This window comes from Hemitrygon akajei, chromosome 3 (assembly GCF_048418815.1).
Source record: "Hemitrygon akajei chromosome 3, sHemAka1.3, whole genome shotgun sequence".
In the NCBI taxonomy this organism is placed as follows: Eukaryota; Metazoa; Chordata; class Chondrichthyes; order Myliobatiformes; family Dasyatidae; genus Hemitrygon; species Hemitrygon akajei.
Genome location: NC_133126.1, coordinates 119,373,238 through 119,445,326, shown reverse-complemented (window position 1 = coordinate 119,445,326; position 72,089 = coordinate 119,373,238). Strand labels below are relative to the sequence as shown.

Below are 72,089 nucleotides of genomic sequence, written 5' to 3'. Positions count from 1 at the left end.
CGAGTTTCCGGGCAAGCCAAGTCCGAGTTCCAGGTCAAGCCAAGTCCGAGTTCCCGGTCAAGCCAAGTCCAAGTTCAAGGTCAAGCCATGTCGGAGTTCCCAGTCAAGCCAAGTCCTAGTTCCAGGTCAAGCCAAGTCCGTGTTCCAGGTCAAGCCACACCCGAGTTCACGAGCACGCCATGTCCGAGTTCCAGGTCAAGCCAAGACCATGTTCCAGGTCAAGCCAAGCCCGAGTTCCAGGTTAAGACAAGCCCGAGTTCCAGGTCAAGCCAAGTCCGAGTTCCCGGACAAGCCAAATCCGAGTTGCAGGTCAAGCCAAGCCCGAGTTCCAGTTCAGGACATGCCCGAGTTCCAGGTCAAGCCAAGCCCGAGTTCCCGGACAAGCCAAGTCCGAGTTCCATGTCTAGCCAAGCCCGAGGTCCTGGTCAAGCCAAGCCCGAGTTCCCGGTCAAGCCAAGTCCATGTTCCAGGTCAAGCCAAGCCCGAGTTCCAGGTTAAGACAAGCCCGAGTTCCAGGTCAAGCGAAGTCCGAGTTCCCGGACAAGCCAAATCCGAGTTGCAGGTCAAGCCAAGCCCAAGTTCCAGTTCAGGACATGCCCGAGTTCCAGGTCAAGCCAAGCCCGAGTTCCCGGACAAGCCAAGTCCGAGTTCCAGGTCTAGCCAAGCCCGAGTTCCTGGTCAAGCCAAGCCAGAGTTCCCGGTCAAGCCAAGTCCAAGTTCCAGGTCAAGCCAAGTCTGAGTTCCCAGTCAAGCCAAATCCGTGTTCCAGGTCAAGCCAAGTCCGTGTTCCAGGTCATGCCAAGCCCGAGTTCCCGGTCAAGCCAAGTCCGAGTTCCAGGTCAAACCAAGTCCGTGTTCCAGGTCAAGCCAAGCCCGAGTTCCAGGTCAAGACAAGTCCGAGTTCCCGGTCAAGCCAAGTCCGTGTTCCAGGTCAAGCCAAGCCCGATTTCCAGGTCAAGCCAAGTCCGTGTTCCAGGTCAAGCCAAGCCCGTGTTCCTGGTCAAGCCAAGCCCGATTTCCAGGTCTAGCCTAGTCCGAGTTCCAGATCAAGCCAAGTCCGAGTTCCAGATCAAGCCAGGTCCATGTTCCAGGTCAATCCAAGCCCGAGTTCCAGGTAAGCCAAGCCCGATTTCCCGGTCAAGCCAAGTCCGAGTTCCAGGTTAAGACAAGCCCGAGTTCCAGGTCAAGCCAAGTCCGAGTTCCCGGACAAGCCAAATCCGAGTTGCAGGTCAAGCCAAGCCCGAGTTCCAGTTCAGGACATGCCCGAGTTCCAGGTCAAGCCAAGCCCGAGTTCCCGGACAAGCCAAGTCCGAGTTCCAGGTCTAGCCAAGCCCGAGTTCCCGGTCAAGCCAAGCCCGAGTTCCCGGTCAAGCCAAGTCCAAGTTCCAGGTCAAGCCAAGTCTGAGTTCCCAGTCAAGCCAAATCCGAGTTCCAGGTCAAGCCAAGTCCGTGTTCCAGGTCATGCCATGCCCGAGTTCCCGGTCAAGCCAAGTCCGAGTTCCCGGTCAAGCCAAGTCCGTGTTCCAGGTCAAGCCAAGTCTGAGTTCCCTGTCAAGCCAAGTCCGAGTTTCCGGGCAAGCCAAGTCCGAGTTCCAGGTCAAGCCAAGACTGAGTTCCCGGTCAAGCCAAGTCCGAGTTCCAGGTAAAGCCAAGTCCGAGTTCCCAGTCAAACCAAGTCCGTGTTCCAGGTCAAGCCAAGTCCGAGTTCCCTGTCAAGCCAAGTCCGTGTTCCAGGTCAAGCCAAGCCTTAGTACCCTGTCAAGCCAAGTCCGAGTTTCCGGTCAAGCCAAGTCCGAGTTCCAGCTCAAGCCAAGCCTGAGTTCCTGGTCAAATCAAGCACGAGATCCAGGTCACGCCAAGTCTGATTTCCCTGTCAAGCCAAGTCCGAGTTCCAGGTCAAGCCAAGTCCGAGTTCTCGGTCAGTCCAAGCTCAAGTTCACGGTCAAGCCAAGTCTGAGTTCCCGGTCAAGCCAAGTTCGAGTTCCCGGTTAAGCCAAGTCCGTCTTCCAGGTCAAGCCAAGTCCGAGTTCCCATTCAAACCAAGTCCGTGTTCCAGGTCAAGCCAAGTCTGAGTTCCCGGTCAAGCCAAGTCCGAGTTCCAGGTCAAGCCAAGCCCGAGTTCCAGGTCAAGCCAAGTCTGAGTTCCCTGTCAAGCCAAGTCCGTGTTCCAGGTCAAGCCAAGTCCGTGTTCCAGGTCAAGCCAAGCCTGAGTTCCAGGTCAAGCCAAGTCTGAGTTCCCGGTCAAGCCAAGTCCTTGTTCCAGGTCAAGACAAGTCTGAGTACCCTGTCAAGCCAAGTCCGAGTTTCCGGTCAAGCCAAGTCCGTGTTCCAGGTCAAGACCAAGCCCGAGTTCCCGGTCAAGCCAAGTCCGAGTTCCCGGTCAAGCCAAGTCCAAGTTCCAGGTCAAGCCATGTCGGAGTTCCCAGTCAAGCCAAGTCCGAGTTCCAGGTCAAGCCAAGTCCGTGTTCCAGGTCAAGCCACACACGAGTTCACGAGCACGCCAAGTCGAAGTTCCAGGTCAAGCCAAGTCCATGTTCCAGGTCAAGCCAAGCCCGAGTTCCAGGTTAAGACAAGCCCGAGTTCCAGGTCAAGCCAAGCCGAGTTCCCGGACAAGCCAAATCCGAGTTGCAGGTCAAGCCAAGCCCGAGTTCCAGTTCAGGACATGCCCGAGTTCCAGGTCAAGCCAAGCCCGAGTTCCCGGACAAGCCAAGTCCGAGTTCCAGGTCTAGCCAAGCCCGAGTTCCTGGTCAAGCCAAGCCCGAGTTCCCGGTCAAGCCAAGTCCATGTTCCAGGTCAAGCCAAGCCCGAGTTCCAGGTTAAGACAAGCCCGAGTTCCAGGTCAAGCCAAGTCCGAGTTCCCGGACAAGCCAAATCCGAGTTGCAGGTCAAGCCAAGCCCAAGTTCCAGTTCAGGACATGCCCGTGTTCCAGGTCAAGCCAAGTCCGTGTTCCAGGTCATGCCAAGCCCGAGTTCCCGGTCAAGCCAAGTCCGAGTTCCAGGTCAAACCAAGTCCGTGTTCCAGGTCAAGCCAAGCCCGAGTTCCAGGTCAAGCCAAGTCCGAGTTCCCGGTCAAGCCAAGTCCGTGTTCCAGGTCAAGCCAAGTCTGAGTTCCCTGTCAAGCCAATTCCGAGTTTCCGGGCAACCCAAGTCCGAGTTCCAGGTCAAACCAAGTCCGTGTTCCAGGTCAAGCCAAGCCCGAGTTCCAGGTCAAGACAAGTCCGAGTTCCCGGTCAAGCCAAGTCCGTGTTCCAGGTCAAGCCAAATCTGAGTTCCCTGTCAAGCCAAGTCCGAGTTTCCGGGCAAGCCAAGTCCGAGTTCCAGGTCAAGCCAAGCCTGAGTTCCTGGTCAAGGCAAGTCCGAGTTCTCGGTCAAGCCAAGCCCGAGTTCCTGGTCAAGCCAAGCACGAGATCCAGGTCAAGCCAAGACTGAGTTCCCGGTCAAGCCAAACCCGAGTTCCAGGTCAAGCCAAGTCTGAGTTCCCGGTCAAGCCAAGTCTGAGTTCCCGGTCAAGCCAAGTTCGAGTTCCCAGTCAAGAGCCAAGTCAAGACCCAGGTACCTAGTCCCTGTCAAGACCCGAGTTCTCAGTCAAGTACAAGTCCCAAGTCCTAGTCCAGGTTTTCAGGATTTTTATTTTATGTTGACGGCCAGGTTGATATTTTGTCCTCACTCCTTGGCTTCCCTAGTATTCTTAATAAACATTGCCCTGTTCATACTACCTCAGTGTCTGTGTCTTGCATTTGGGTCCGCTCCCAATGCCCCCTTGTGAGATGAGGAGTCCTCCATATGATGAGGGAAGAGCTCAGTTATCCCCTTTGGATCAAGAACGTGATTGCTGAGGGGTAATAACTTCCTAAACCTGATGATGTGAGTACTGAGGTTGCTGTGCCTTCTTCCTAAAGAAAGCAGCAAGAAGAGAGCATCTTCCTTTAACGATGCTCCATATAGATATGTTCTATGGTGTGGAGGGCTTTATCCAAGATGCATAGGACTGTATCCATTACTTTTGGAGGATTTTCCATTCTAGGCTATTGGTGGTTCCCTACCAGGCTGTAATGTCAGTATGCTCTCCACCACACATCAATAGACTTTTGTCAAAGCTTTAGATGTCATGCCTGTGTTATTATATGTGTAGTTAATAAAGAACTTCAGTTCCCAGTGTGCAATGTGGGCTGTTCACACTGGAACTGGATGTGATGGTGGCGAGTTGGTTGCATGCGCTAGTGTTGAGCTGAAACCGTGACTGGAGTATCCTGTAAATAAAATATGTGTTGGTGTCTTTACCCTTGCTGTTTGTCTTTATTAACAACAAGCATAACATGATGTCAGAAGTCAGCATGAGGAAGAAACACCGCGAGCAGATTAAGAAACAGACGCTATATTCTGACAGACAGAAGCTACCTGCCAGACAGCACATTGTGCCCTGAAACTACTGTTGTTCATTGAATTCACCAAGAGAGATTCAGGGAAAAGCTAGAAAATTCAGTCATGGTTAAGCTGAGACCTCCCGCACATATGATGTTTACCAGCACTCTAAATGATAATTGGAAACACTTCAAACAGCAATTCAATATATATTCGGCAGTGAGCAGAGCCGAGGAGGTGAAGGGGGGCAGTTGAAAAATTGAAAGCATCTACCTTTCTACACGCAATCAGCAAAGATGCTTTGGACATCTGCAACGGCTTTCAATTTGTTAAGATAGCCTTCACATTGGAGAATCTGATGACAAAATTCAAAGAGAATTTTGTCCCAAGTAAAAATGTCACATTTGAAAAAAAGGTTATTGAATGTAAGGTATTTTCATGTGAACAGAAACAAGATGTTAGCTTTGACCAATACTCAGCTGAACTTCATACACTGAGTAAGTGCTGTGACTTTGGAGATTTAAGAGACTCGCCAGTTAGAGACAAAATAGTTGGTGGAATCCCAAATGATGCTCTCAGAGAAAGATTGCTCTGTGAAGAAGACTTAATGCTGGAAAAGGCTGTGAATTTGTGTAGGGCAGTGGAGAAAACACAATCTCAAACTAAGGAGCTGCACAGGGCAGAAACAATAGGGCACACTGTGAAAACAGAAGGACAGATCACAAGGTATTTCCCAAAAGCAACCACATAGAAGAGGGGTAGACTCAAGCAGCAAATGCAGTGAATGTGGAGGGAGGCACATCCCAAAGACGTGTCCGGCTTATAGAAAGTTTTGCAATAATTGCAGGAAGAAGATTCATTTTGCAAAGTGCTGGCTATCATGAGAAACTTCCATACTGTTGCTGAAGAAATGGAGGAAGTCTTCATAGATTCTCCACAGACGGTGGGTGCTGGTAAGACAGAATGGTTTGTTCCAGTGATTGTAAATGAGATAGTAATTCCATTCAAGCTTGACACTGGAGCTCAGGTGAATCTGTTAATGAGTGATGATTGCAAGACTCTGAGTGAAGAGCAAGAATTACCCAGTGAAATTAAAACGATGGGATACACTGGAGAAAACATTGTGGTAAAAGGGAGAGGTCTAGTGACTTTTAAGCACAGGGAATAGCACCTATAGGGACAGCTAATGATTGTAGAAGAAAGGAATATAGCCAATATAAGGTCTGAGTAAATGTGAAAAGCTCAACCTGGTGAAAAAGGTTTTTGTCATGGCTTCACAGAACAAAGATGACCACACTTCACACATGAAACAGTAAGCAGATATCTTTGAGAGGCTCAGAAGCTGACCTGATTCAACTTGACAAACTCGTAACAGCATCTATGAGAGCTCCTGAGAGTTTATGCAAGAGAAGCACAAGAAGTTCATCTTCCATAGACATTTGTACCAGCTACACCAGCACGACAATCAGGATGCCAGTGCTAAACAAAGTGATCATGATGAAGCTGTTGCCAGTTTTGCTTACACATCGTGCAGCCTTGTTTCAAAATCTGTCCCTCATCGACTTCCAGTTAAAGAATGGAAATCAAAAATTACTCCATGATTCTCTTTGAAGTTGAAGGAGGGAAATAAAACAGAAGATGGGGAGAGCACACAAACCCCAAGGTCAGAACAACAATAACAGTTCAACCTAAACCAAAAAGAGGAGTTGCTATTGCTGAGATCTTTGAGTTGAAGAGCTGAGAGGTAATATTGCAGCTATATATAATCCTGGTCAGACCCCACTTGGAGTACTGTGCTCAGTTCTGGTCACATCACTACAGGAAGGATGTGGAAAGCATAGAAAGGGTGCAGAGGAGATTTACAAAGATGTTGCCTGGATTGGGGAGCATGCTTTATGAGAACAGGTTGAGTGAACTTGGCCTTCTCTCCTTGAAGCGATGGAAGATGAGAGGTGACCTAATAGAGGTGTATAAGGTGATGAGAGGCATTGATCATGTGGATAGTCAGAGGCTTTTCCCCAGGGCTGAAATGGCTAACATGAGAGGGCACAGATTCAAAGTGCTTGGAAGCAGGTAGATAGGAGATGTCAGGGGTAAGAATTTTACTCAGAGAGTGGTGATTGTGCGGATTGGTCTGCTGGCAACGGTGGTGGAGGCGGATACGATAGGGTCTTTTAAGAGACTCTTGGACAGGTACATGAAGCTCAGAAAAATAGAGGTCTACGGGTAATTTCTAAAGTAAGTATATGTTTGGCACAGCATTGTGCGCTGAAGGGCCTTTATTGTACTGTAGGTTTTCTATGTTCTATGTTTTTATGTTCTATGCTATCTATGATATGCTGTAAACAGAGGAGCTCTGTGAATTGAGACAAAATCAGTAGGAACTTACGAAAGACTCCCTGATCACCTGGATGTAATCCAGGGCTCCATTATCAGGCACATGGGCAAATTATGGTCACAGAGCAAGGACAAAGATGGAGATCAACAAATAGTATCTTGGCAGATGGATGTGAAAGAAATGAACATGTCGATCAGAGTTCTCAGAAAGACACTACGGTATTAGCGCACTGCATCTGTGGAAACAAATAGCAAACCAAAAAGGATCATTATAACAACTCAGAGACTAATTGAGAGTTTGTAAGTGAATAAGGGACTGTATTTGCTCATCACAATTGAAGTTAATGTAAGTACCTTTGTTGGAAAGCATTATTAATTTTTGCAGGTTCATGAGGGCATAGTATTGTGTTTGTTTTCTTTAAGGAGGAAGATATGCATGTACATAATAAAGAACTTCAGTTCCCAGTGTCCAATGTGGGTGGTTCTCCCTGCAACCAGAAGTGAGTTTGCTGATCTGGTCACATGTGCTTGGGTTGGGCTGAAGCCACGAGCTGTTCGCAAGAGATCGTGTGGAGCTACAGCCATTGCCACGAAAATATATATTAACATAACAATGCTGAAATATCACCAACTCCTAAGCCAGGAGAGGCACTGCTGTGTTTTCTTTATGAAGCACTCTGGTTCTGTCGGCTGTGTCAGTCTAGGGAAGGCAATCACGAGACGTGTGAGATAGAGGGGGGAGCCCACCCTGAAATCCCCTGTTTGTGTGAATGCTGTGAAATTCGCTACCCTGTTACAAATAAGTAGCACAAAATAACAGACAGTACACTGCATAAAATTAAAGGATTTGACTTTGTAATTCTTAATTTGACTACTCGAGTAGTAAAGAAAAAGCAAAAAAAAAGAAAAGGGCCCATTTGAATGAAACAGTATAACGTGCACAAGTTGGAGCTCATGGTTTCCCCTTTGCTGATCCTCCATCAATCTCCCAGGGCTTCTTTGAATCACTGTTCCACTCCAGGTCCAGTCCTACAACATCTTCTCTCTGCCGTCTTCTCCCTACATCTCCCGCCAAACGAAAGACACATCTCATCCTGGTATCAGACACACAAAATAAAAACACACTTCCTGCATTCGACGGCTCACATTCTAAAGTACCCATTATCTCTAATCATAACCCAAACACTGCTTCTACCGAAAGACCATTACATCAGAATGAAACCTTTCCCAGGGTGTTACATTTATAATTGCACTTAAGTGCTGGGCCCAGGAGAGACACATTGAACTGATAATACCAAAGAAATTGAAGTTACTGATCCACTCCACCACTGATCCCTAATGAGGACTAGCTCAGGAATGTCCAGTTTCCCCCTCCTGAGGTCAACTATCATCTGCGACAGTAGGCCTTGCTGACACTGAGTGAAAAATTGTGTTGTAGCACCACTCAGCCAGATTTTCAGTTTCTGTCCTATATGTGGATTCAATACCACTTTTGATTTGACCAACAGTGGTGTCATCAGCAAACTCAAATATGGCACTGGAGCCATGTTTAGCTACACAGTCATAATCTTATGGCGTGTAGAACAGAGGACTAAGCACACAGCCCTGAAGTGCACCTGTGCTGATGGAGATCGTGGAGGATATGTTGTTGCCGATCTGTACTGAGTGGGGTCTGCAAGTGTGGGAAGTGTGGGTCTTGTTCCACAAGGATGTACTGAGGACAACATTGTTCTGTTTTGTAACTCTAAAACATAAGAATATTTCTGGAATTAACTGGTTAACATATGAAGAGTGTTTGATGATTTTGGGCCTGTATTTGCTGAAGTTTAGAAGAATGAAGGGGATGCCATTGATGCCTATAAAATACTGAAAGCCCTAAACAGAGTTTCTTTTTATTTATTCGTTTGCAGGATGTGGGCATCGACAGCTAAGCCAGCATTTATTGCCCATCCCTAGATGCCCTTGAGAAGGTGGTGATGAGCTGCCTTCTTGAACCGCTGCAGTCCCTGAGGTGTAGGTACACCCACAGTGCCGTTAGGTAGGGAACTCCATGATCTTGACCCAGTGACAATGAAGGATGGTCAGGATGGTGAGTGACTTGGAGGGGGATTTCCAAGTGATGGCGTTTCCAGGTATCTGCTCTTCTCGTCCTTCTAGATGGCAGTGATCGTGTGCCCGGAAGGTGGAGCGTGGATGTGGAGAGGAAGTTTCCGATAGTGGGATAGTCTCAGACTAGAGGGCACGTGAATGAATATGTGTCTGCTTAAATTCCATCTATAAATTGATCATCAGTAAAGTCATCACTGGTGTGTACTGATTGTGGTTTCTTGATAAAGAAGGATCTTTGAACCTTCCTCGCAGGATACTGGCTCCACTCCAAATCAGGCATGAAAGCTCTTGTTTGATCAGTTGTGCAAAGCCTTGTTTAAGCAGGTCCCAAACCCTCAGGGAGAGAGCCTAATGATTCATAAATGTAAAGTCCTTCCTCTTACACCACTCCTTTGTGATGTATTTACTGGCCTTATATATCGACTTCTCACTTCACTAAATGGCATTGGGTCGTGATCTGCGGATTTAAAAAATATTTTTACTTGTTCAGTGTGTAGACAGTATTGGAAGAGCTGGTATTTCTCTTGAGTATCAGCAAGGTCTGAACCATTGTAATCAGCCATTATTTTGTAAGTACACCCTCTAACTTTAACAAAAACTAAGGCAAATTTTACTCCCATTGTTCGCTACACTTGCCTGTTAGACATCAGTGAGTTTTGTACAGGAACTAAATCTCTTTGAACATCAAAACTGGCCAATTACTCAACATTTCAGTTTCTCAATATTTAACAAATGGCACCTTTTTCTGTCGTGTGCACTAATAGAAGGGCCACTGATAGCAAAGGGTTAGTCTATTAAGTGCAGAGACCAATAGTGACTGATACAAGTAACGATGATGCCAGATAAGAACGGACCTTGGATGTGTATTAACGTATTAGGATGAGATGTAACTAACACATGACTGAAGGAAAGGCACACACAACCATGAATGTCTCTGATGCTGTATGTCTACTTTGTGGTGGAGGAAATTGATATTCGAGTTGGATGGAGTACCAATCACTCACATAGCTATTCATAACTACAACAGAATTCTGTTGGGCCTAGAAATCTAGAGCAACCCAAAATGCTGAGCTCTTTGAGTTAATAAGCCTTGGTGGCGTAAAGAAAGACTTGTGTTTCAGCCGGCAAGACATTCACCACAAGAAACTAATAGTAGTGCTGGAAAATCTGTGAACCCTATAGAATTTTCTCTATTTTTGCATAAATGTGACCCAAAATAAGATCAGATCTTCATGCAAGTCCTTAAACTAGAGAACCCAATTAAATAATTAACACAAAAGACATTATACTTGCTCATTACATGTGTTTGTTGGGAAAAGAATGTAAAGCTCTGGGGTAATGCTATTTCCACAATCAATGAGATGAGATTTGAGGTGTGGATTGTAGAGGTGCCCTGTCCTATAGTTAAAACACACAGTCAGGTTACTGACAGCCTGCTCTTCTCAAGAAAGATCTGTTTATGTGCACCATGCCTCAGTCAAAACAACTTTCAGAGGACATTAGAAGAATTGTAGAGATGCATGAAGCTGGAAAAGGCTACAAAAGCACTTCTAAATACCTAAGTGTTCATCAGTCCACAGTAAGAGAAATTGTCTCCTAATGGAGGAAACTCAGTACTGTTGCTACTTTCCCTAGGAGTGGGTATCCTGCAAAGGTCACACCAAGATCACAACTTGCAATGCTGAAGGAGGTGCAAAAGCACCCAAGGGTAACAGCAAAAGACTTGCAGAAATGCCTACAACTTGATAAGGCCTCTGTTCATGTGTCCACTATAAGAAAAACACAGAACAGGAATAGTGTTCATGGAAGGACACCATGGAGGAAACCAATGCTCTCTAGAAAAGACTTTGCTGCATGTCTCAAGTTTGTAAAGGACCACCTGGATGTTCTACAATGCTTGTGAGATAATGTTCTGTGAATAGAAGAAACAAAAGTTGAACTTTTTGGCAGCAATGCACGTTGCTATGATTGAAGGAAAAGGGACACTGCACACCAAGACCAAAACATAATGGTTCGGATGGTTCCCAGCATGATTTATGTTTGTTGAGGGAAGTATGAATAATGAAGTCAAGATTGTATCAAGACATTTTACAGGAGAATGACAGGGTAGTCAGCCATCACCTGAAGCTTAATAGAAGTTGGATAAGACAACAAAAAATGAGCTGAAAGACAAAGGTAAATCAACAACAGAATGGTTTGAAAAGAAGATTATCCGTGTTTTGAAATGGCCGAGTAAAAGTCCTGACCATAATCCTATAGAAATGTTGTGGAAGGACCTGAAGCAAGCAGATCATGCAAGGAAGCTCACCAACATCCCAGAGTTGAAGCAGTTTTGTAAGGAAAAAAGCTCTAAAATTCCTCCAAGCTGATGTGCAAGACTGATCAACGGTTACTGGAAACGTTTGGTTGAAGTTATGGCTGTACAAGGGTGTCACACCAGTTATTGAAAGCAAAAGTTCACATATTTTTCCAACAAATACATGCAATATTGGATACTCATTCTCACCAAGTAAGTGGACAAGTATCATGTTTTATTTAATTTAGCTCTCTCTATCTAGTTTTAGGATTTACATGAATATCTGATCACATTTTAAGTGATATTTGTGCAGAAATAGAAAAAAAATTCTACAGGGATCACCACCTTTCCAGCACCACTGTGCAGCACATCCACTGCTCTGCCTTCATCAATCTTTTGTCACATCCTCAAATAATTCAATCAAGCTCATGAGGCATAACCTATCCCTCACAAAGCCATACTGACTATACCTAATCAGACTGTATCTCACCAACTTCTTTGTCTCTGAGAATCCTCTGCTATACTTTCGCTACCACTGATGTAAGATCCATTAATGCATAATTCCAAAGAGTATTGTTATTACCCTTCTTGAACAACGGAATAATATTTTCTACCTTTCAATCCTCTGTCACTATTCCCAAATTCCCAAATTTCATTGCCAGAGGTGCAGCAATCTCTCCTCACATTTCCCATAATAACATGAAATTTAACGTGCCAATTTGCATCCCGGTCCTCATTCTCCAATCCTATGACACTTCAGGGCTCTTTTATTCCTGGTATTATCCTTCTATATTTTGTAAATGAAACGGATTCATACGGAGTCCGTAGTTACCTTTCAAACAAACTTTTTCAGTATAACAAGTTGACACCATCAGGGGAGTCACTTGTTTTCGAATGAATTCTCTGCATTTTTAAGCCTTCATTATTCTTATACAATTTTTGTCTACTTCCTCCTTCCACCACCACCTCTGCAACACATACAATCTCTACCCTGTATGTGCTGTTTAGATCAAGAGTGAGATAAGTTTTCTAGAATGTAATGCGATAGTGCCTTTGTGCTATGTAGGCTGCGTGCAGTCCCACTACTACCTTTTAATATCAAGGCAATCTGCTGCAGTTTTAAGTTTGTTGTTCAGATGGTTCCCAGCATGATTTATTATAGGTCACGTTTTTGTGATCACCATTTTCTGGTTGAGCAAGTTTGAAATTGTAACAGAATTCCTTTGCTGGATAACAACCCTGTGGAAAACCCGTTTGTTTCTCTGTTACGTGATCAGCTGTGTTTATCTCTCTGCTGTGATAGACCCAAGAATACTCTGTTCCTCCTGGATGTTAACTGGCGCTCCTACGTTTCCTCTTTTGGGCTTTGACTTAGTCAGTCTCATCACAGTGACTGTTCATTTACACTCCTCCTTCTGGGTGATCAAACCTTCAGGAGGGTCTTTGTTCACATACAATTCTCCCTTAACTTATGTCATCTCCAGGGCGGTTTAGATAACGTAGAGCACTCACACCTTCCTCGTCACTGTCCCAATCCCATATGTAACCAGGTGACCGTTGAAAATCATTTTTTACTGTTAAAGTGCACTTATCTGTTCACCCTTTTAATGCTAAAATAGCTGCCTGGGCCTTTAAGAGAAAAAGATGATGTTATTTTGCATCTGCAAGTAGAAATAATAGCAAACAAGTTCTAAAGAGAATGATACTTGAGTGGTTTTCCCAGATTTGGTAATGAAAGTTTTTTGCAATTAAGGGATTGGTGCTGGATAGTGTGGCTGTGTAAAGTTCCTTATCGGCCTAGTAGTGTGAGCGAGGAAAACTCGTTTCAGGGTCTGGCGTACGTGTGAACGTTAAGCACATGTGTGCCAAAAGTTGCCACTGTCGGATTGGTTTTGTATATTTTGTTTCATTTATTTTCATACAACATACAAAAATGTGGACTGAAATTAAACTGGGATTGTAACAGCAAGAACTGTGTTTTTTTCATTCATTTTGTCATTTTTATTTTGATGCCCTCTTTCTGCATTAAAACATCTAAAACAGGTAAAGGAATCAAAGGCTCGATGAAGTATTTGTTGTCCTGCGTGTGTATTTTTCCCCAGGCTACAAAACTTGTTTATTTCAACTTGAAATTTTACTTATTTCTTAATTAACAAAAAGGACTCTAACCTCTTATACCTATTCCTATAACAACAAAACATAACTAACAAAGCTACCGATGCCACTAATTGTTCGACCAGCTATTCCAACCCAAGGACTGATGTAAACATTTAATCCCCAATGCCAAGCCTCTTCAAGTGCAGTTTTTTCTCGTGATGTCTCCTTGCTTCATTTGCATGGTTCCATCTGTGTTTGTTTTCTTCTGACCACTCCTGTATTAACCCCTCCCTTGATCTACCAGTCAGGGTGGAGGGGCGGAATGGGCGTTAACTCTGTAGCCACAAAGTCTCTCAGAATCTCCTTGTTGTCACATCTTACATGCATGAAGTTGGTCTTAAATGTTTTCACCGCGGAACTGTTGATATTCTCACATTGATTGATATTGGGCGTGTAAGTGTATGGACAATTATATTATGCCTGTTCGGGTATAATTTGAGAACTTGGTGTGGAACAAAGAGCAAACACGAGGAATCTGCAGATGCTGGAAATTCTAACAACAACACACACAAAATGCCGGTGGAACACAGCAGGCCAGGCAGTATCTATAGGGAGGAGCGCTGTCAGGACGAATGGTCTCGGCACGAAACGTCGACAGCGCTTCTCCCTATAGATGCTGGCTGGCCTGCTGTGTTCCACCAGCATTTTGTGTGTGTTGTTGTTTTATGGAACAAAGATCTTATTTTGCAGCGGGTGAGGTATTTGCTGAGGTCTGAACAAGTATTTACCAGGGAATCCTGACAAACCTAATCTATCTGGCTTGCTCTGGTTAAGGCAATAAACAGACAGTCAGGTAGCGAGACATTGCTCCATTGTCTAAGCTGCTGGGTCAATATCCAGTTAGGGACTTAATGTTCAGTTCATTGCTGCAGACCACCGCTCACTTGGGAAAGTAGCCGTATAGAATACGCAGAGCACATGACTTCCTCATCTTCTTCTTGAAATGTTTTCCCATCCTGTCCAGAACAATATTTATCATTTCCTCATAAGAGTCCAGGATCCTTACCTCATTCAGGAACACACATTTTCTCCTGTTTTGCTCACATCAGTCATATCTTAGTAACCCTGTGCTATCACTCACAATTACCCGTTACACCCCTGACATTACACTTCGGGTGCTCAAACTGCTTATAGTTCTGCTCCATCTGGAATGCTCATTGCAGATCTTACTGCCAATATACCCTCACCCCAGGATTTCCTCCAGCTCTCTACAGGATCTATGGCTTTAAGTTCCTTCTCTGCTAATTATTCCTTCAACCAACGTTGAGGTAATTGTGTGACAGTTGGACAGTGAGTAGGGATAGCAAGACCAATTAATTTTGAGATTAACAGCACATGTTTATTATAGGTTCCAATGTTACCTTCTCTCTAGTAGGTGTTGTCACCAGTGCTTGACCGGTCACTTGTGTAATGGCCTCATCACTCTCCAGTTGTACAGTGGTGGAAAATACTATTGCCTGTGGAGATGGTGCAGCAGGTGGTATTGTAGTCATATTTGTATAGTTTGCATGAATTATATTAAACAACTTTCCCCATCACATTGCTACCAGCTGGATATTCCACGTTGGTGGAATCCTCTTCTCTTTTCAGTATTCCATGTCTGTCCTTCTACCCTCCCCATCGCACTATAGTGCTGAATTGTATATCATTTTAACGTGTGTACAGGTATACATGATTAATTCAGTCTTGCTTGGTCCACTACTAGAGCATAAGCCCTGTCCAGACAATATCATCAGTGGTATCTCCACCTTTACAAGAAAACACTTCATACTCTTCTCCCATCGTTTGGGTGATCAGTAGAATTCTAATCTATAGTGTTGGAGTAAATGTTCATTTCTAGAGCGTTACATCCTGTTGCAGGGAGGTGAAAGAAGTGTTTCATATCATGCACTTTAATCTGCAACCAAGTTCACCAGCAGTTCTGGATGGCTCCTTTAAATGAACATGTCAGAGCTGTAAATAAACCCTCATACGTCGACTCTAAAGGGGTCCCAATCATTTCCGATCAATTCCCTGTCTCCAAAGCAGAGAATGTGGCACATTCTCATTCAGAACTTGGTGTTCTCTCTCTGTAATCTGTTGTTCTCTGCATTTTTCAACAATTCTGTTAACTCTCATTTTCATTTTCCAATCTTTTTTATTGATTTTCAAATAAAGAATATACAAATCAGAAGAGGAGTTTAACATAGTCACAGGGAGAAGGTACGAATTCCTTACAAGCAGTGGCGGTTTTCTTATGGTCATATAGAGCAACAGAGTGAATGAAAGGCCACATCCAATGGGATGGACAAGAGACCAGTGTGCAAAAGACAACAAGCTATGCAAATACAACAGATAAAATAAACAATAAATATCAACAATATGTCACGGTCCAGTCCGTGAAGTCTGTATTCCGGTTCATGGTCCAGTCTGTGGATTCCGTATTCCGGTTATACCTTTTTCCCCTTGTTCCGTTGGGCGCCTTGACTGAGGCAGCTGATCCTCATTTCGGGCTTGCAACATAAATAGTTCAGGGGTGCAGCTATTCCTTTGCTGGACCATCCCTGTCAGAAACCCACATCAAGAAGCTCGGCATCAGAAACCCACATCAAGAAGCTCGTTACCACAAACACGAGACCTCAGCCAGTGTGGTAAGTCAGGACCATTATTGAAGCTACTGAGTATCATGGACTCTAGGTTGCCTCTGTGTTCTGTGTCCAAGAAGGGTCCCGGTCCTGGGTTCAAGAAGGGTCCTGTTCCTGTGTCCAAGAAGAGTCCAAGTCTAGTCAAGCCTGTGACTGAGCTCAAGTCCAAGTTTCTGATCAAGTCAAGCCAAGTTTCTCATCAAGCCAAGTCTGAGTTCCAGGTCAAGCCAAGCCCGAGTTCCAGGTCAAGCCAAGTCTGAGTTCCCAGTCAAGCCAATTCCGAGTTCCAGGTCAAGCCAAGTCTGAGTTTCCAGTCAAGACAAGCCCGAGTTCCAGGTCAAGCCAAGTCCGAGTTCCAGGTCCAGCCAAGCCCGAGTTCCAGGTCCAGCCAAGCCCGAGTTCCAGGTCCAGCCAAGTCCGAGTTCCAGGTCAAGCCAAGTCCGAGTTCCAGGTCAAGCCAAGTCTGAGTTTCCGGTCAAGCCAAGCCCGAGTTCCCGGTCAAGCCAAGCCCGAGTTCCCGGTCAAGCCAAGTCTGAGTTCCCGGTCAAGCCAAGTCCGAGTTTCCGGTCAAGCCAAATCCGTGTTCCAGGTCAAGACCAAGCCCGAGTTCCCGGTCAAGCCAAGTCCGAGTTCCCGGTCAAGCGAAGTCCAAGTTCCAGGTCAAGCCATGTCGGAGTTCCCAGTCAAGCCAAGTCCGAGTTCCAGGTCAAGCCAAGTCCGTGTTCCAGGTCAAGCCACACCCGAGTTCACGAGCACGCCAAGTCCGAGTTCCAGGTCAAGCCAAGTCCATGTTCCAGGTCAAGCCAAGCCCGAGTTCCAGGTTAAGACAAGCCCGAGTTCCAGGTCAAGCCAAGTCCGAGTTCCCGGACAAGCCAAATCCGAGTTGCAGGTCAAGCCAAGCCCGAGTTCCAGTTCAGGACATGCCCGAGTTCCAGGTCAAGCCAAGTCCGAGTTCCCGGACAAGCCAAGTCCGAGTTCCAGGTCTAGCCAAGCCCGAGTTCCCGGTCAAGCCAAGCCCGAGTTCCCGGTCAAGCCAAGTCCAAGTTCCAGGTCAAGCCAAGTCTGAGTTCCCAGTCAAGCCAAATCCGTTTTCCAGGTCAAGCCAAGTCCGTGTTCCAGGTCATGCCAAGCCCGAGTTCCCGGTCAAGCCAAGTCCGAGTTCCAGGTCAAACCAAGTCTGAGTTCCAGGACAAGCCAAGCCCGAGTTCCAGGTCAAGACAAGTCCGAGTTCCCGGTCAAGCCAAGTCCGTGTTCCAGGTCAAGCCAAATCTGAGTTCCCTGTCAAGCCAAGTCCGAGTTTCCGGGCAAGCCAAGTCCGAGTTCCAGGTCAAGCCAAGCCTGAGTTCCTGGTCAAGGCAAGTCCGAGTTCTCGGTCAAGCCAAGCCCGAGTTCCTGGTCAAGCCAAGCACGAGATCCAGGTCAAGCCAAGACTGAGTTCCCGGTCAAGCCAAACCCGAGTTCCAGGTCAAGCCAAGTCTGAGTTCCCGGTCAAGCCAAGTCTGAGTTCCCGGTCAAGCCAAGTTCGAGTTCCCAGTCAAGAGCCAAGTCAAGACCCAGGTACCTAGTCCCTGTCAAGACCCGAGTTCTCAGTCAAGTACAAGTCCCAAGTCCTAGTCCAGGTTTTCAGGATTGTTATTTTATGTTGACGGCCAGGTTGATATTTTGTCCTCGCTCCTTGGCTTCCCTAGTATTCTTAATAAACATTGCCCTGTTCATACTACCTCAGTGTCTGTGTCTTGCATTTGGGTCCGCTCCCAATGCCCCCTTGTGAGATGAGGAGTCCTCCATATGATGAGGGAAGAGCTCAGTTATCCCCTTTGGATCAAGAACGTGATTGCTGAGGGGTAATAACTTCCTAAACCTGATGATGTGAGTACTGAGGTTGCTGTGCCTTCTTCCTAAAGAAAGCAGCAAGAAGAGAGCATCTTCCTTTAACGATGCTCCATATAGATATGTTCTATGGTGTGGAGGGCTTTATCCAAGATGCATAGGACTGTATCCATTACTTTTTGGAGGATTTTCCATTCTAGGCTATTGGTGGTTCCCTACCAGGCTGTAATGTCAGTATGCTCTCCACCACACATCAATAGACTTTTGTCAAAGCCTGTGTTATTATATGTGTAGATAATAAAGAACTTCAGTTCCCAGTGTGCAATGTGGGCTGTTCACACTGGAACTGGATGTGATGGTGGCGAGTTGGTTGCATGCGCTAGTGTTGAGCTGAAACCGTGACTGGAGTATCCTGTAAATAAAATATGTGTTGGTGTCTTTACCCTTGCTGTTTGTCTTTATTAACAACAAGCATAACATGATGTCAGAAGTCAGCATGAGGAAGAAACACCGCGAGCAGATTAAGAAACAGACGCTATATTCTGACAGTCAGAAGCTACCTGCCAGACAGCACATTGTGCCCTGAAACTACTGTTGTTCATTGAATTCACCAAGAGAGATTCAGGGAAAAGCTAGAAAATTCAGTCATGGTTAAGCTGAGACCTCCCGCACATATGATGTTTACCAGCACTCTAAATGATAATTGGAAACACTTCAAACAGCAATTCAATATATATTCGGCAGTGAGCAGAGCCGAGGAGGTGAAGGGGGGCAGTTGAAAAATTGAAAGCATCTACCTTTCTACACGCAATCAGCAAAGATGCTTTGGACATCTGCAACGGCTTTCAATTTGTTGAGATAGCCTTCACATTGGAGAATTTGATGACAAAATTCAAAGAGAATTTTGTCCCAAGTAAAAATGTCACATTTGAAAAAAAGGTTATTGAATGTAAGGTATTTTCATGTGAACAGAAACAAGATGTTAGCTTTGACCAATACTCAGCTGAACTTCATACACTGAGTAAGTGCTGTGACTTTGGAGATTTAAGAGACTCGCCAGTTAGAGACAAAATAGTTGGTAGAATCCCAAATGATGCTCTCAGAGAAAGATTGCTCTGTGAAGAAGACTTAATGCTGGAAAAGGCTGTGAATTTGTGTAGGGCAGTGGAGAAAACACAATCTCAAACTAAGGAGCTGCACAGGGCAGAAACAATAGGGCACACTGTGAAAACAGAAGGACAGATCACAAGGTATTTCCCAAAAGCAACCACATAGAAGAGGGGTAGACTCAAGCAGCAAATGCAGTGAATGTGGAGGGAGGCACATCCCAAAGACGTGTCCGGCTTATAGAAAGTTTTGCAATAATTGCAGGAAGAAGATTCATTTTGCAAAGTGCTGGCTATCATGAGAAACTTCCATACTGTTGCTGAAGAAATGGAGGAAGTCTTCATAGATTCTCCACAGACGGTGGGTGCTGGTAAGACAGAATGGTTTGTTCCAGTGATTGTAAATGAGATAGTAATTCCATTCAAGCTTGACACTGGAGCTCAGGTGAATCTGTTAATGAGTGATGATTGCAAGACTCTGAGTGAAGAGCAAGAATTACCCAGTGAAATTAAAACGATGGGATACACTAGAGAAAACATTGTGGTAAAAGGGAGAGGTCTAGTGACTTTTAAGCACAGGGAATATCACCTATAGGTACAGCTAATGATTGTAGAAGAAAGGAATATAGCCAATATAAGGTCAGAGTACATGTGACAAGCTCAACCTGGTGAAAAAGGTTTTTGTCATGGCTTCACAGAACAAAGATGACCACACTTCACACATGAAACAGTAAGCAGATATCTTTGAGAGGCTCAGAAGCTGACCTGATTCAACTTGACAAACTCGTAACAGCATCTATGAGAGCTCCTGAGAGTTTATGCAAGAGAAGCACAAGAAGTTCATCTTCCATAGACATTTGTACCAGCTACACCAGCACGACAATCAGGATGCCAGTGCTAAACAAAGTGATCATGATGAAGCTGTTGCCAGTTTTGCTTACACATCGTGCAGCCTTGTTTCAAAATCTGTCCCTCATCGACTTCCAGTTAAAGAATGGAAATCAAAAATTACTCCATGATTCTCTTTGAAGTTGAAGGAGGGAAATAAAATGGAAGATGGGGAGAGCACACAAACCCCAAGGTCAGAACAACAATAACAGTTCAACCTAAACCAAAAAGAGGAGTTGCTATTGCTGAGATCTTTGAGTTGAAGAGCTGAGAGGTAATATTGCAGCTATATATAATCCTGGTCAGACCCCACTTGGAGTACTGTGCTCAGTTCTGGTCACATCACTACAGGAAGGATGTGGAAAGCATAGAAAGGGTGCAGAGGAGATTTACAAAGATGTTGCCTGGATTGGGGAGCATGCTTTATGAGAACAGGTTGAGTGAACTTGGCCTTCTCTCCTTGAAGCGATGGAAGATGAGAGGTGACCTAATAGAGGTGTATAAGGTGATGAGAGGCATTGATCATGTGGATAGTCAGAGGCTTTTTCCCAGGGCTGAAATGGCTAACATGAGAGGGCACAGATTCAAGGTGCTTGGAAGCAGGTAGATAGGAGATGTCAGGGGTAAGAATTTTACTCAGAGAGTGGTGATTGTGCGGATTGGTCTGTTGGCAACGGTGGTGGAGGCGGATACGATAGGGTCTTTTAAGAGACTCTTGGACAGGTACATGAAGCTCAGAAAAATAGAGGTCTACGGGTAATTTCTAAAGTAAGTATATGTTTGGCACAGCATTGTGCGCTGAAGGGCCTTTATTGTACTGTAGGTTTTCTATGTTCTATGTTTCTATGTTCTATGCTATCTATGATATGCTGTAAACAGAGGAGCTCTGTGAATTGAGAAAAAATCAGTAGGAACTTACGAAAGACTCCCTGATCACCTGGATGTAATCCAGGGCTCCATTATGAGGCACATGGGCAAATTATGGTCACAGAGCAAGGACAAAGATGAAGATCAACAAATAGTATCTTGGCAGATGGATGTGAAAGAAATGAACATGTCGATCAGAGTTCTCAGAAAGACACTACGGTATTAGCGCACTGCATCTGTGGAAACAAATAGCAAACCAAAAAGGATCATTATAACAACTCAGAGACTAATTGAGAGTTTGTAAGTGAATAAGGGACTGTATTTGCTCATCACAATTGAAGTTAATGTAAGTACCTTTGTTGGAAAGCATTATTAATTTTTGCAGGTTCATGAGGGCATAGTATTGCGTTTGTTTTCTTTAAGGAGGAAGATATGCATGTACATAATAAAGAACTTCAGTTCCCAGTGTCCAATGTGGGTGGTTCTCCCTGCAACCAGAAGTGAGTTTGCTGATCTGGTCGCATGTGCTTGGGTTGGGCTGAAGCCACGAGCTGTTCGCAAGAGATCGTGTGGAGCTACAGCCATTGCCACGAAAATATATATTAACATAACAATGCTGAAATATCACCAACTCCTAAGCCAGGAGAGGCACTGCTGTGTTTTCTTTATGAAGCACTCTGGTTCTGTCGGCTGTGTCAGTCTAGGGAAGGCAATCACGAGACGTGTGAGATAGAGGGGGGAGCCCACCCTGAAATCCCCTGTTTGTGTGAATGCTGTGAAATTCGCTACCCTGTTACAAATAAGTAGCACAAAATAACAGACAGTACACTGCATAAAATTAAAGGATTTGACTTTGTAATTCTTAATTTGACTACTCGAGTAGTAAAGAAAAAGCAAAAAAAAAAGAAAAGGGCCCATTTGAATGAAACAGTGTAACGTGCACAAGTTGGAGCTCATGGTTTCCCCTTTGCTGATCCTCCATCAATCTCCCAGGGCTTCTTTGAATCATTGTTCCACTCCAGGTCCAGTCCTACAACATCTTCTCTCTGCCGTCTTCTCCCTACATCTCCCGCCAAACGAAAGACACATCTCATCCTGGTATCAGACACACAAAATAAAAACACACTTCCTGCATTCGACGGCTCACATTCTAAAGCACCCATTATCTCTAATCATAACCCAAACACTGCTTCTACCGAAAGACCATTACATCAGAATGAAACCTTTCCCAGGGTGTTACATTTATAATTGCACTTAAATGCTGGGCCCAGGAGAGACACATTGAACTGATAATACCAAAGAAATTAAAGTTACTGATCCTCTCCACCACTGATCCCTAATGAGGACTAGCTCAGGAATGTCCAGTTTCCCCCTCCTGAGGTCAACTATCATCTGCGACAGTAGGCCTTGCTGACACTGAGTGAAAAATTGTGTTGTAGCACCACTCAGCCAGATTTTCAGTTTCTGTCCTATATGTGGATTCAATACCACTTTTGATTTGACCAACAGTGGTGTCATCAGCAAACTCAAATATGGCACTGGAGCCATGTTTAGCTACACAGTCATAATCTTATGGCGTGTGGAACAGAGGACTAAGCACACAGCCCTGAAGTGCACCTGTGCTGATGGAGATCGTGGAGGATATGTTGTTGCCAATCTGTACTGAGTGGGGTCTGCAAGTGTGGGAAGTGTGGGTCTTGTTCCACAAGGATGTATTGAGGACAACATTGTTCTGTTTTGTAACTCTAAAACATAAGAATATTTCTGGAATTAACTGGTTAACATATGAAGAGTGTTTGATGATTTTGGGCCTGTATTTGCTGAAGTTTAGAAGAATGAAGGGGATGCCATTGATGCCTATAAAATACTGAAAGCCCTAAACAGAGTTTCTTTTTATTTATTCGTTTGCAGAATGTGGGCATCGACAGCTAAGCCAGCATTTATTGCCCATCCCTAGATGCCCTTGAGAAGGTGGTGATGAGCTGCCTTCTTGAACCGCTGCAGTCCCTGAGGTGTAGGTACACCCACAGTGCCGTTAGGGAGGGAACTCCATGATCTTGACCCAGTGACAATGAAGGATGGTCAGGATGGTGAGTGACTTGGAGGGGGATTTCCAAGTGATGGCGTTTCCAAGTATCTGCTCTTCTCGTCCTTCTAGATGGCAGTGATCGTGTGCCCGGAAGGTGGAGCGTGGATGTGGAGAGGAAGTTTCCGATAGTGGGATAGTCTCAGACTAGAGGGCACGTGAATGAATATGTGTCTGCTTAAATTCCATCTATAAATTGATCATCAGTAAAGTCATCACTGGTGTGTACTGATTGTGGTTTCTTGATAAAGAAGGATCTTTGAACCTTCCTCGCAGGATACTGGCTCCACTCCAAATCAGGCATGAAAGCTCTTGTTTGATCAGTTGTGCAAAGCCTTGTTTAAGCAGGTCCCAAACCCTCAGGGAGAGAGCCTAATGATTCATAAATGTAAAGTCCTTCCTCTTACACCACTCCTTTGTGATGTATTTACTGGCCTTATATATCGACTTCTCACTTCACTAAATGGCATTGGGTCGTGATCTGCGGATTTAAAAAATATTTTTACTTGTTCAGTGTGTAGACAGTATTAGAAGAGCTGGTATTTCTCTTGAGTATCAGCAAGGTCTGAACCATTGTAATCAGCCATTATTTTGTAAGTACACCCTCTAACTTTAACAAAAACTAAGGCAAATTTTACTCCCATTGTTCGCTACACTTGCCTGTTAGACATCAGTGAGTTTTGTACAGGAACTAAATCTCTTTGAACATCAAAACTGGCCAATTACTCAACATTTCAGTTTCTCAATATTTAACAAATGGCACCTTTTTCTGTCGTGTGCACTAATAGAAGGGCCACTGATAGCAAAGGGTTAGTCTATTAAGTGCAGAGACCAATAGTGACTGATACAAGTAACGATGATGCCAGATAAGAACGGACCTTGGATGTGTATTAACGTATTAGGATGAGATGTAACTAACACATGACTGAAGGAAAGGCACACACAACCATGAATGTCTCTGATGCTGTATGTCTACTTTGTGGTGGAGGAAATTGATATTCGAGTTGGATGGAGTACCAATCACTCACATAGCTATTCATAACTACAACAGAATTCTGTTGGGCCTAGAAATCTAGAGCAACCCAAAATGCTGAGCTCTTTGAGTTAATAAGCCTTGGTGGCGTAAAGAAAGACTTGTGTTTCAGCCGGCAAGACATTCACCACAAGAAACTAATAGTAGTGCTGGAAAATCTGTGAACCCTATAGAATTTTCTCTATTTTTGCATAAATGTGACCCAAAATAAGATCAGATCTTCATGCAAGTCCTTAAACTAGAGAACCCAATTAAATAATTAACACAAAAGACATTATACTTGCTCATTACATGTGTTTGTTGGGAAAAGAATGTAAAGCTCTGGGGTAATGCTATTTCCACAATCAATGAGATGAGATTTGAGGTGTGGATTGTAGAGGTGCCCTGTCCTATAGTTAAAACACACAGTCAGGTTACTGACAGCCTGCTCTTCTCAAGAAAGATCTGTTTATGTGCACCATGCCTCAGTCAAAACAACTTTCAGAGGACATTAGAAGAATTGTAGAGATGCATGAAGTTGGAAAAGGCTACAAAAGCACTTCTAAATACCTAAGTGTTCATCAGTCCACAGTAAGAGAAATTGTCTCCAAATGGAGGAAACTCAGAACTGTTGCTACTTTCCCTAGGAGTGGGTATCCTGCAAAGGTCACACCAAGATCACAACTTGCAATGCTGAAGGAGGTGCAAAAGCACCCAAGGGTAACAGCAAAAGACTTGCAGCAATGCCTACAACTTGATAAGGCCTCTGTTCATGTGTCCACTATAAGAAAAACACAGAACAGGAATAGTGTTCATGGAAGGACACCATGGAGGAAACCAATGCTCTCTAGAAAAGACTTTGCTGCATGTCTCAAGTTTGTAAAGGACCACCTGGATGTTCTACAATGCTTGTGAGATAATGTTCTGTGAATAGAAGAAACAAAAGTTGAACTTTTTGGCAGCAATACATGTTGCTATGATTGGAGGAAAAGGGACACTGCACACCAAGACCAAAACATAATGGTTCAGATGGTTCCCAGCATGATTTATGTTTGTTGAGGGAAGTATGAATAATGAAGTCAAGATTGTATCAAGACATTTTACAGGAGAATGACAGGGTAGTCAGCCATCACCTGAAGCTTAATAGAAGTTGGATAAGACAACAAAAAATGAGCTGAAAGACAAAGGTAAATCAACAACAGAATGGTTTGAAAAGAAGATTATCCGTGTTTTGAAATGGCCGAGTCAAAGTCCTGACCATAATCCTATAGAAATGTTGTGGAAGGACCTGAAGCAAGCAGATCATGCAAGGAAGCCCACCAACATCCCAGAGTTGAAGCAGTTTTGTAAGGAAAAAAGCTCTAAAATTCCTCCAAGCTGATGTGCAAGACTGATCAACGGTTACTGGAAACGTTTGGTTGAAGTTATGGCTGTACAAGGGTGTCACACCAGTTATTGAAAGCAAAAGTTCACATATTTTTCCAACAAATACATGCAATATTGGATACTCATTCTCACCAAGTAAGTGGACAAGTATCATGTTTTATTTAATTTAGCTCTCTCTATCTAGTTTTAGGATTTACATGAATATCTGATCACATTTTAAGTGATATTTGTGCAGAAATAGAAAAAAAATTCTACAGGGATCACCACCTTTCCAGCACCACTGTGCAGCACATCCACTGCTCTGCCTTCATCAATCTTTTGTCACATCCTCAAATAATTCAATCAAGCTCATGAGGCATAACCTATCCCTCACAAAGCCATACTGACTATACCTAATCAGACTGTATCTCACCAACTTCTTTGTCTCTGAGAATCCTCTGCTATACTTTCGCTACCACTGATGTAAGATCCATTAATGCATAATTCCAAAGAGTATTGTTATTACCCTTCTTGAACAACGGAATAATATTTTCTACCTTTCAATCCTCTGTCACTATTCCCAAATTCCCAAATTTCATTGCCAGAGGTGCAGCAATCTCTCCTCACATTTCCCATAATAACATGAAATTTAACGTGCCAATTTGCATCCCGGTCCTCATTCTCCAATCCTATGACACTTCAGGGCTCTTTTATTCCTGGTATTATCCTTCTATATTTTGTAAATGAAACGGATTCATACGGAGTCCGTAGTTACCTTTCAAACAAACTTTTTCAGTATAACAAGTTGACACCATCAGGGGAGTCACTTGTTTTCGAATGAATTCTCTGCATTTTTAAGCCTTCATTATTCTTACACAATTTTTGTCTACTTCCTCCTTCCACCACCACCTCTGCAACACATAGAATCTCTACCCTGTATGTGCTGTTTAGATCAAGAGTGAGATAAGTTTTCTAGAATGTAATGCGATAGTGCCTTTGTGCTATGTAGGCTGCGTGCAGTCCCACTACTACCTTTTAATATCAAGGCAATCTGCTGCAGTTTTAAGTTTGTTGTTCAGATGGTTCCCAGCATGATTTATTATAGGTCACGTTTTTGTGATCACCATTTTCTGGTTGAGCAAGTTTGAAATTGTAACATAATTCCTTTGCCCGATAACAACCCTGTGGAAAACCCGTTTGTTTCTCTGTTACGTGATCAGCTGTGTTTATCTCTCTGCTGTGATAGACCCAAGAATACTCTGTTCCTCCTGGATGTTAACTGGCGCTCCTACATTTCCTCTTTTGGGCTTTGACTTAGTCAGTCTCATCACAGTGACTGTTCATTTACACTCCTCCTTCTGGGTGATCAAACCTTCAGGAGGGTCTTTGTTCACATCCAATTTTCCCTTAACTTATGTCATCTCCAGGGCGGTTTAGATAACGTAGAGCACTCACACCTTCCTCGTCACTGTCCCAATCCCATATGTAACCAGGTGACCGTTGAAAATCATTTTTTACTGTTAAAGTGCACTTATCTGTTCACCCTTTTAATGCTAAAATATCTGCCTGGGCCTTTAAGAGAAAAAGGTGATGTTATTTTGCATCTGCAAGTAGAAATAATAGCAAACAAGTTCTAAAGAGAATGATACTTGAGTGGTTTTCCCAGATTTGGTAATGAAAGTTTTTTGCAATTAAGGGATTGGTGCTGGATAGCGTGGTTATGTAAAGTTCCTTATCGGCCTAGTAGTATGAGCGAGGAAAACTCATTTCAGGGTCTGGCATACGTGTGAACGTTAAGCACATGTGTGCCAAAAGTTGCCACTGTCGGATTGGTTTTGTATATTTTGTTTCATTTATTTTCATACAACATACAAACATGTGGACTGAAATTAAACTGGGATTGTAACAGCAGGAACTGTGTTTTTTTCATTCATTTTGTCATTTTTATTTTGATGCCCTCTTTCTGCATTAAAACATCTAAAACAGGTAAAGAAATTAAAGGCTCGATGAAGTATTTGTTGTCCTGCGTGTGTATTTTTCCCCAGGCTACAAAACTTGTTTATTTCAACTTGAAATTTTACTTATTTCTTAATTAACAAAAAGGACTCTAACCTCTTATACCTATTCCTATAACAACAAAACATAACTAACAAAGCTACCGATGCCACTAATTGTTCGACCAGCTATTCCAACCCAAGGACTGATGTAAACATTTAATCCCCAATGCCAAGCCTCTTCAAGTGCAGTTTTTTCTCGTGATGTCTCCTTGCTTCATTTGCATGGTTCCATCTGTGTTTGTTTTCTTCTGACCACTCCTGTATTAACCCCTCCCTTGATCTACCAGTCAGGGTGGAGGGGCGGAATGGGCGTTAACTCTGTAGCCACAAAGTCTCTCAGAATCTCCTTGTTGTCACATCTTACATGCATGAAGTTGGTCTTAAATGTTTTCACCGCGGAACTGTTGATATTCTCACATTGATTGATATTGGGCGTGTAAGTGTATGGACAATTATATTATGCCTGTTCGGGTATAATTTGAGAACTTGGTGTGGAACAAAGAGCAAACACGAGGAATCTGCAGATGCTGGAAATTCTAACAACAACACACACAAAATGCCGGTGGAACACAGCAGGCCAGGCAGTATCTATAGGGAGGAGCGCTGTCAGGACGAATGGTCTCGGCACGAAACGTCGACAGCGCTTCTCCCTATAGATGCTGGCTGGCCTGCTGTGTTCCACCAGCATTTTGTGTGTGTTGTTGTTTTATGGAACAAAGATCTTATTTTGCAGCGGGTGAGGTATTTGCTGAGGTCTGAACAAGTATTTACCAGGGAATCCTGACAAACCTAATCTATCTGGCTTGCTCTGGTTAAGGCAATACACAGACAGTCAGGTAGCGAGACATTGCTCCATTGTCTAAGCTGCTGGGTCAATATCCAGTTAGGGACTTAATGTTCAGTTCATTGCTGCAGACCACCGCTCACTTGGGAAAGTAGCCGTATAGAATACGCAGAGCACATGACTTCCTCATCTTCTTCTTGAAATGTTTTCCCATCCTGTCCAGAACAATATTTATCATTTCCTCATAAGAGTCCAGGATCCTTACCTCATTCAGGAACACACATTTTCTCCTGTTTTGCTCACATCAGTCATATCTTAGTAACCCTGTGCTATCACTCACAATTACCCGTTACACCCCTGACATTACACTTCGGGTGCTCAAACTGCTTATAGTTCTGCTCCATCTGGAATGCTCATTGCAGATCTTACTGCCAATATACCCTCACCCCAGGATTTCCTCCAGCTCTCTACAGGATCTATGGCTTTAAGTTCCTTCTCTGCTAATTATTCCTTCAACCAACGTTGAGGTAATTGTGTGACAGTTGGACAGTGAGTAGGGATAGCAAGACCAATTAATTTTGAGATTAACAGCACATGTTTATTATAGGTTCCAATGTTACCTTCTCTCTAGTAGGTGTTGTCACCAGTGCTTGACCAGTCACTTGAGTAATGGCCTCATCACTCTCCAGTTGTACAGTGGTGGAAAATACTATTGCCTGTGGAGATGGTGTAGCAGGTGGTATTGTAGTCATATTTGTATAGTTTGCATGAATTATATTAAACAACTTTCCCCATCACATTGCTACCAGCTGGATATTCCACATTGGTGGAATCCTCTTCTCTTTTCAGTATTCCATGTCTGTCCTTCTACCCTCCCCATCGCACTATAGTGCTGAATTGTATATCATTTTAACGTGTGTACAGGTATACATGATTAATTCAGTCTTGCTTGGTCCACTACTACAGCATAAGCCCTGTCCAGACAATATCATCAGTGGTATCTCCACCTTTACAAGAAAACACTTCATACTCTTCTCCCATCGTTTGGGTGATCAGTAGAATTCTAATCTATAGTGTTGGAGTAAATGTTCATTTCTAGAGTGTTACATCCTGTTGGAGGGAGGTGAAAGAAGTGTTTCATATCATGCACTTTAACCTGCAACCAAGTTCACCAGCAGTTCTGGATGGCTCCTTTAAATGAACATGTCAGAGCTGTAAATAAACCCTCATACGTCGACTCTAAAGGGGTCCCAATCATTTCCGATCAATTCCCTGTCTCCAAAGCAGAGAATGTGGCACATTCTCATTCAGAACTTGGTGTTCTCTCTCTGTAATCTGTTGTTCTCTGCATTTTTCAACAATTCTGTTAACTCTCATTTTCATTTTCCAATCTTTTTTATTGATTTTCAATTAAAGAATATACAAATCGGAAGAGGAGTTTAACATAGTCACAGTGAGAAGGTACGAATTCCTTACAGGCAGCGGCGGATTTCTTATGGTCATATAGAGCAACAGAGTGAATGAAAGGCCACATCCAATGGGATGGACAAGAGACCAGCGTGCAAAAGACAACAAGCTATGCAAATACAACAGATAAAATAAACAATAAATATCAACAATATGTCACGGTCCAGTCCGTGAAGTCTGTATTCCGGTTCATGGTCCAGTCTGTGAATTCCGTATTCCGGTTATACCTTTTTCCCCTTGTTCCGTTGGGCGCCTTGACTGAGGCAGCTGATCCTCATTTCGGGCTTGCAACATAAATAGTTCAGGGGTGCAGCTATTCCTTTGCTGGACCATCCCCGTCAGAAACCCACATCAAGAAGCTCGGCATCAGAAACCCACATCAAGAAGCTCGTTACCACAAACACGAGACCTCAGCCAGTGTGGTAAGTCAGGACCATTATTGAAGCTACTGAGTATCATGGACTCTAGGTTGCCTCTGTGTTCTGTGTCCAAGAAGGGTCCCGGTCCTGGGTTCAAGAAGGGTCCTGTTCCTGTGTCCAAGAAGAGTCCAAGTCTAGTCAAGCCTGTGACTGAGCTCAAGTCCAAGTTTCTGATCAAGTCAAGCCAAGTTTCTCATCAAGCCAAGTCCGAGTTCCCGGTCAAGCCAAGTCTGAGTTCCAGGTCAAGCCAAGCCCGAGTTCCAGGTCAAGCCAAGTCCGAGTTCCAGGTCCAGCCAAGCCCGAGTTCCAGGTCCAGCCAAGTCTGAGTTCCAGGTCAAGCCAAGTCCGAGTTCCAGGTCCAGCCAAGCCCGAGTTCCAGGTCCAGCCAAGCCCGAGTTCCAGGTCCAGCCAAGTCCGAGTTCCAGGTCAAGCCAAGTCTGAGTTTCCGGTCAAGCCAAGCCCGAGTTCCCGGTCAAGCCAAGCCCGAGTTCCCGGTCAAGCCAAGCCCAAGTTCCCGGTCAAGCCAAGTCTGAGTTTCCGGTCAAGCCAAGCCCGAGTTCCCGGTCAAGCCAAGCCCGAGTTCCCGGTCAAGCCAAGTTCGAGTTCCCAGTCAAGAGCCAAGTCAAGACCCAGGTACCTAGTCCCTGTCAAGACCTGAGTTCTCAGTCAAGTACAAGTCTCAAGTCCTAGTCCAGGTTTTCAGGATTGTTATTTTATGTTGACGGCCAGGTTGATATTTTGTCCTCGCTCCTTGGCTTCCCTAGTATTCTTAATAAACATTGCCCTGTTCATACTACCTCAGTGTCTGTGTCTTGCATTTGGGTCCGCTCCCAATGCCCCCTTGTGAGATGAGGAGTCCTCCATATGATGAGGGAAGAGCTCAGTTATCCCCTTTGGATCAAGAACGTGATTGCTGAGGGGTAATAACTTCCTAAACCTGATGATGTGAGTACTGAGGTTGCTGTGCCTTCTTCCTAAAGAAAGCAGCAAGAAGAGAGCATCTTCCTTTAACGATGCTCCATATAGATATGTTCTATGGTGTGGAGGGCTTTATCCAAGATGCATAGGACTGTATCCATTACTTTTTGGAGGATTTTCCATTCTAGGCTATTGGTGGTTCCCTACCAGGCTGTAATGTCAGTATGCTCTCCACCACACATCAATAGACTTTTGTCAAAGCCTGTGTTATTATATGTGTAGATAATAAAGAACTTCAGTTCCCAGTGTGCAATGTGGGCTGTTCACACTGGAACTGGATGTGATGGTGGCGAGTTGGTTGCATGCGCTAGTGTTGAGCTGAAACCGTGACTGGAGTATCCTGTAAATAAAATATGTGTTGGTGTCTTTACCCTTGCTGTTTGTCTTTATTAACAACAATCATAACATGATGTCAGAAGTCAGCATGAGGAAGAAACACCGCGAGCAGATTAAGAAACAGACGCTATATTCTGACAGACAGAAGCTACCTGCCAGACAGCACATTGTGCCCTGAAACTACTGTTGTTCATTGAATTCACCAAGAGAGATTCAGGGAAAAGCTAGAAAATTCAGTCATGGTTAAGCTGAGACCTCCCGCACATATGATGTTTACCAGCACTCTAAATGATAATTGGAAACACTTCAAACAGCAATTCAATATATATTCGGCAGTGAGCAGAGCCGAGGAGGTGAAGGGGGGCAGTTGAAAAATTGAAAACATCTACCTTTCAACACGCAATCAGCAAAGATGCTTTGGACATCTGCAACGTCTTTCAATTTGTTGAGATAGCCTTCACATTGGAGAATCTGATGACAAAATTCAAAGAGAATTTTGTCCCAAGTAAAAATGTCACATTTGAAAAAAAGGTTATTGAATGTAAGGTATTTTCATGTGAACAGAAACAAGATGTTAGCTTTGACCAATACTCAGCTGAACTTCATACACTGAGTAAGTGCTGTGACTTTGGAGATTTAAGAGACTCGCCAGTTAGAGACAAAATAGTTGGTGGAATCCCAAATGATGCTCTCAGAGAAAGATTGCTCTGTGAAGAAGAAAAGGCTGTGAATTTGTGTAAGGCAGTGGAGAAAACACAATCTCAAACTAAGGAGCTGCACAGGGCAGAAACAATAGGGCACACTGTGAAAACAGAAGGACAGATCACAAGGTATTTCCCAAAAGCAACCACATAGAAGAGGGGTAGACTCAAGCAGCAAATGCAGTGAATGTGGAGGGAGGCACATCCCAAAGACGTGTCCGGCTTATAGAAAGTTTTGCAATAATTGCAGGAAGAAGATTCATTTTGCAAAGTGCTGGCTATCATGAGAAACTTCCATACTGTTGCTGAAGAAATGGAGGAAGTCTTCATAGATTCTCCACAGACGGTGGGTGCTGGTAAGACAGAATGGTTTGTTCCAGTGATTGTAAATGAGATAGTAATTCCATTCAAGCTTGACACTGGAGCTCAGGTGAATCTGTTAATGAGTGATGATTGCAAGACTCTGAGTGAAGAGCAAGAATTACCCAGTGAAATTAAAACGATGGGATACACTGGAGAAAACATTGTGGTAAAAGGGAGAGGTCTAGTGACTTTTAAGCACAGGGAATATCACCTATAGGTACAGCTAATGATTGTAGAAGAAAGGAATATAGCCAATATAAGGTCAGAGTACATGTGACAAGCTCAACCTGGTGAAAAAGGTTTTTGTCATGGCTTCACAGAACAAAGATGACCACACTTCACACATGAAACAGTAAGCAGATATCTTTGAGAGGCTCAGAAGCTGACCTGATTCAACTTGACAAACTCGTAACAGCATCTATGAGAGCTCCTGAGAGTTTATGCAAGAGAAGCACAAGAAGTTCATCTTCCATAGACATTTGTACCAGCTACACCAGCACGACAATCAGGATGCCAGTGCTAAACAAAGTGATCATGATGAAGCTGTTGCCAGTTTTGCTTACACATCGTGCAGCCTTGTTTCAAAATCTGTCCCTCATCGACTTCCAGTTAAAGAATGGAAATCAAAAATTACTCCATGATTCTCTTTGAAGTTGAAGGAGGGAAATAAAATGGAAGATGGGGAGAGCACACAAACCCCAAGGTCAGAACAACAATAACAGTTCAACCTAAACCAAAAAGAGGAGTTGCTATTGCTGAGATCTTTGAGTTGAAGAGCTGAGAGGTAATATTGCAGCTATATATAATCCTGGTCAGACCCCACTTGGAGTACTGTGCTCAGTTCTGGTCACATCACTACAGGAAGGATGTGGAAAGCATAGAAAGGGTGCAGAGGAGATTTACAAAGATGTTGCCTGGATTGGGGAGCATGCTTTATGAGAACAGGTTGAGTGAACTTGGCCTTCTCTCCTTGAAGCGATGGAAGATGAGAGGTGACCTAATAGAGGTGTATAAGGTGATGAGAGGCATTGATCATGTGGATAGTCAGAGGCTTTTTCCCAGGGCTGAAATGGCTAACATGAGAGGGCACAGATTCAAAGTGCTTGGAAGCAGGTAGATAGGAGATGTCAGGGGTAAGAATTTTACTCAGAGAGTGGTGATTGTGCGGATTGGTCTGCTGGCAACGGTGGTGGAGGCGGATACGATAGGGTCTTTTAAGAGACTCTTGGACAGGTACATGAAGCTCAGAAAAATAGAGGTCTACGGGTAATTTCTAAAGTAAGTATATGTTTGGCACAGCATTGTGCGCTGAAGGGCCTTTATTGTACTGTAGGTTTTCTATGTTCTATGTTTCTATGTTCTATGCTATCTATGATATGCTGTAAACAGAGGAGCTCTGTGAATTGAGACAAAATCAGTAGGAACTTACGAAAGACTCCCTGATCACCTGGATGTCATCCAGGGCTCCATTATGAGGCACATGGGCAAATTATGGTCACAGAGCAAGGACAAAGATGGAGATCAACAAATAGTATCTTGGCAGATGGATGTGAAAGAAATGAACATGTCGATCAGAGTTCTCAGAAAGACACTACGGTATTAGCGCACTGCATCTGTGGAAACAAATAGCAAACCAAAAAGGATCATTATAACAACTCAGAGACTAATTGAGAGTTTGTAAGTGAATAAGGGACTGTATTTGCTCATCACAATTGAAGTTAATGTAAGTACCTTTGTTGGAAAGCATTATTAATTTTTGCAGGTTCATGAGGGCATAGTATTGCGTTTGTTTTCTTTAAGGAGGAAGATATGCATGTACATAATAAAGAACTTCAGTTCCCAGTGTCCAATGTGGGTGGTTCTCCCTGCAACCAGAAGTGAGTTTGCTGATCTGGTCGCATGTGCTTGGGTTGGGCTGAAGCCACGAGCTGTTCGCAAGAGATCGTGTGGAGCTACAGCCATTGCCACGAAAATATATATTAACATAACAATGCTGAAATATCACCAACTCCTAAGCCAGGAGAGGCACTGCTGTGTTTTCTTTATGAAGCACTCTGGTTCTGTCGGCTGTGTCAGTCTAGGGAAGGCAATCACGAGACGTGTGAGATAGAGGGGGGAGCCCACCCTGAAAACCCCTGTTTGTGTGAATGCTGTGAAATTCGCTACCCTGTTACAAATAAGTAGCACAAAATAACAGACAGTACACTGCATAAAATTAAAGGATTTGACTTTGTAATTCTTAATTTGACTACTCGAGTAGTAAAGAAAAAGCAAAAAAAAAGAAAAGGGCCCATTTGAATGAAACAGTGTAACGTGCACAAGTTGGAGCTCATGGTTTCCCCTTTGCTGATCCTCCATCAATCTCCCAGGGCTTCTTTGAATCACTGTTCCACTCCAGGTCCAGTCCTACAACATCTTCTCTCTGCCGTCTTCTCCCTACATCTCCCGCCAAACGAAAGACACATCTCATCCTGGTATCAGACACACAAAATAAAAACACACTTCCTGCATTCGACGGCTCACATTCTAAAGCACCCATTATCTCTAATCATAACCCAAACACTGCTTCTACCGAAAGACCATTACATCAGAGTGAAACCTTTCCCAGGGTGTTACATTTATAATTGCACTTAAATGCTGGGCCCAGGAGAGACACATTGAACTGATAATACCAAAGAAATTAAAGTTACTGATCCTCTCCACCACTGATCCCTAATGAGGACTAGCTCAGGAATGTCCAGTTTCCCCCTCCTGAGGTCAACTATCATCTGCGACAGTAGGCCTTGCTGACACTGAGTGAAAAATTGTGTTGTAGCACCACTCAGCCAGATTTTCAGTTTCTGTCCTATATGTGGATTCAATACCACTTTTGATTTGACCAACAGTGGTGTCATCAGCAAACTCAAATATGGCACTGGAGCCATGTTTAGCTACACAGTCATAATCTTATGGCGTGTGGAACAGAGGACTAAGCACACAGCCCTGAAGTGCACCTGTGCTGATGGAGATCGTGGAGGATATGTTGTTGCCAATCTGTACTGAGTGGGGTCTGCAAGTGTGGGAAGTGTGGGTCTTGTTCCACAAGGATGTATTGAGGACAACATTGTTCTGTTTTGTAACTCTAAAACATAAGAATATTTCTGGAATTAACTGGTTAACATATGAAGAGTGTTTGATGATTTTGGGCCTGTATTTGCTGAAGTTTAGAAGAATGAAGGGGATGCCATTGATGCCTATAAAATACTGAAAGCCCTAAACAGAGTTTCTTTTTATTTATTCGTTTGCAGAATGTGGGCATCGACAGCTAAGCCAGCATTTATTGCCCATCCCTAGATGCCCTTGAGAAGGTGGTGATGAGCTGCCTTCTTGAACCGCTGCAGTCCCTGAGGTGTAGGTACACCCACAGTGCCGTTAGGGAGGGAACTCCATGATCTTGACCCAGTGACAATGAAGGATGGTCAGGATGGTGAGTGACTTGGAGGGGGATTTCCAAGTGATGGCGTTTCCAAGTATCTGCTCTTCTCGTCCTTCTAGATGGCAGTGATCGTGTGCCCGGAAGGTGGAGCGTGGATGTGGAGAGGAAGTTTCCGATAGTGGGATAGTCTCAGACTAGAGGGCACGTGAATGAATATGTGTCTGCTTAAATTCCATCTATAAATTGATCATCAGTAAAGTCATCACTGGTGTGTACTGATTGTGGTTTCTTGATAAAGAAGGATCTTTGAACCTTCCTCGCAGGATACTGGCTCCACTCCAAATCAGGCATGAAAGCTCTTGTTTGATCAGTTGTGCAAAGCCTTGTTTAAGCAGGTCCCAAACCCTCAGGGAGAGAGCCTAATGATTCATAAATGTAAAGTCCTTCCTCTTACACCACTCCTTTGTGATGTATTTACTGGCCTTATATATCGACTTCTCACTTCACTAAATGGCATTGGGTCGTGATCTGCGGATTTAAAAAATATTTTTACTTGTTCAGTGTGTAGACAGTATTAGAAGAGCTGGTATTTCTCTTGAGTATCAGCAAGGTCTGAACCATTGTAATCAGCCATTATTTTGTAAGTACACCCTCTAACTTTAACAAAAACTAAGGCAAATTTTACTCCCATTGTTCGCTACACTTGCCTGTTAGACATCAGTGAGTTTTGTACAGGAACTAAATCTCTTTGAACATCAAAACTGGCCAATTACTCAACATTTCAGTTTCTCAATATTTAACAAATGGCACCTTTTTCTGTCGTGTGCACTAATAGAAGGGCCACTGATAGCAAAGGGTTAGTCTATTAAGTGCAGAGACCAATAGTGACTGATACAAGTAACGATGATGCCAGATAAGAACGGACCTTGGATGTGTATTAACGTATTAGGATGAGATGTAACTAACACATGACTGAAGGAAAGGCACACACAACCATGAATGTCTCTGATGCTGTATGTCTACTTTGTGGTGGAGGAAATTGATATTCGAGTTGGATGGAGTACCAATCACTCACATAGCTATTCATAACTACAACAGAATTCTGTTGGGCCTAGAAATCTAGAGCAACCCAAAATGCTGAGCTCTTTGAGTTAATAAGCCTTGGTGGCGTAAAGAAAGACTTGTGTTTCAGCCGGCAAGACATTCACCACAAGAAACTAATAGTAGTGCTGGAAAATCTGTGAACCCTATAGAATTTTCTCTATTTTTGCATAAATGTGACCCAAAATAAGATCAGATCTTCATGCAAGTCCTTAAACTAGAGAACCCAATTAAATAATTAACACAAAAGACATTATACTTGCTCATTACATGTGTTTGTTGGGAAAAGAATGTAAAGCTCTGGGGTAATGCTATTTCCACAATCAATGAGATGAGATTTGAGGTGTGGATTGTAGAGGTGCCCTGTCCTATAGTAAAGACACACAGTCAGGTTACTGACAGCCTGCTCTTCTCAAGAAAGATCTGTTTATGTGCACCATGCCTCAGTCAAAACAACTTTCAGAGGACATTAGAAGAATTGTAGAGATGCATGAAGCTGGAAAAGGCTACAAAAGCACTTCTAAATACCTAAGTGTTCATCAGTCCACAGTAAGAGAAATTGTCTCCAAATGGAGGAAACTCAGTACTGTTGCTACTTTCCCTAGGAGTGGGTATCCTGCAAAGGTCACACCAAGATCACAACTTGCAATGCTGAAGGAGGTGCAAAAGCACCCAAGGGTAACAGCAAAAGACTTGCAGAAATGCCTACAACTTGATAAGGCCTCTGTTCATGTGTCCACTATAAGAAAAACACAGAACAGGAATAGTGTTCATGGAAGGACACCATGGAGGAAACCAATGCTCTCTAGAAAAGACTTTGCTGCATGTCTCAAGTTTGTAAAGGACCACCTGGATGTTCTACAATGCTTGTGAGATAAAGTTCTGTGAATAGAAGAAACAAAAGTTGAACTTTTTGGCAGCAATGCACGTTGCTATGATTGAAGGAAAAGGGACACTGCACACCAAGACCAAAACATAATGGTCCGGATGGTTCCCAGCATGATTTATGTTTGTTGAGGGAAGTATGAATAATGAAGTCAAGATTGTATCAAGACATTTTACAGGAGAATGACAGGGTAGTCAGCCATCACCTGAAGCTTAATAGAAGTTGGATAAGACAACAAAAAATGAGCTGAAAGACAAAGGTAAATCAACAACAGAATGGTTTGAAAAGAAGATTATCCGTGTTTTGAAATGGCCGAGTCAAAGTCCTGACCAATATCCTATAGAAATGTTGTGGAAGGACCTGAAGCAAGCAGATCATGCAAGGAAGCCCACCAACATCCCAGAGTTGAAGCAGTTTTGTAAGGAAAAAAGCTCTAAAATTCCTCCAAGCTGATGTGCAAGACTGATCAACGGTTACTGGAAACGTTTGGTTGAAGTTATGGCTGTACAAGGGTGTCACACCAGTTATTGAAAGCAAAAGTTCACATATTTTTCCAACAAATACATGCAATATTGGATACTCATTCTCACCAAGTAAGTGGACAAGTATCATGTTTTATTTAATTTAGCTCTCTCTATCTAGTTTTAGGATTTACATGAATATCTGATCACATTTTAAGTGATATTTGTGCAGAAATAGAAAAAAAATTCTACAGGGATCACCACCTTTCCAGCACCACTGTGCAGCACATCCACTGCTCTGCCTTCATCAATCTTTTGTCACATCCTCAAATAATTCAATCAAGCTCATGAGGCATAACCTATCCCTCACAAAGCCATACTGACTATACCTAATCAGACTGTATCTCACCAACTTCTTTGTCTCTGAGAATCCTCTGCTATACTTTCGCTACCACTGATGTAAGATCCATTAATGCATAATTCCAAAGAGTATTGTTATTACCCTTCTTGAACAATGGAATAATATTTTCTACCTTTCAATCCTCTGTCACTATTCCCAAATTCCCAAATTTCATTGCCAGAGGTGCAGCAATCTCTCCTCACATTTCCCATAATAACATGAAATTTAACGTGCCAATTTGCATCCCGGTCCTCATTCTCCAATCCTATGACACTTCAGGGCTCTTTTATTCCTGGTATTATCCTTCTATATTTTGTAAATGAAACGGATTCATACGGAGTCCGTAGTTACCTTTCAAACAAACTTTTTCAGTATAACAAGTTGACACCATCAGGGGAGTCACTTGTTTTCGAATGAATTCTCTGCATTTTTAAGCCTTCATTATTCTTACACAATTTTTGTCTACTTCCTCCTTCCACCACCACCTCTGCAACACATACAATCTCTACCCTGTATGTGCTGTTTAGATCAAGAGTGAGATAAGTTTTCTAGAATGTAATGTGATAGTGCCTTTGTGCTATGTAGGCTGCGTGCAGTCCCACTACTACCTTTTAATATCAAGGCAATCTGCTGCAGTTTTGAGTTTGTTGTTCAGATGGTTCCCAGCATGATTTATTATCGGTCACGTTTTTGTGATCACCATTTTCTGGTTGAGCAAGTTTGAAATTGTAACAGAATTCCTTTGCCCGATAACAACCCTGTGGAAAACCCGTTTGTTTCTCTGTTACGTGATCAGCTGTGTTTATCTCTCTGCTGTGATAGACCCAAGAATACTCTGTTCCTCCTGGATGTTAACTGGCGCTCCTACGTTTCCTCTTTTGGGCTTTGACTTAGTCAGTCTCATCACAGTGACTGTTCATTTACACTCCTCCTTCTGGGTGATCAAACCTTCAGGAGGGTCTTTGTTCACATACAATTCTCCCTTAACTTATGTCATCTCCAGGGCGGTTTAGATAACGTAGAGCACTCACACCTTCCTCGTCACTGTCCCAATCCCATATGTAACCAGGTGACCGTTGAAAATCATTTTTTACTGTTAAAGTGCACTTATCTGTTCACCCTTTTAATGCTAAAATATCTGCCTGGGCCTTTAAGAGAAAAAGGTGATGTTATTTTGCATCTGCAAGTAGAAATAATAGCAAACAAGTTCTAAAGAGAATGATACTTGAGTGGTTTTCCCAGATTTGGTAATGAAAGTTTTTTGCAATTAAGGGATTGGTGCTGGATAGCGTGGTTATGTAAAGTTCCTTATCGGCCTAGTAGTATGAGCGAGGAAAACTCGTTTCAGGGTCTGGCATACGTGTGAACGTTAAGCACATGTGTGCCAAAAGTTGCCACTGTCGGATTGGTTTTGTATATTTTGTTTCATTTATTTTCATACAACATACAAACATGTGGACTGAAATTAAACTGGGATTGTAACAGCAGGAACTGTGTTTTTTTCATTCATTTTGTCATTTTTATTTTGTCATCTTCCTGCATTAAAACATCTAAAACAGGTAAAGAAATTAAAGGCTCGATGAAGTATTTGTTGTCCTGCGTGTGTATTTTTCCCCAGGCTACAAAACTTGTTTATTTCAACTTGAAATTTTACTTATTTCTTAATTAACAAAAAGGACTCTAACCTCTTATACCTATTCCTATAACAACAAAACATAACTAACAAAGCTACCGATGCCACTAATTGTTCGACCAGCTATTCCAAAGGACTGATGTAAACATTTAATCCCCAATGCCAAGCCTCTTCAAGTGCAGTTTTTTCTCGTGATGTCTCCTTGCTTCATTTGCATGGTTCCATCTGTGTTTGTTCTCTTCTGACCACTCCTGTATTAACCCCTCCCTTGATCTACCAGTCAGGGTGGAGGGGTGGAATGAGCGTTAACTCTGTAGCCACAAAGTCTCTCAGAATCTCCTTGTTGTCACATCTTACATGCATGAAGTTGGTCTTAAATGTTTTCACCGCGGAACTGTTGATATTCTCACATTGATTGATATTGGGCGTGTAAGTGTATGGACAATTATATTATGCCTGTTCGGGTATAATTTGAGAACTTGGTGTGGAACAAAGAGCAAACACGAGGAATCTGCAGATGCTGGAAATTCTAACAACAACACACACAAAATGCCGGTGGAACACAGCAGGCCGGGCAGTATCTATAGGGAGGAGCGCTGTCAGGACGAATGGTCTCGGCACGAAACGTCGACAGCGCTTCTCCCTATAGATGCTGGCTGGCCTGCTGTGTTCCACCAGCATTTTGTGTGTGTTGTTGTTTTATGGAACAAAGATCTTATTTTGCAGCGGGTGAGGTATTTGCTGAGGTCTGAACAAGTATTTACCAGGGAATCCTGACAAACCTAATCTATCTGGCTTGCTCTGGTTAAGGCAATACACAGACAGTCAGGTAGCGAGACATTGCTCCATTGTCTAAGCTGCTGGGTCAATATCCAGTTAGGGACTTAATGTTCAGTTCATTGCTGCAGACCACCGCTCACTTGGGAAAGTAGCCGTATAGAATACGCAGAGCACATGACTTCCTCATCTTCTTCTTGAAATGTTTTCCCATCCTGTCCAGAACAATATTTATCATTTCCTCATAAGAGTCCAGGATCCTTACCTCATTCAGGAACACACATTTTCTCCTGTTTTGCTCACATCAGTCATATCTTAGTAACCCTGTGCTATCACTCACAATTACCCGTTACACCCCTGACATTACACTTCGGGTGCTCAAACTGCTTATAGTTCTGCTCCATCTGGAATGCTCATTGCAGATCTTACTGCCAATATACCCTCACCCCAGGATTTCCTCCAGCTCTCTACAGGATCTATGGCTTTAAGTTCCTTCTCTGCTAATTATTCCTTCAACCAACGTTGAGGTAATTGTGTGACAGTTGGACAGTGAGTAGGGATAGCAAGACCAATTAATTTTGAGATTAACAGCACATGTTTATTATAGGTTCCAATGTTACCTTCTCTCTAGTAGGTGTTGTCACCAGTGCTTGACCAGTCACTTGTGTAATGGCCTCATCACTCTCCAGTTGTACAGTGGTGGAAAATACTATTGCCTGTGGAGATGGTGTAGCAGGTGGTATTGTAGTCATATTTGTATAGTTTGCATGAATTATATTAAACAACTTTCCCCATCACATTGCTACCAGCTGGATATTCCACGTTGGTGGAATCCTCTTCTCTTTTCAGTATTCCATGTCTGTCCTTCTACCCTCCCCATCGCACTATAGTGCTGAATTGTATATCATTTTAACGTGTGTACAGGTATACATGATTAATTCAGTCTTGCTTGGTCCACTACTACAGCATAAGCCCTGTCCAGACTATATCATCAGTGGTATCTCCACCTTTACAAGAAAACACTTCATACTCTTCTCCCATCGTTTGGGTGATCAGTAGAATTCTAATCTATAGTGTTGGAGTAAATGTTCATTTCTAGAGTGTTACATCCTGTTGGAGGGAGGTGAAAGAAGTGTTTCATATCATGCACTTTAACCTGCAACCAAGTTCACCAGCAGTTCTGGATGGCTCCTTTAAATGAACATGTCAGAGCTGTAAATAAACCCTCATACGTCGACTCTAAAGGGGTCCCAATCATTTCCGATCAATTCCCTGTCTCCAAAGCAGAGAATGTGGCACATTCTCATTCAGAACTTGGTGTTCTCTCTCTGTAATCTGTTGTTCTCTGCATTTTTCAACAATTCTGTTAACTCTCATTTTCATTTTCCAATCTTTTTTATTGATTTTCAATTAAAGAATATACAAATCGGAAGAGGAGTTTAACATAGTCACAGGGAGAAGGTACGAATTCCTTACAGGCAGCGGCGGTTTTCTTATGGTCATATAGAGCAACAGAGTGAATGAAAGGCCACATCCAATGGGATGGACAAGAGACCAGCGTGCAAAAGACAACAAGCTATGCAAATACAACAGATAAAATAAACAATAAATATCAACAATATGTCACGGTCCAGTCCGTGAAGTCTGTATTCCGGTTCATGGTCCAGTCTGTGGATTCCGTATTCCGGTTATACCTTTTTCCCCTTGTTCCGTTGGGCGCCTTGACTGAGGCAGCTGATCCTCATTTCGGGCTTGCAACATAAATAGTTCAGGGGTGCAGCTATTCCTTTGCTGGACCATCCCCGTCAGAAACCCACATCAAGAAGCTCGGCATCAGAAACCCACATCAAGAAGCTCGTTACCACAAACACGAGACCTCAGCCAGTGTGGTAAGTCAGGACCATTATTGAAGCTACTGAGTATCATGGACTCTAGGTTGCCTCTGTGTTCTGTGTCCAAGAAGGGTCCCGGTCCTGGGTTCAAGAAGGGTCCTGTTCCTGTGTCCAAGAAGAGTCCAAGTCTAGTCAAGCCTGTGACTGAGCTCAAGTCCAAGTTTCTGATCAAGTCAAGCCAAGTTTCTCATCAAGCCAAGTCCGAGTTCCCGGTCAAGCCAAGTCTGAGTTCCAGGTCAAGCCAAGCCCGAGTTCCAGGTCAAGCCAAGTCCGAGTTCCAGGTCCAGCCAAGCCCGAGTTCCAGGTCCAGCCAAGTCTGAGTTCCAGGTCAAGCCAAGTCCGAGTTCCAGGTCCAGCCAAGCCCGAGTTCCAGGTCCAGCCAAGCCCGAGTTCCAGGTCCAGCCAAGTCCGAGTTCCAGGTCAAGCCAAGTCTGAGTTTCCGGTCAAGCCAAGCCCGAGTTCCCGGTCAAGCCAAGCCCGAGTTCCCGGTCAAGCCAAGTCTGAGTTTCCGGTCAAGCCAAGCCCGAGTTCCCGGTCAAGCCAAGCCCGAGTTCCCGGTCAAGCCAAGTTCGAGTTCCCAGTCAAGAGCCAAGTCAAGACCCAGGTACCTAGTCCCTGTCAAGACCCGAGTTCTCAGTCAAGTACAAGTCTCAAGTCCTAGTCCAGGTTTTCAGGATTGTTATTTTATGTTGACGGCCAGGTTGATATTTTGTCCTCGCTCCTTGGCTTCCCTAGTATTCTTAATAAACATTGCCCTGTTCATACTACCTCAGTGTCTGTGTCTTGCATTTGGGTCCGCTCCCAATGCCCCCTTGTGAGATGAGGAGTCCTCCATATGATGAGGGAAGAGCTCAGTTATCCCCTTTGGATCAAGAACGTGATTGCTGAGGGGTAATAACTTCCTAAACCTGATGATGTGAGTACTGAGGTTGCTGTGCCTTCTTCCTAAAGAAAGCAGCAAGAAGAGAGCATCTTCCTTTAACGATGCTCCATATAGATATGTTCTATGGTGTGGAGGGCTTTATCCAAGATGCATAGGACTGTATCCATTACTTTTTGGAGGATTTTCCATTCTAGGCTATTGGTGGTTCCCTACCAGGCTGTAATGTCAGTATGCTCTCCACCACACATCAATAGACTTTTGTCAAAGCCTGTGTTATTATATGTGTAGATAATAAAGAACTTCAGTTCCCAGTGTGCAATGTGGGCTGTTCACACTGGAACTGGATGTGATGGTGGCGAGTTGGTTGCATGCGCTAGTGTTGAGCTGAAACCGTGACTGGAGTATCCTGTAAATAAAATATGTGTTGGTGTCTTTACCCTTGCTGTTTGTCTTTATTAACAACAAGCATAACATGATGTCAGAAGTCAGCATGAGGAAGAAACACCGCAAGCAGATTAAGAAACAGACGCTATATTCTGACAGACAGAAGCTACCTGCCAGACAGCACATTGTGCCCTGAAACTACTGTTGTTCATTGAATTCACCAAGAGAGATTCAGGGAATAGCTAGAAAATTCAGTCATGGTTAAGCTGAGACCTCCCGCACATATGATGTTTACCAGCACTCTAAATGATAATTGGAAACACTTCAAACAGCAATTCAATATATATTCGGCAGTGAGCAGAGCCGAGGAGGTGAAGGGGGGCAGTTGAAAAATTGAAAACATCTACCTTTCTACACGCAATCAGAAAAGATGCTTTGGACATCTGCAACGGCTTTCAATTTGATGAGATAGCCTTCACATTGAAGAATCTGATGACAAAATTCAAAGAGAATTTTGTCCCAAGTAAAAATGTCACATTTGAAAAAAAGGTTATTGAATGTAAGGTATTTTCATGTGAACAGAAACAAGATGTTAGCTTTGACCAATACTCAGCTGAACTTCATACACTGAGTAAGTGCTGTGACTTTGGAGATTTAAGAGACTCGCCAGTTAGAGACAAAATAGTTGGTGGAATCCCAAATGATGCTCTCAGAGAAAGATTGCTCTGTGAAGAAGACTTAATGCTGGAAAAGGCTGTGAATTTGTGTAGGGCAGTGGAGAAAACACAATCTCAAACTAAGGAGCTGCACAGGGCAGAAACAATAGGGCACACTGTGAAAACAGAAGGACAGATCACAAGGTATTTCCCAAAAGCAACCACATAGAAGAGTGGTAGACTCAAGCAGCAAATGCAGTGAATGTGGAGGGAGGCACATCCCAAAGACGTGTCCGGCTTATAGAAAGTTTTGCAATAATTGCAGGAAGAAGATTCATTTTGCAAAGTGCTGGCTATCATGAGAAACTTCCATACTGTTGCTGAAGAAATGGAGGAAGTCTTCATAGATTCTCCACAGACGGTGGGTGCTGGTAAGACAGAATGGTTTGTTCCAGTGATTGTAAATGAGATAGTAATTCCATTCAAGCTTGACACTGGAGCTCAGGTGAATCTGTTAATGAGTGATGATTGCAAGACTCTGAGTGAAGAGCAAGAATTACCCAGTGAAATTAAAACGATGGGATACACTGGAGAAAACATTATGGTAAAAGGGAGAGGTCTAGTGACTTTTAAGCACAGGGAATAGCCCCTATAGGGACAGCTAATGATTGTAGAAGAAAGGAATATAGCCAATATAAGGTCAGAGTTATGCTTACACATGCTTACACATATGCTTACAGTTTTGCTTACACATCGTGCAGCCTTGTTTCAAAATCTGTCCCTCATCGACTTCCAGTTAAAGAATGGAAATCAAAAATTACTCCATGATTCTCTTTGAAGTTGAAGGAGGGAAATAAAATGGAAGATGGGGAGAGCACACAAACCCCAAGGTCAGAACAACAATAACAGTTCAACATAAACCAAAAGGAGGAGTTGCTATTGCTGAGATCTTTGAGTTGAAGAGCTGAGAGGTAATGTTGCAGCTATATATAATCCTGGTCAGACCCCACTTGGAGTACTGTGCTCAGTTCTGGTCAACTCATTACAGGGAGGATGTGGAAACCATAGAAAGGGGGCAGAGGAGATTTACAAGGAAGTTGCCTGGATTGGGGAGTATGCCTTATGAGAATAGGTTGAGTGAACTTGGCCTTCTCTTCTTGGAGCAACGGAAGATGAGAGGTGACCTAATAGAGGTGTATAAGATGATGAGAGGCATTGATCATGTGGATAGTCAGAGGCTTCTTCCCAGGGCTGAAATGGCTAGCAGGTGAGGGCACAGTTTTAAGGTGCTTGGAAGCAGGTCAAGAGGAGATATCAGGGGTAAGGATTTTACTCAGAGAGTGGTGATTGTGGGGATTGGTCAGCTGGCAATGGTGGTGGAGGCGGATACGATAGGGTCTTTTAAGATGCTCTTGGATATGCACATAGACCTCAGAAAAAAATAGAGGGCTGTGGGTAACCTTAGGTAATTTCTAAAGTACATGTTCAGCACAGCATTGTATGCCAAAGGGCCTGTATTTTACTGTAGGTTTTCTATGTTTCTGTGTTTCTATGTTCTATGCTATCTATGATATGCAGTAAACAGAAGTTCTGTGAATTGAGACAAAATCAGTTGGAACTTACGAAAGACTCACTGATCACAACCTTTTCTCTCTGCCGTCTTCTCCCTACATCTCCCACCGAACGAAAGACTCAGCTCACCCTGGTATCAAGCACACAAAATAAAAACACACTTCCTTCATTGGACGGCTCACATTCTAAAGCACCCGTTATCTCTAATCATAACCCAAACACTGCTTCTACAGAAAGACCATTACTTCAGCAGTGAAACCTTTCCCAGGGTGTTACATTTATAATTGCACTTAAGCGTTGAGTCCAGGAGAGACACACTGAACTGATAATACCAAGGAAATTAAAGTTACTGATCCTGTCCACCTCTGATCCCTAATGAGGACTAGCTCAGGAATGTCCATTTTCCCCCTCCTGAGGTCAACTATCATCTGCGACAGTAGGCCTTGCTGACACTGAGTGAAAAATTGTGTTGTAGCACCACTCAGCCAGATTTTCAGTTTCTGTCCTATATGTGGATTCAATACCACTTTTGATTTGACCAACAGTGGTGTCATCAGCAAACTCAAATATGGCACTGGAGCCGTGTTTAGCTACACAGTCATAATCTTATGGCGTGTAGAACAGAGGACTAAGCACACAGCCCTGAAGTGCACCTGTGCTGTTGGAGATCGTGGAGGATATGTTGTTGTCAATCTGTACTGAGTGGGGTCTGCAAGTGTGGGAAGTGTGGGTCTTGTTTCACAAGGATGTATTGAGGACAACATTGTTCTGTTTTGTAACTCTAAAACATAAAACTAATTTAAAGGAAAAAACAGTGAGTCTGAAATGAGCGCCTAACTTAGTTTTACTTTAAGTGAAGAGCGTACATATCAGGTGGCAGCATAATTAACTATGCCATTCACATTCTTTTGCATATAACACGTATTGAAGAGTTTAAATGAACAAGAATGTTTTTTTTTGTTTGTTTTTTTTAAAAAAAATTTATTAGTTTTTCAAAACATTTTACAAAATTAAAAACCCCAAATCCCAGTGAGGAGCATTAATACAGAGCAAGGTTAAGCATACAATAACAATATGCTACAAAGGAAGAGAATTTAACAAAAAAGCACCTAAATTAAAGACAAGTGAGCTTAGTGTCCTCCCCAAACCCCACAACACAAGAAAAAAACCCAACAATTCCAGACCAACCACCACAGAATATAGAGAGTATAAGTCCGGACAGTCAAACTCCCAGACTGTGAATACACTTAGCAACAGAGGATAATAATGCCTACTACCAGAAAAAAAAGGGAGCTGAAAGCAAGGGACCGAAAAGAAAAAAAACCCTAGTCAAGAGGAAGGTTATGAAAGTACTCGATAAAAGGCCCCCAGACCTTATGAAACTTTAAATCCGAATTGAGAACCGAATAATGAATTTTTTCGAGGTCCAAGCAGGCCATAATGTCATTAAGCCATTGCGCATGAGTGGGCGGGGCAACATCTCTCCATCTAAGGAGGATCAAGCGTCTCGCCAGGAGAGAGGCAAAGGATAGTATTCGGCATTTGGTCGGACCCAGACATAAATCTGTCTCGCCCCAAAAACCAAACAGAGCAATTAAGGGGTTAGGTTCTAGGTGCTGATTCAGAATACCCGATAGTGTAGTGAAGACATCTTTCCAGAATTTCTCCAAGCTAGGACAGAGCCAGTACATATGGATGAGAGAGGCCACGCCCCTCTTGCATTTATCACAGAGCGGACTAATGCCAGGGTAGAATCGAGATAGTTTAGATTTAGACATATGGGCTCTATGAACAATCTTAAACTGTAAGAGACAATGGCGAGCACAAAGAGAGGTTGAGTTAACCGACTTGAGAACTGAGTCCCAGCTCTCCTCGGATAAGGTGATATTTAAATCCTGCTCCCAGGCCATTTTAATTTTATCCACAGGGGCCCGTCGTAAGGCTGCTAGTTTATCTTGGATAATTGAAATTAAACCTTTACCTAGTGGATTAATGGAGAGAAATAGGTCCATAGCATTTTTCGCAGGCATTTCAGGAAAGTTAGGAATTAAAGGAGCAGTGAAGTGTCGGATTTGAAGATATCTGAAAAAGTGAGCATTAGGCAGGTTGAACTTAACAGAGAGCTGTTGAAAAGAAGCAAAGCGGTTATCAATGAAGAGATCTTCAAAATGTCTAATGCCCTTCCTGTCCCAAACATGGAATGCTGAATCGAACGTGGTAGGTAAAAAAAGGTGATTGTGTGCGACAGGGCTAGAAATGGAAAACCCTTGGAAACCATAGCATTTCCTGAACTGAGCCCATATACGCAAAGTGTGTCTAACCAGAGGATTAGCTATTGATCTGGGCAGACTGCTAGGGAGTGCAGAGCCAAGAAGTGCAGATATAGATAATTCTTTAGTGGAGCTCAACTCCATTGCCACCCAGTTAGGGCACTCAGGTTGACCGTGGAAGAAAGACCAGAAGGCAGCACAACGTATATTAGCTGCCCAGTAATATAAGCGAAAGTTAGGTAAAGCCATGCCACCCTCTTTTTTAGATTTTTGGAGGTGGATTTTATTAACTCTAGAGCGCTTATTCTGCCACAGATATGACAAAATAATAGAGTCTAAGGAATCAAAAAAGGATTTAGGAATAAAAATTGGGATAGATTGAAATAAGTATAAAAATTTGGGGAGAACATACATTTTGACAACATTGATACGACCTACCAAGGACATAGATAGAGGTGACCATTGTACCAGATTCTGTTTTGTAGCATATGAAAGATTGACAAAGTTTTCACGAAAGAGATCTTTAAACTTCCTTGTGACTGTAATTCCAAGATAGGTAAATTGATTATGGACTACTTTAAAAGGGAGATCACGAAATATTAGTTCTTGTGCTTCTTTATTAATTGGGAAAAGTTCACTCTTATGTAAGTTGAGTTTATAGCCAGAGATCTGGCTAAACTGGTCAAGAAGTGAAAACATTAGAGGTAAGGATGTAGACGGATATGAGAGAAAGAGTAGTAAGTTATCAGCATAGAGAGAGACTTTATGCTCAACACCCCCTCTCCAAATCCCGGTCAGTTCAGGACATTTTCGAAATGCTATCGCCAGAGGTTCTATAGCCAAATCAAAGAGAAAGGGACTTAAGGGGCATCCCTGACGGGTGCCACGTTTGAGATTGAATACGGGATTTCTGAAAGTTAGTTAGAACAGAAGCAGTAGGACACAGGTACAGCAATTGGATCCAAGAGATGAAACTTTGGCCGAGGTCAAATTTTTCTAAGACTGCAAAAAGGTAGTTCCACTCTATACGATCAAATGCTTTCTCCGCATCAAGGGAGATAACACATTCAGGAGTCCCAGTTGGAACTGAGTATAAGATATTAAATAGACGCCGAATGTTAAAAAAAGGGAGATGGTTTTTAATAAAGCCTGTTTGGTCATCAGAGATAATGGAGGGAATAACGGTTTCTAATCTATGAGCCAACACTTTAGCTAAGATCTTTACATCAACATTGAGCAGAGAGATGGGCCTGTACGAGGAACACTCTGTTGGGTCTTTGCCCTTTTTTAAAAGAAGAATAATAGATGCCTAATTGAAAGAGGGTGGCAATTTGCCGTAGTTAAACGAGTCAGTTAATACTGAAAGTAACTGAGGAGAAAGAAGTGAGGAGAATGATTTATAAAATTCCACAGGGAACCCATCAGGTCCAGGAGATTTCCCTGAGGACAGTGCAGAAATTGCAGAAGATATTTCTTCTAGTGATATTGGCGCATTAAGTTTGGCTTTGAAATCAGATGAAAGTGAGGGGATATTCAGATTCTGTAAAAATTGATCCACAGAGATATTGTCATTCAGGGATTCAGAGGAATAAAGCCGAGAATAAAAATTTTTAAATGCGTCATTAATTTCTAAATGATCCGATGTAAAGTCTCCGTTCTCCTTCCGGATCTTTGTAATATGTTGTTTGGCTTTAGAACGCCTCAGCTGATTGTCTAGGAATTTACCAGACTTATCCCCATGAATGTAAAAGCGGCTCTTGCTTTCGAGAAGTTGGCGTTCGACAGGTTGAGTGGACAGAAGATTAAATTTAGTTTGAAGTTCAACGCGCTTCTTGTATAATTCAGGGTTCTTAGTTTGGGCATATAATTGATCCACATCTTTGATCTGGTTAATGAGGTCTGCTCGATCTGCATGGGATCTTCTATTGAGATTTGCTGTGTAAGAGATTATTTGACCCCTCAAATATGCTTTCATGGCATCCCAGACAATCTGGGATGGCACTTCAGGTGATATATTAGTGTTAAAATAGAAGGTTATCTGGTCTTTAATAAATTTTACGAAATCATCATCCGATAATAAAGCTGAATAGAACCGCCAGTGTTTGTTCCTCTGAGGGAGACCAGGAAAGTTCAGAGAGAGAGTAATTGGGGCATGGTCAGAAATCAGTATACTCTGATAGTCACAAGTGTGGGCAAATGGGATAAGTTGGTTATCGAGTAGGAAATAGTCAATTCTAGTGAAGGTATGGTGAACATGTGAGAAAAAGGAATAATCTCTCTCCGTAGGATGGAGGAAACGCCATATATCAGAGATACCAAAATTAGAGAGAAACGACTGAATAGCTAAGGCAGATTTGGTAGGTGATCTGGTAACAGAGGACGATCGGTCCAGTTTAGGGTCCAACCAACAGTTAAAGTCACCGCCCAATATAAGAGAGTATGAGTTTAGGTCTGGTAGTGAGGAAAAAAACCGTTCAAAGAAGTTAACATCATCAAAGCTGGGGGCATACAGGTTTGCTAGTGCAACTTTAGTGTTATATAGTTTACCAGAAACAATAATAAAATGGCCATTTGTGTCCGATATTTTATTATGGAGTTCAAAAGGAATATTTGAGTTAATAAGAATGGAGACTCCCCTAGCTTTAGCGGCAAAGGATGAATGAAAATGCTGACCCGCCCACTTGGACAGAAGCCGGGAGTTATCAAAACAACGAATATGAGTTTCTTGGAGGAAAGCAATGTCAGCTTTGAGTTGTTTAATATGTGAAAATACCTTCCTCCTTTTAACAGGGTGGTTCAGTCCCTTTACATTCCAGCTCACAAATTTAAGTGCACTAGCCATTATCAATTACTAATGCATAAAAGGCAGCAGGCATATAAAAAATCAAGCGGTACAATAGCAGTCTGGGAGCAGAGATGTAAACATAGATTCGTAAGGTCAAAATATAAACATGTCCTAAACAATAAAGAAATGTTGGAACTGGAAAACTCACCCCACCCACACAACCCAGAACTAGACGGCTACCAAAACAAGTAGCTAGCTCTACCAAAAAAATTAACCCAAATACAACTTCCAGATCTGTGTCATTGACAGCAGTTCTGTATAAATGCTATAACAAACAGTAACTAGTTTATGCACTAGAAAACATAACTACAGATTAGAACACCTTCTGCCGAGATATACAACTTAATACAGAGAAAATCGGAAGAAAACCAAAACTAACCTACCCGCGAAATATTATAGAAGAATAAAGTAAGAGAAGGGGGAAAAAAAAAGGGTAAGAAGGAAAAAGAAAAAAGAGGAAGGGGAAAGTTATAAATTCAAGACGAGTATTTATCAACCGTTTACCGAGAAGGGAGAAAAAAAAAATCAGAGAATGGAAAAAAAAGGGGGTGAAGAAAAGAAAGAGATAAAATAAATAAATATTTAAAACAGAGGAAAAATAAATCAGCAGTTGAACTGTGAACCAACAAACAGGGAGGCCTTCACTAAAGACTTCAAACCTCCAAAACAAGTTAGAATTAGTTGTAGAACTCTATAGGTAAAGTTATACAGAGGTAAAAATAGATTACACACACACCAAATCCCGGGAGAGATTGTCAACAGCCTTTAGAGTTTCAGTGAATAATGTCTGAGTGATTCAAGTGAATTCCAAGTCCAGAGAAAGTAATTTTACTACGAGGAGTACTTATCCACCATTTTAGGAGGCCCGATCAGATTCCGAAGATGACTGGATAGCCGGAAGACTTGCCACAAACGCTTCAGCTTCCCTCGCTGATTTGAACCACTTGAATTCCCCGGTATTAAACTTGATTCTTAGGTCAGCAAGATTACGAAAGGAAGGTTTGAAACCACGATCAAAAAGCACTTTCATTACGCCTTTATACTCAGCGCGCATCTTTAAGGTCTGGGGTGCAAAATCTTCCACAAAGCGAATGGTTGTATCCTGGAAAGAAAAAGAGCCTCTGCGACGTGCCTCCACAATCAGACTGTGTTTTACCTGGTATTGATGGAAACACAAGACTACTGGTCATGGACGGGATCCCAGAATTCCGGGAGGGACGTTAACTCTGTGTGCCCGTTCGAGCTCGGGCGGGTTTGGAAGCAGATCCTTCCCGAATATCTCACAGAGAAACTCGGCGAAAAACTTCACGGTTGACCCCTTCTCAGTTGCCTCTGGCAATCCCAGAATTCTGATGTTGCAGCGTCTGCTGCGATTTTCGAGATCCACCATTTTGGAAAGAAGTTTATTAGATTTTTCCTCTAAGCTGGAACAGAGAGTCTCCAAGTATCGAACCCGACTTTCTAAAGCATCAGAAGTCGAATCGATGCGAGATAAGTGTTCAGCATGTTTGTCCACTTTATCGTTGATCCGATCCAGTTTCTCTTCTAACTGTTTGAAAGCGGTTTTAATTTCCTTTAAGATTTCGTCTCGGAGCTTTTCAAGCGCCTCCATCGTCACGTCCGACGAAGTCGTAGTTTCTTTTCTCCCGGATTTAGAACTCTTGCTAGACATTGTAAGTTAGATATATTCACAGGCAAGTAAGAGATACCGAAATAATTCCTAACTAAGCTTTATAAAATGGAGACATTTAGTGCAAAGGTAGCGACAGTAACGGAACAAAAGTTCGGAGCAGCTAAGCAATCGCCATCTTACCGGAAGTCCCCTGAACAAGAATGTTTAATCAAACAATATATTTACAATACAACACAAATATTACTGAATTATTAAATACACAATACTCATCCTTGCTTAGCTATAAATTCCAACAAAATATAGAATGCATCTCAACTATATACACATATATATAGTTGACATGCATTCAGTTGCTGCCCTGCTGCTGTGAGCCCCATCCAATTGCCACTTCATGTTCTTGATTTGTCTGGCAATGAAAGTTATGGAGATAAAGCACGAGATGGTGTGACAGAGTAGACTCGATGGACTGAATGACCTAATTATGCTCCTGTATTTTATGGTCTTATGAACTATAGCACTCAGGCTACCATAATGATGGTATCCAGAGGTTGGTGATAGAATAAACTTCTGCCTGAGTAAGGACCTGGATCTGCTGCAATTCGCTTACTGCCATATAAGGTCTGTAACAGACTCAATTATGTTGGTTTAACTTGGCTTTGGAGAATCTAGACAAAGTTGAAACATATATCATGCTGCTGTCTATTGAGTAGAGGTTGGTATTCATAACCCCCCAGAATTAGTCACCAAGCTTTTAAACATGGGCTGCTGTGTCTCTCAGCAAATGGATCATCAAGCAGTTTGGGGGCTCTTATCTAAGAAAAGATGTGCTGGCATTGGAGATGGTTCGGAGGAGGCTCATAAGAATATTTCTGGAATTAACGGGTTAACATATGAAGAGTGTTTGATGATTTTGGGCCTGTATTTGCTGAAGTTTAGAAGAATGAAGGGGATTTCATTGAATCCTATAAAATACTGAAAGCCCTAAACAGAGTTTCTTTTTATTTATTCGTTTGCAGGATGTGGGCATCGACAGCTAAGCCAGCATTTATTGCCCATCCCTAGATGCCCTTGAGAAGGTGGTGATGAACTGCCTTCTTGAACCGCTGCAGTCCCTGAGGTGTAGGTACACCCACAGTGCCGTTAGGGAGGGAACTCCATGATCTTGACCCAGTGACAATGAAGGATGGTCAGGATGGTGAGTGACTTGGAGGGGGATTTCCAACTGGTGGTGTTTCCAGGTATCTGCTCTTCTCGTCCTTCTAGATGGCAGTGATCGTGTGCCCGGAAGGTGGAGCGTGGATGTGGAGAGGAAGTTTCCGATAGTGGGATAATCTCAGACTAGAGGGCACGTGTATGACTATGTGTCTGCTTAAACTCCATCTATAAATTGATAATCAGTAAAGTCATCACTGACGTGTACTGATTGTGGTTTCTTGATAAGGAAGGATCTTTGAACCTTCCTCTCAGGATACTGGCTCCACTCCAAATCAGGCATGAAAGCTCTTGTTTGAGTCAGGTGTGCAAAGCCTTGTTTAAGCAGGTCCCAAACCCTCAGGGAGAGAGCCTAATGATTCGTAAATGTAAAGTCCTTCCTCTTACACCATTCCTTTGTGATGTATTTACTAGCCTTATATATCGACCTCTCACTTCACTAACATATTACATGGTAGTAATCCTGAGATTATAACCCTGCTATCTATCTCTTTACCTAGCTCCCAAAAGTCATCTTGTAGAACCTCATCCATACCCCTCTGTATGTCATTAGTACCAATGGGACAACAGCTTCCAGACGATCACACCCTTCTCTCAGAATGTCCTCTAACCACTGTGTTCCTGGCACCAGGAGACAACAGATCATCCTGGTGTTCCAACTTTAGCCACAGAAACATTCATCTGTGCTCCTTACTATTGTACTCCCATCAGTATTGCTGTGGTTGATGACACCCTTCCCTTCTTGGATCAGAGACGGGTATGGTGCCACAGACTTACGTATCACCGGTGCTGGCCTTTGAAAGGTCATTTCCCCCAAAATAGTATCCAAAGCTGCATATGTGTTAATGAGAGCAGTGACCACGGGGTAAACCTGCTCCTTCCACCTATTTTCCTTACTGCTTTATTAGAAAGTCAGAACTTAATACTTAGGGGAAATAAAACAGATTACAACTAATTAAATAAAGTAGATTTGCAGGGCCAGGTGGTGTGTTGTAGTTGCTCGATGTGAGAGCAGGTCGACCCCACTGTTAACCTGAAATTATTAACCTGCTCAGTTGAGGAAAAACACCAGAGACACGAAATTACCTCTGAAACGGTTTTTATTCAGTGAGGAGTTTGCAGCCCCCCGCACTTCGGGCATAAGGTAGCCAACTCCCAATTTGTCGGTTTACAAAGGTCATACTTATACCCAAAAGCAGGGCACTACATTCGCAAATATGGTTACCGATTCAAATTCATCAATTGATTGGCTATTGCATAGCTAAGCACGCGAAATACTCGGAATAAGCATAGACGCAAGCGTAATACTTGGAATGGGTATGGACGCAAGCAAAACACTCGAAATAGGTATATAGCTCAAAATACTTTGCCAAACACATTGTCTTGTGGTCGCAAGGTTCCTCTTCTTTCTGGTTGCCACATGCTGTCTGGCATCTTATTTTAGCTACCTCTTCCCTGTCGTCCTACACTTCCCCAATGACGTATCCTCTCCCTGGTCCTGTCTACGTATTTTGCTACACTTACCCCTCCCCATCCCTTCTACACGTACCCCTTACCCTCTTCACATTCTCACCACCATGAATTCAGGTGATTATATCTGTAGTAAGTGTTGGATCCCTGAGGAGTTCCGACTCAAATATGAACAAGAACTGTTTTCTAAGCTTTAAACACTGCAACAGGGAGGGGAAACTTTACCTGGCACTGTAATTCTGAGTGCAGTCACACCCCTTATATTAACTATAAGGTTCACTGTCACCAGTGAAATTAATTCAGCAACAAGAAGCAAACATAATACCCATAAAGATTCTGCATTGTCTGAGCCTGTGATAGGTTCTTGCTATTGATGTAATTTTAATTGTAAGTTCCAATGCCTGGTGCCTGGGTTCAGGGCATCTCTTTTGCTCTGTGGAGGAATTTTGAGCAGTGGGGATATATCCAGTTGTCACGATCCATCAGGATACCAATCATATCAGCTGAAAAGGAGGTTCTCTGAGGGAATATAAGTGTGGCACAAAGAATGAAGTGTGCTTGAATTTGTAGGACATCAGTACCAGTGCAGGGGGAGGAAAGAACTTTTTTATTTGGTTTTTATTCTTTTTATTTGATAGAGAACCATATCTGTTCCCATGATTACACCAAATACAATTACAATATATTTCTCTACTCTCCCTCTTCTTGAGTTGCTCCATGAATCATCATGCTAGGGTTAGGTTGCATATCCTTCCAATTGTGTGATCAGCTGAAATCTATGGTCCCTATAGGTACTAATGACACAAAATGACATAGATGGCAGTATGGATGGGGCCCTGCAAAATGATTTTAGGGGGCTAGGTAAAAAGATTCAGGGTTGTAATTTCAGGGTTACTACCATGCAATGTATTAGTGAAGTGAGAAAGAGATACATAGTGCCATTAACTAAGCTGCAAAGGAGTGGTGCACGAGGAAGGACTTTACATTTCAAATCATTAGGTTCATGAACAGATGGGACTTACTCAAACAAGACTTTTCACATCTTACTTGGAGGGGAACCAATCTCCTCTTTGGGAGGTTTGTTAGTGCCAGACGGGAGCATTTAAGATTATTAGACCATAAGACATCAGAGCAGAATCAAGCCATTCAGCCCATCAAGTTTGCTGTGACACTCCCATTCCTCTTGCTTTTCACTGATCTTTAACAAATTGTGTTCCTCCTCTTTTTTTATGGTGACCCTGACTTACCTTGTCAGAATCCGTCTTAAAACCGTTGTCATCTACAACATGAAATTTGTTGTTTTGTAGAAGCAATGAAGAGAAATCTATAAAATTGCCATACGTGATAAAATTTAAAAACAGTGTAAGAAAGGTATAATGAGGCAGTGTTCGTTGGCTAATAGACTGTTAAGAAATCTGATGGTGGTAGGGAAGAAGTTCCTGAATCATTATGTGTGACCTTTCAGGTTGCTGCACCTTCTCCTAAAGTTGTTGTCAATGGTGAGGTGGGTTGTGCATATGATGGAGCAAAAAGTAGGAAATAAAAATGTATTGAGTTAGTGTTCATAGGTTCAATGCCCATTCAAAAATTGGACGGCAGAGGGGTAGAAACTGTTCCTGAATTATTGAGTGTGTGCTTTCAGGCTTCTGTACCTCCTAACTGAAGTTATCAATGGGAAGGGGGCATGCCTGGGTGGAAAGGGTGTTAATGATGGATGCCGCCTTTCTATGGTACCGCTCCTTGAAGATGTCTTGTATGCTACAGGGTCTAGTGCCCATGCTAGAGCTGAGTAATTAAACAACTCTATCCAGCTTAGTTCAATCATGCACAGTATCCCACCCCCATACTAGGCAGCAACGTAGCCAGTTAAAATGCTCTTCAATGTACATCTGTAAAAAAAATTGCAAGTGTTTCTGGTGACGTATCAAATCTCCTCAAACTCCTAATGAAATATAGCCACTGTCTTACCACAAACAAGAGAAAATCTGCAAGTACTTGAAATCCATCAAAAACACAAAATGCTGGAGGAATTCAGCAAGCCAGACATTATCTATGGAAAAGAGTACAGTGAATGTTTCAGGCTGAGACCCTTCATCAGGAAGGGTCTTGGCCCAAAGTATCAAATGTAATCTTTTCCATAGATGCTGTCTAGCCTGCTGAGTTCCTCTAGCATTTTGTGTGTGTTGCATAGCCACTGTCTTACCTTCATTATAGCTACATCAATACGTTAGGTTCAGGTTAGGTCCTCAGAGATATTGACACCCAGAAACTTGAAAGGGGATTGGTGTGCGTTCATTGTCTTTCCTTTTCTGAAGTCTGCAATCAATTCTTTGGTCTCGCTGATGCTGAGTGCAACGTTGTTGCTGGTAGTGCCACTCAAGTACCTGGTATATCATGCTCCTCTATGCCTTCTCGTCACCATCTGAGATTCTGCCAATGATAGTTGTATTATCAGCAAATTAATAGATTACATTTGATCTGTGCCTAGCCACACAGTCATGGATGTAGAGAGAGTAGAGCAGTGGACTCAGCATACATCCCTGAGGTGCGCCAGTGTTGATTTGAAGTGTTGCTAGAAGCAGAATAAGGCCATTCAGTCTATTGAGTCTGTTCCACGATTCCATCTCCTGCCTTTTCCCTGTAGCATTTGACATCTTGACTAATCAAGCACCTGTAGTTGCAGTTAAATGTGATCCACAGTAGCAGGGCAGCAGCTGATAGGGTTGAGGGCAAGAAAGATGATGTGACAAATAAAATTGAATGGAAGGACAGCAAGGGACAAGCTAATAAGTATGGTAGGACCAATGTGCTAAAATGTGTTAATTTCAATGCCAGAATTATGGGCAAGAGGCTGGATAAGTCTGTTGCAAATACAGTGACCTAGATTTGTGAAAGACAAGACTGGCTGTTCAATATTCCTGGGTTTTGTTCTTTTAGATGTGATAGCAAAGGGTGATAAAGGAGTGGAGGGGTTGCACTACTGTTTAGGGAGAATGCCAGTACAGTAGACATACTGGAGGGATCGTCTACAGTGGCAATTTGGTTGAGCTCAGAAATAGAAAAGGTGCAATTACACTGTTGGATTTATAATATTTGTTAAACTTAACACCATAGTTGGGCCAGCATGATCGTGTAGTGGTTAGCACAATATTTTACAGTACAGGCAACCTGTTTCAATTCCCACTGCTGCCTGCAAGGAGTTTGTACATTCTCCCTGTGACCATGCGGGTTTCCTCCCGGTGCTCTGGTTTCCTCCCACAGAACAAAGACGTACCGGTTGGAAGGTTGATTGGTCATTGTAAATTGTCCCTTGATGAGGCTTGGATTAAACTGGGGTGTTGCTGGGCAGGATAGATCAAAGGGCCAGAAGGGACCATTCTGTGTTGTAACTCAATAAAATAAAATAAACAGATGGAGCAGGTTTCTTCAGTGCATCCAGGAGGATTCTTGAAAGAGTCTATAGAAAGTCCAATTACACGGGAGATTGTACTCGACCTAGTTTTTGGGAAACAATTTGGACCAGGTGACAGTGGGTGCACATTTTAGATATATTGACCATGATTCATGTTTTGACAGTTATGAGTAAGGATAAAAACTGACCTTGCTGGAAGAAGTTAAATTGGGGGAGGGATAATTATGAAAGGATATTAAAGAACTAAGCAGTGTTGACTAGGAGTAGCTGCTGTCAATAAACCCATATCTGTCATATGGGTATTCTTCAGAGAGCAGCTGTTAGAATTCAAGATTGGCATGTTCCAGTAGAAGGTAAGGATAAGGATGCCAATGTAACAGAATCATTGTTGTCCTGAGATGCCCTAAATTTAGTCAGAAAGCAAAAAGGGAAAGGTATGAGAAGTTCAGAATCAGAATCAGTTTTATCATCACAGATGTATCTTGTGAAATTTGGTGTTTCGTAGCAGCAGTACAATGCAAGACATAAAAGAATTACAATTAAGTTACAACAAGAAATAAAATAAATAAATCATGTAAAAGAGGTGGTGTTTGTGGGTTCATGGACTTACCAGCAATCTGACAGCATTGGGGATAGGTTGTTTTATGTTGGTCTCATGTCAGTCAAAGTGTTTCCCCTTGGTGAGCACTGAAGGAATGTATTCTTTAAGGACCTTCACCACCTCCTCCAGCACCAGGCACATTTTCCCCATTCGTCCCTGAGAGCCTCTACCCACACACTGGCCATCCTCCTGTTTTTCACATACGTGTGGAATGCCTTGGGGTGCTTACCCTGAACTGACTTCCCGTTTCCTTTCCCTCATCTGATGGTCACCCAGCCAACTGCATCCTGCAACGTCAGTGTGACTGCTACTCTGTGGCTCCTGTCGGTCAAAGTCTTAGCCTCCTGAAGGTTCTGTATTCATCCAACTCCAATTCCCTAACATAGTCCGTAAGGAGCTGAACATTTTCAAAGCATTTAGGCCTTAAGAAAATGAAAGTATTAAATTTATTATGAAACTGCATTGGCGAATATACAAGGCCAATTGACCAAGAATCAAGCATCGAGCAAGTTCTTTCAACTCTGGAGGCTCATTCATGTGGACCTGCTATCTTCATCCTCACAGTTAGTTCATTCACTCCACCAGTGGATCTGAAAAATTGTGCATAGGTGTTGCTGCCCTATCTCTCTGTATATCTGTGATTAATGGAGCAGGTTCACCCAAATTGATTCCAACATGGAGAGCTTGTTGCAGAATCGACTGGGCCTAAACTCACCTGAGTTTAGAAAACCCAGAGGTGATCTTCCTGACATGTCCAGGATTAATGCCGTGCTTGACAGGGTAGATGTGAAGATGACTTGTGTATCTAGAACTAAGTGATCACTACCTCAAGATAATAGATTGGGACAGAAAAAAGGAGAAATTTCTCCATTGAGAGGATGCTGAATCCTTGGGATTTTCTGCCAAGTATGGCTGTGAAGACTCTGCTGAAACATAATTCAGGATAAATCTTTAGGAGTGTAAATAGTGAATGAAGGAAGACATGGTTTCCTGGTGCAGGAGAGGAGGAGTATAAGCTCAACCTTATGGATTGGCAGTACAAGTGGAAGGCCCATTCCTAATGTTCTCTTTGCCCCTCATTTCCCCCTCCACTTTCTCTACACCTGTTTCATTTCTAATTTATCCCAGTTCAGAAAAAAGTTCATCAACATGAAACATAGTAAATCATTTCCCTTTGCACACAGATGCTACCTAACCTGCTGGTTATTTCCAACATTTACTGTTTTTCCACCAGATTTCACCCAGGTGCACTTAAAGTGTATTCCTTTCAGAGAATAATTCATTCAACATAAGATCATAACTAATTACAGGAAAAGGCCATTCAGTCCCTCATTCTCAAAGGTACCACGGCATCACTCCCCATGCTACATTGACAACTGCTTTGGTGCTGCTTCCTGCACCCATGCGGAGCTTGTTGACTTCATCAACCTTGTCTCTAACTTCCATCCTGCCCTCAAGTTTACCTAGTCTATTTCTGACACCTCCCTCCCCTTTCTCGATCTCTCTAACTCTGTCTCTGGAGACAGCTTATCTACTGACGGTTATTATAAACTCACTGACTCAGAGCTACCTGGACTATACCTCTTCACACCCAGTTACTGGTAAAAATGCCATTCCTTTCTTTCAATTCCTCCATCTCCACTGCATCTACGTCCGTTCTTACCAATGTACAGGAGGCCACACCGGGAGCACCGGATAGAGTAGGTAACCCTAGCAGATTCACAGGTGAAGTGTCGCCTCACCTGGAAGGACTGTTTGGGGCCATGAATGGTAGTGAGGGAGGTGGTGTAGGGGCAAGTGCAGAACCTGTTCCAGTTGCAAGGATAAGTGCCAGGAGGGAGATCAGTGATGAGGGACAAACAGAAAAGGGAATTGCACAGGGAGTGTGTCATGGTCCGGATCGGTTCCCCTTTAAATTTAGTTAGGTTGCGATCTGGACCATTGACGCCTTGTTCCCTTTTAATTTTGTTTCACGCATCCCTTGAGCTTGGCAATCAAGGTAATCTACCCTCGACCCGAACCGGCAGCTTATAAGCCCTTGGCTTTAGCCGTTCAGGGCGAGAGTGTTAAGCCTTCACGAGTCGCTGCTGCTGCTACGACAAGCCAGAGTGATCCAGCCCGCATCGGAGTACCAGCAATTCACCTTCCGTCGCCAGAGTGATCCAGCCCGCATCGGAGTACCAGCAATTCACCTTCCGTCGCCAGAGTGGGTCCAGGCAAGGTCAATCTACCAGGGGTGAGTTGAAGGCAGAGTCCTGACTCGACATTCATGCCCCTTGTCTGTGTCTACCCCCGAAGAAGAGCCCCAGCTCGGTGCCTGAGCTGAAGGTGGAGTCCCGGCTCAATGTCATGCCCAGTGTTTGTGTCTACCACCTGAAGAAGAGTCCTGGTTCGGTGTCTGAGTGGAAGGCGGAGTCCTGACTCGATGTTCCTGCCCGTTGTCCATGTCTACCCTTCAAAGAAATCCTGGCTCAGTACCTGAGTGGAAGGCGGAGTCCTGACTCGATGTTCCTGCCCGTTGTCCATGTCTACCCTTCGAAGAAGTCCTGGCTCAGTACCTGAGTGGAAGGCGGAGTCCTGACTCGATGTTCCTGCCCGTTGTCCATGTCTACCCTTCGAAGAAGTCCTGGCTCAGTACCTGAGTGGAAGGCGGAGTCCTGACTCGATGTTCCTGCCCGTTGTCCATGTCTACCCTTCGAAGAAGTCCTGGCTCAGTACCTGAGTGGAAGGCGGAGTCCTGACTCGATGTTCCTGCCCGTTGTCCATGTCTACCCTTCGAAGAAGTCCTGGCTCAGTACCTGAGTGGAAGGCGGAGTCCTGACTCGATGTTCCTGCCCGTTGTCCATGTCTACCCTTCGAAGAAGTCCCGGCTCAATACCTGAGTGGAAGGCGGAGTCCTGACTCGATGTTCCTGCCCGTTGCCTCCGTTGGGCGGGTCTGGCCGGACTGCCGCTGCCCGGCGGGGGTTCCCCCCTTTCTACCCATTGCTCCCCAAGGGCCGTGGCGGTCCCAGTCCCCAGGGTCCGAGTCCAAGGTCCACGGCTGTCCATGTTCAGCCTGTCCAAGTCCAAAGTCCGCGGCTGTCCATGTTCAGCCTGTCCAAGTCCAAGGTCCGCGGCTGTCCATGTTCAGCCTGTCCAAGTCCAAGGTCCGCGGCTGTCCATTTTCAGCCTGTCCAAGTCCAAGGTCCGCGGCTGTCCATGTTCAGCCTGTCCAAGTCCAAGGTCTGCGGCTGTCCCATTCCCTTGTTTCCAAGTCCCAGGTCTGTGGCAATCCAAGTCCCTAGTCCCCTAGTCCAAGGTTCGAGTTTCTCTTTGTCCTCGATTTCCCGATCTTCTGTGTAGTGAGTAATAAACGCTATTTTATTGTACCTAAGAAAGACGTGTTTGTGTCCTGCGTGTGGGTCCTCTCCCAGCACCCTTGTCCCCACCGCGTCACAGAGCGATCCCTGCGGAAAACAGAAAGTGGCGGTAGGTGGGAAGGGAAGGATGTGCTAGGTGGGCCCGTTGGAGATGGCAGACTTTACAGAGATATTTGTGCTGGAAACGGAGACTGGAGGGGTGGTAGACAACATCCACTGACCACTCTCATTAATCTAACTCGTCACCTGGAGAAAAATCTCTATCAAGTTAGTAAGACATGACCTTCCCTGCACAAGCCATGCTGGCTCTTTCTAATTAGGCCATGTATTTCCAAATGCTCACATTTCCTATCCCTAAAAATTTTCTCCAGCAATTTCTCTACAACTGACTTGAGACTCGCCAGCCCATAGTTCCCAGGATTTTCCTTTGATCCCTCCTTAATTAGCAGCACAAAATTAGCCACTTGCCAGTCCTCTGGGACTTAGCCTGTGGCTAGGGATGACATGAAGATACCAATCAAGGTCCCAGTAATCTCATCTCTTGCCTCTTTCAATAAACTGGGGAAATCCCATCAGGTCCTTGAGAGGAAAACAGAAAATGTACAGAGCATTAAATAAAAGAATAAAAAGTACTGGAAAACTCATCAGGTCAAGCATCAGCTTTGGAAAGAGAAACAGATAATGTTTCAGGTCTAGCATCCTTCGTTAAAACTACTTAAGTGAAATAGGTTAGTGAAAGTAGCAGGAAGAGAAGGAAAGTGCAAGTGCTTGAACAATATAAATGTCTTTCATAGAGTGAAATAAAATGGTTGTTTAGGGGTATTTGAATTCCTTTGTCTGTGTAATGTTGAAGCCTGGAGAGTGGAGGCAGGAGGTTTGTCTTAGAGCTGCGAGGGCCGTCTGTATACGTGGTTGTCTGAGAGGGAGGAAATGGACTTGTTTTCTCTGTTGTTGCTTTCTTGCTTGGTATGTCCTGTTTTATTGTGTTCTGTGTTGTTCTGCCAGACATTGTGGCCACGTTATATTGTCGCCGGAATTTCAAATAAATCGAGGAAGCAGCTCACACTCTCACCTGAGCTTCAGGTTGAACTGCATGCAACCAAGGAAGACAGTTGAGAAAGGAGGAGTTTCACTGGAGAATTTATTTGTGGTTTGCAGGCCAATAGCTGGAGATAGTAAAGTAACATAATCCCTGTTCCATACTTCTCCATTTCCAGGAATGAGAACATCATTGGCGTCAGTGCTAAAGCAGATCCGTATCTGACATTGTTGAGCTCGCTTCTGAGTCACAAAGGCTGAAAGGGGCCTCATCAGAAAATGAGAGACCATGCCTTCCCTTGACCTCTTTTCCTATTGTGCCTCCTCTGTGGTTATGTGATGGTTTTCTCGTCATTTCAGGAAAATGTATTTTATTTGTCACACCTGAGCTTTCTTTCAAATCTGTAGAAAAGTACAACTCGTCCAACCTGACTTCACAGTGCTACATGCAGAAGTATTGAAGAAATTTGAATGTTCAAGAGCCCTGAAATAAAGCTGTTATGTGTTGACAAAGAGTAATATATATTAAAAAATCATGCAGTTAAAAATGTTCACAGCATATTGTTGTGATTTACATTAAACAAGAATGAAAACTGAATTTGACCCTGAAAACAAACTTTGCTTGAAATGATTGTACTTTGTTTTCACTGTTGTACTGCCCAGTTTGAGCCACTGGTAGATCCTGTGGCAAATTCCATGAGGTATTCATTTTTCTCTCTGTTCTAGGTCACACCTGGATCACAGAAGAAGCCAGTGTTGATATGTCAGTTAAACCTGGTGCCTGGTTTGTTTGCATTTTATCTGTGGAGAGATCACAAATTGCTGATTCCAGTGGGTAACCATCATTAGAAGAGAGAAATGTGGGAACGAGAAATGTTGGAAATTGTAGGGAATAAGGAGGAGTGCGGGAATGTGTTCTGGTGGAGATCGAGAATGGAACGACATAGATGGTCCCAGTGGTGAGGGCTTGGTATTTGCAAATGTTCAGGCTGAACGAGGGCAAAAATGATGAGATGAATGGGGACAGGAAAGGGAAACACAACACTGGACTGATAAGACAAAATTCATAATTATAAACACGAGAAAGTCTGCAGATGCTAGAAATTCAAAGCAACACACACAAAATGCTGTGAAACTGAGTAGGACAGGCTATATCTACGGAAATTAATAAACTGCCGATGTTTCAGGCTGAGACCCCTTTTCAGGACTGAAAAGGAAGAGGGAAGATGCCAGAGTAAAAAGGGTCGGGGAGGGGAAGGTTACAGGTAAAGCTAGTGGGTAGGAAAGGTAAATCTAATAGGAGAGGAGAGTGAACAATTGGAAAAAGGGAAGGAAGAGGGGACCCAAAAGGAAGTGATAGGCAGGCGAGAAGAGGAAAGAAGCCAGAGTGGAGAATAGAAGAAGAAGGAAAAGGGAAGGAATTTATTGTTACCAGAAGGAGAAATCAAAATTCACCCCATTATGTTGGAGGCTACTCTCCTGTGGGGGCGTGGCTTATTCTCTTTGTCAAAAGCTGCTTCCACCATGATTGGATGGTTTAGAAACAGCAGCTGCTTTTCCCATTGGTTGGCCACCTGATGTTAAGTTTCAAATATCTCAGATATAAATTAGCACGTGGGACAGGCTTGCTCTCTTCTCCTTTGTTTAAGGCAAGAGGTGCACGTAACCATTGGGAAGATGTGCTCTGCGTGCACTTTTAACTAAGTATGTTTGTTGAATACTCAGCTTTGGAGTTTCTGTAACTTGGGGGAACATGAATGTTTGGTTAAAGTTTCACTGTTTAGAAATAAATGATTAATATACTTATTGCAGTCAGTGTTTTCTGTCTTGGCAGACCTGCAGACCTGATTCAATGCTACATTCTTTGAACAGAAATGCATTTCTTTAAAAGGCTATTCAAAAGAGAAGACCCTCCCATATGAGAGACGCAGAGTCCCAGGGTGGACAGGTAATAATGCAGGCTTTGGAAGTCTCGCTAACTTACTGATGGTTATGGAATGCAGGTGGATTGGTCAGAACAGTTAGATTTTGCCAGGGTTGAAATGGGACATCACATTCTTCCCATATTTTAATCATTGGGTTTTCTCAGGAGGAAGGATAGCAGCGGGATGCTCTCTGGCTCCTTACAGGGATTATAAGGCACCAGTATAAAATGAGAACATCTCTAAAGAATGAGGTTGAGGCCCTAAGTCATCGCTGTATTATGCTGAGAGAATCAATGTTAATGGCCCAGACTTAAGCTGCAAGTTAGAGGCTAAGAACATAGAGATAGCTTGTCAGCTAATGAAGCTACAACACTTAGACACTGCATGCCAAGCTGGTTGGCAGTTTGACCTTGTTAAGGTTCGATCTTTAATGAGGCAGGGTGACGATCCTGTTCTGGGGCTGGGGGGATATGGAGATCTCTCTCTCTCTCTCTCCCCCCCCCTCTCCCTCCCTCCCTCTCCCCAGCATTTCTTACTTCAATTTGAACTTCTAAACTCACACCAGTTTATCAATCCTAATAACCTTCTGGAAGTTGGTTCCCTTCTGTTTACGTTGACTCCTCTACAAGCCCATCTTGGCTTCCAGTGTCACTGCTTGCCATGTCTTCATTACACAACTAGGTAGCTTGTTCCATGTGTCCACAATTCATGTGTAAAGAACTGCTTCCTGATGTTGGTCTGAACTCTCCCCTTAACCAGTCTCCACCTTGAGCCCCATGTCCGTGATAATGCATTAATTTTGAACTAGCAGCTGGCACCCACATTACTTATACCCTTAACTATTTTGAACGCTTCTATTATTCTAAGTCTACTTAAGGCTAAAAAGATTTAATTCTTTCAATCTTTCTTCACAGCTCATACCCTGCAGAACTGGAATGAGTCTAGTCACCCCTCTCTGGACTTTCTCCAGTGTCTTTACATCCCTCACAGAATTGGAGTCCAAAATTGTACACAGTACTCAAGATGTGGCCTCACAAGCCCATTAAACAGCTTAAGGAGAAAAACTCTAGACTTGAACTCCATTGAGCGCATTATATAGCCTAACATTCTACTAGTCTTCCTAATCACCTCTGTGCATTGTCTGGATGTTAATATTGATGAGTCTACCAGGATGCCTCTCACTTTCGAACACAAGATCCCCTGTTATATATTTATATCTTATATTTCTACTTCCTATATGTAATAATTTACATTCACTTACATTAAATTTCATCTGCCTTTTATCTGTCTGCATCTGGATTTTGTTTGGATCTAACTCTGTTGACCCTGCTGCCCAAATGTTATCAGCCTCTCCCCATAAATTTATGTCATTGGCAAACTTCACTAGTTTATTTATTGTGCGCTTATCCAAATCATACTGGAAGGTCAAAAGTTCTCCTTAACTCGGCAACAACATGTTGAAATGACTGGGTTGTGGGGACTTTGCCCTCATAGAGTATTGAACTGGCTGAGTAGAGGTCCATTCAGGAGATTTATCATGTGCGTCAGTTTACCTGCATCATCACCAAGGCAACTTTACTGGGCTTGGAAAGTCAGCTCACACTGGGTTTTGATATTTCTACAGCTGCTGAGCTCACCAGAGTACCTGCCAGGTGGAGGAATGCCCGGTGATCTAGTATGGACGTGGGACATCGGAGTTGGTCCTGGTCCAGATGAGGGAAAGGCAGAATTAGTGGCTGAGATTGTCAGGGCAGCAGGAAAGGAGGATTGTGAGATTCTGGCAGTGGGACGGACATGGCCAAAAGCTGCAGAATTGTGTTGATGAGAACGCTAATGACTGTCCGCTGACACCGCAAGAAGGTGAATTGCAAACATCTGACGCATTTTGTCTGTGGTGAGCTGCTGAAGAGTTGTTGTGAGCGATTACGCCTGTTCCTTCAGCTGAGTCTGGGCTCATTAAACTGAGATTATTTGCCAAATTGCTTCAGTAACTTCTTCCAGAACTGATTCAATTTTGCCTGTAACTTATCCACTACCTGGCTAATGAATCTCAGGGCCAACTTCAGCTGTCCTCTCTGGGTTCATTTTTTCTGGTTGTGACTTGCTGTCAGAGTGTTTAGATATGGCCCAAGGGCAGAGAAAGAGACAATGAAGTGGGTCAACAGTTCACTGACTTTAATGAGAATTGTAAAATTTTAAGAAAATAATAAATGTTATGCCAACATGGCTGCTAAATAAAACTCTCAAACTGAAAGTAAAATATCAACACCACAGCTGAAAGCAATATTGAATGAATAGCACTCCTTTTCAGCGTCATTCGAAACAGTAGTTCTCTTTCCCAGGCAAGAATGATGGTAAGCAGTGAGCATAACATTGCTGTGCTTTGCTTGTCTTGACAAGACTACAATTAAAAGAATGGAGATAGATATCACTGCAAACTGGGATCACCTGCCAAAGGAATTTTAGTTTCAGGAAAAACATAAGGACTGGAGAAGCAGAAACAAGAGAAAATCTGCAGATGCTGGAAATCAAATCCACAAAATGCTGGAGGAACCCAGCTTTTATGGAAAAGAGTGAATACTTGGTGTTTCAGGCTGAGACTCAAAACATCGACTGTTTACTCCTTTCCATGGATGTTGCCTGACCTGCTGAGTTCCTCCAGCATTTTGTGTGTAGGACGGAAGAAAAGATGTTTTGAAAAAATGGAAATTAATATAATGATTTAAAGTTGACTTTGCTCTTTATGACAGATAAATCCAGAAAAATGATTATTGGACCCATGTGCTTGCTGATGGCTGCAGGTTAACTTTGGTCTGGAAATACAGGGGCATCTACCTGGATACAGACATTATCACTGAAGGCAATGTTATTTGATAGCTTCACCTGTCCACAGAGCATAAAACCTGTCAGTAAAGGGGCAATAGGTTTCCATAACACGCATCATCTTTTCTTGTGGAATTGTATAGAAGATTTTGTCGCCATCTACACTGGACATCTTTGGGGTCAAAACAGTTCATGCATGTGCTGATAAAGTGTGCAACACTGCAAAACCAAACTCCTTCACTGGGAGGAATTGCAGCAGCATCTCTTAATAGATCACAAATCAATTCTACCTGATCACTTTCTGGAAATGAGAAATGCACTTTGCTCCCTGGAGAAAGGACGATGTAGAACGGACCTTCTCAGCTATGCATGGAGCCCATGTCTGAAACTTAATGAGAATCAGCAATAAAAAACGTTGTTGGCTCGAAGTAGATCAGTAATGCAACCAGTTTCCAGTTGCATTGTCCAAACACAAACAAAAAATAATTCAATCGAGCATTAGCACTTCATGATTAGGATCTGATATTGTACAACGAGGGACTAAATCAAATCGACAGATTTTCCAAAATTATAGTCTAAAGATACGTAAAACTCTTTTGACCACTATTACAATACACAATGCTTTTAATTTGAAACTTGGAATGCTGACGTCTGTTTAGACCTGGATGCCCTCCAATTCGATGTAATTACTATCAGAATCAAAAACTAATTTCTGACCCCATGTTTGTGTGATATACATTGGTGGTGAGGACAACTGGCAGAGACAACACAGTAGCTGTTCCACAGTCAACTCACCATTAAACTGAAAAGCAACAGCATTGCAAGTGATAAAATATTGTATGAAAAATTCTTTGGGATAATCAGTGACTTTGCCATTTAGAATTATCAATATGTAATTTTCTGAATTTAGAAGAATATATTTGTGAAAATAGCAGAACCAAGTGCATCTGATTTCTAGTCCATTACAGCTCAGTTTATGCTCGACAATTAAAAATGAGTTACTGTAAGTTAAACAATCATGCTTTGTTAATTCCTTTCTTACAGTCGGAGGAACAGTTTGTTAAATTGCTACGAATCTGAAATTCACAAGTATTATGACACTTGTAAATTTATAATGGAAAATGTCAAATCTACAAGGCATTCTCAGATGGATGTCATTTTAAAGACTGTACATTTAGCTGTATCAGTTTGTCGACTGCCCTTTTCTTTTCAGGAAGTCTTCTGGTGATCACACAAATAACCAATGGAGTTGACATTTCCTTCCATGAGGTGTTACACCACAGAAGCATTCACCTTGTTGAAGGATGCTCTGTTATCAGCCACTGGATACGACCGAAACGTCAACTGTACTTTTTTCCATAGATGCTGCCTGGCCTGCTGAGATTCTCCAGCATTTTGTGTGTGTTGTTCGGATTCCCAGCATCTGCAGATTTTCTCTTGTTTGTGACATAACACATGCAACCTGGCTTCATCTCCTGAGAAGTAATAGTATGTAAATCCTGCCACAGCAGTCATTTTCCAATCTGTGATTCTAGTTTTGTCAGGAAATGTCTCTTTGTACACGTGATGACCCTCTAGATTAAGCACTGGAATAAGCACTGAACATTTCTTGTTCATCACTGGGTCACTTATTCCACAAATCTGACCTTCAGCAGGTTATGAATCTTGTACCTGAGACAATAAAGATCAGTCATACGCCAAATGATGTTTCCTATGACATACCATTGGCGCCATTCATTATTAAGCAGGAATTGCAGTTAACATTCGAGGCTTAGCACAGCTGAAACAAGTGCAACCCCCTCCCCAGGCTCATATACAAACAAGGCTTGTTAGCCGGCTCTGCTAACAGCCACGGGACTCAGTGGTGAGAAGGCCACCTATCATAAACAATATACATCTAGGGTCGATACGATTTGGGGTTCAGACAAACAGAAACGTCACGATGTTCTGATTAAAGAAACCTCAATTTGAGCCAATGTTGTGTAAATACTGCCCATGCACAACTGTCGATCAGCAAAAAATAACAGATCATATACAGTATAAAATTTTAAATTTAGTATATTTACAAACTTAGGCTTTATGGAACAGTTAGTAGGAGAAAGAAAAGAAATAACAAAGGGCCTATTACAGTTAACCCAGACCAAATGTGCACATACAGTTGGAGCTCATCTTGAAGTTGTCCTTCTCACTCATATGCTGGACCCACAATCTGCAGGAGCACACACCACATTCAGAACTTCGATGGAAATCCATCTCCAACCAACCAGAGTATTGGCCTTTTCTCCTTGGAGCCATTCATATGGACAAAGTATTTTGTGCAATGGGGACTCTCCTTTCAATGGTATTCTCAGCCATCTTCCCTCCTGTACTCCGCAGTTCCTGCCAAAAAAAACTGTCCATCACAAATCTCTCTCCGCTCCACTCTCTCAAACTTTCTCCTGATTGGCTGACACAGCATTTAAGTTGAAGGACATAGCCCCTTATCTTTTAGCCAGAACTGATACATCCTCAAAGGAGAACACAGTGCTTTTAAAGAACTGCTAAAATGAAATACCTACTGCATGGCAGTAAAAATCTTAGCCAGGGCATTCCATATTTCTCTCTACTTTTTCTCAGTCTTGTTCTTCCATACTTTCCAGTGCAAAATGATTTCAGCAGATGTCAGGTAAGATCAGTTTAATTTTCTACAACTTAATGAAGAGCAACATCTAAGGTTTAAGAAATTCTAATAGAAACATAGAAAACCTACAGAACAATACAGGCCCTTCAGCCCACAAAGTTGTGCCGAACATGTGCCTACCTCAGAAATTACTAGGCTTACCCATAGCCCTCTATTTTACTAAGCTCCATGTACCTATCTAAAAGCCTGTTAAAAGACTCTATCGTATTCGCCTCCACCACAGTTGCCGGCAGCCCATTCCATGCAGTCACCACTCTCCGAGTAAAAAATTTACTCTGTACCTATTCCCCAGCACCTTAAACCTGTGTCCTCTTGTGGCAAACATTTCAGCGCTTGGAAAAAGCCCCTGACTACACACACGATCAATGCCTCTCTTCATCTTGTAGACCTCTATCAGGTCACCTCTCATCCTCCTTCGCTTCAAGGAGAAAAGGCCAAGTTCACTCAACCTATTTTCATAAGGCATGCTCCCCAATCCAGGCAACATCCTTGTAAATCTCCTCTGCACCCTTTCTATGGCTTCCACATCCTTCCTGTAGTGAGGCGACCAGAACTGAGCACAGTACTGCAAGTGGGGTCTGACCAGGGTTCTATATAGCTGCAACATTACCTCTC

General features: G+C 43.1%; 1 long non-coding RNA gene across 1 annotated transcript; it reads right to left on the bottom strand.

Moving 5' to 3' along the window:
* Positions 1–34,354: 34,354 nt before the first annotated feature.
* LOC140725338 (uncharacterized) lies at positions 34,355–58,059 on the bottom strand. The gene is made up of 2 exons (XR_012098322.1): positions 57,838–58,059; positions 34,355–34,580 (listed from the first exon to the last, which is right to left on the bottom strand). It is a non-coding gene; the product is annotated as an uncharacterized lncRNA (long non-coding RNA).
* Positions 58,060–72,089: the final 14,030 nt, after the last annotated feature.